The sequence below is a fragment of the Erigeron canadensis genome, chromosome 7 (assembly GCF_010389155.1).
Source record: "Erigeron canadensis isolate Cc75 chromosome 7, C_canadensis_v1, whole genome shotgun sequence".
In the NCBI taxonomy this organism is placed as follows: domain Eukaryota; kingdom Viridiplantae; phylum Streptophyta; class Magnoliopsida; order Asterales; family Asteraceae; genus Erigeron; species Erigeron canadensis.
In genome coordinates this window covers 30,147,783-30,211,911 of record NC_057767.1, presented here as the reverse complement: position 1 = coordinate 30,211,911, position 64,129 = coordinate 30,147,783, and the positions used below count along the sequence as shown (strand labels likewise).

The window sequence follows — 64,129 nt, the reverse complement described above, 5'->3', positions numbered from 1 at the left end:
ATTGCTAATATTTGGTTGCAGGTGAATACCAATGATTTCTCGGGCCGAAGAAGAAGCTCATATCGGATGCTAGGCATTATTTCTGGGATAATCCATATCTGTTTCGAATTGTGCAGATGGTATGGTCAGAAGATGTGTTGCAGGAGCTGAAACTAGAGAGATTTAGATGCTTGCCATTACGGGCCAACCGGAGGTCACTATGGTCCGTCAGTTACAGTAGAAAGGTTTTTTATGCAGGTTTCTATTGGCCGACAATCTTCAAGAGGCCCAAACGTTGGTTGAAACCTGTGACATTTGCCAACGCCAAGGAAGCATCACAAAACGGATGAAATGCCACAACAAGGGATTCATGTATGTGAGGTTTTCGACATTTGGGGCATAGACTTCATGGAACCATTCCCACCGTCTAACAAGTCTCAGTACATCCTAGTTGTTGTTGACTACGTGTCTAAGTGGGCCGAAGCCAAGGCTTTGCCTACAAACGACGCGAGGGTAGTCATTGAATTCTTGAAACAGTTATTTAGTAGGTTTGGTTGCCCTAGAGCCTTAATTAGTGATGATGGAACACATTTTGCTAATCATCAACTAGATAAGGTTCTTAAGAAGTATGGTGTTCATCATTACTTTTCAACTTCTTATCACCCACAGACCAGTGGTCAAGTGGAAAACACCAACAGGGCTTTGAAAAGAATTTTGGAAAAAACAGTCGGGGATAACCCCAATGTTTGGTCAAAAAGTTAGATGACGCCTTGTGGGCATTTAGGACCGCTTTTAAGACGCCTATTGGCACTACGCCATACAAATTGCTCTATGGTAAGACTTGTCACTTACCGATTGAATTAGAGCACAAGGCGTATTGGGCGTTGAGGAATTTGAACCTAGACATGATGGAGGCCGGTGAGCTTAGGCTGTTGCAACTTCATGAGCTCGATGAGCTTAGATTGGGAGCTTATGAGAATTCCTGGCTTTACAAAGAAAAGACCAAGATTTACCATGATAAAAGGATCCGTAGGAAGGAATTTAAGGTTGGTGCAAAAGTTTTGTTATTCTTGTCAAAGTTTAAAATCAAACAACCGAAATTAACTTCTAGGTGGATAGGTCCTTTTGTAATTAAACATGTGTATCCGTCCGGGTATGTCGAACTTTTTAAAAGGGATGGAAATGGGTCTTTCATTGTCAATGGTCATAGGCTCAAATTGTATTGGAAGAAGAGTAGGAGGAGGGGATGGTTGAAGAAATCCCATTTTTTATTCACAAGCTTGAAATGGTAATCGAGTCTAGCTCACGACTCGTAAATAATTAAGCGCTTCTCGGGAGGCAACCTGTGTTTGATTTTGTCAATTTGATTTTTATTCGTTAGATAGGTCTAATCTATTTGTTAAGAATGTGCAGATCCAGAAGTGGTGTGAAGCAATTGAGGTAAGTTTGTGTTTAAAACCGAAAGATTTTTTCTGGCAAAGTCCCCCATTGCGCCGCAGTGGGGGTGGTAAAACCGACTGTGCCGCAGTCAATTTCCATGGCTTAACTTGACCATTAGCCCACTGCGCCGCAGTGGGGTGTGAGGGGAGGACTGCGCCGCAGTCCAAATGCTCGGCATAAGTTGCTCAAAGCCTCACTGCGCCGCAGTGAGGAAGGCCTAAGCCCACTGCGCCGTAGTGGGTATGTTGACTGGTCAAGAGGGGGAGCGGGTGTTTAAGTAAAAAACGAAAGAAGAGGGTGTTTTAACGACATATTCAAATCTCAAACTCCTTCCTTTTTTCTCTCTAAGGCAAAAACGAAACTCACCCCCAAGAACACATTTGATTCCGAGAATCACTCCCTTCTCCACCAAATTCTTACATTCTTTTTCTTTCTCTTCTTAGATTATCAACTATCCATCACTACCATGGGAAAGAATGTAAGTTTTTCTTGTTTATTTTCCTTTTAACCTTTAATTTTAGTTTCTTGATTTTTAGGTTGTAATTGTTGAATTGATTGGTGGGTTTTGTTGATTAAGGGGTATGGATGATAATGTAGTGTTCAATTTCACGAATCTAACACTTGTTCATCCGGATTTGAGTCTAAATCGAACCTAGGGTTTTGAAAAAAAATTAGGGCTTTTTGATGAACAAGTGTGGGGGAGGTTAATGGAAGGATTTGTAGTGCTAAATTGTTGAAATATTGCTATTTAGTTGGACTATTGCACCCCTTAATCTGGAAATTTGTGATGAACACCAAAAACATGCCCAGAAACACCATCCCACTGCGCCGTAGTGGTGAAGGGTCTAGCTCACTGCGCCGCAGTGGGTGGTTTGTGACCCGCACATGTTTAGAACCCACTGGGCCGCAGTGAGGGTTACTTCATACCACTGCGCCGCAGTGGTAAACCTCGACCAATTTGTGGACTTAGCCTCACTGCGGCGCAGTGAGGGTATTGATGCCCACTGCGCCGCAGTGGGGCACATTCCTGCACGAATTTTCTTTGATTTTAATACGGTTCCTGGTTTGTATTCCAAGTTTAACATGTTTATTTGTCTTATGATTTGTGCTTGTAGGATGCTTCAGGAACCAACAAGAGGAAGCAAATCGAGGAGGGCCAAGGAAGCGGGTCGGCACAGAAACAAGCCAAAGCTTCTCGGGGGGCGATAGAAGCGCCAACACTCAAATTTTGGCCAGGGCAATTGAATGAGAAGCATACGTGGTTAGAATTTAGCAGGGTTAAACAACCCCACAAGTATAACTTTCTCAATGAGTTGTACTCCATCCACAAGGAGGTGGTCTGTCCACCTAGATATCTTGCTCCCACTGCTGCCCAGCATTTCGGCATTCAAGCCAACATTAATGGGTGGTTTAGGATAGAGGCTCAGGTTGGGGATAGGTTGGTTGTGAGTGATATGTGGCAGAATGTGTTCAACAACCGGGAGCCTATGTATAGGGAGTTGTGTTTGGAGTTCTATTCAACTCTGAAGGTGACGAAGGAGTTGAATAAGGTGAAGGATATATTTGAGGAGCGTTGTGTGACCTTCCACTGTGGGGGTGTTGCGAGGAAGATATCTATTGCCTAGTTTGACTATTATACTGGGATGTACACTCTGGACCAGTTGAAGAGCAGCGAGTTTCGGGGTTTGTTGAGACAGGCCTATATGTTAAGCAAGCCTTTGATGGTGAGTCCATTCCTCAGTACTGGACTCGGATTACTGGTGGTGAGGTTTGGCCGTCTGGGGGGTCAGGCAGTGTTTCTAAGATCAGAAGTGTGCGGTTGAGGATGCTGATGTGTATTTTCTAGTCTTAAATTTATGAACACGAAATACCTAGCTACTGACTACTACACACTTGCAGGCAGTGAACCCGTTCGTATGCAATATAGTTGACATGGTAAACCGAGGTCGAACACAAGGACTTAATAAGCAATTGTTACAATAAAATGATTCGGATTAAAAGGGGGGTTTTTGTGACCGAATTGTCACGTTGCAAAGTTAGTGAGAAAAGTCAGTAATCCCGTAGGATTAATCGCAAAGAGTATTTAATTGGTTTAATCTTAACACAGATTCAAAAATGAACACCTACTTGGATCAGCTCACATGCCAATCATCGGGTGAAATATTACTTGCATTTGTTGAACGACTCAAAAAGTAGACCAGATGAACTCCCGTTATACTTGAAACTTTAACTGCTCAAAACATAATTATTGCTCCCGCACTGAATTTCTCCTCTAAACAGTTAAGCATTAAATTCATGAGTTGGTTTTATGATTTAATCTTTTGAAAGCTTTCTCTCGAACTGCTTATTCGCCTAATCAGATCCCTCTATCATAGACGTTTACACATTCAAAATGAATTTAATAGTTTTTAATCTTTATCGTCGATTTCTCCCGAACTCCAACGATTTTAGGTTAATTATAGACCGATTAACCATTTCATAAATTAATTGACAATGACATAGATTTCTCCCGAACTTCTAATTACAATTATCAATCAATTAATATAAAAGTTGAAAACAATATTTAAATCCAAATAAATGTGGATATTCGATTAAACATAAAAACCTTGTTCAACATTCACAAGCAACATCAATTCGACCCTATGACATGCTTACTATCCAAGCGGATGCTAAAGATTTAGCTATTCATATTAAAAACACAAGAACAAACAAATAGAGAGGTAATCATATTATACCAAATGAATGACGATGATCCGGTAGCAACGATGATTACAATCCCAAGCTGAAAATAGGTGAAACCCTAATCACTTGTTTGCTCCAAAATATTCCTAAGTATATGAAAAACTATCAAATTGTGTTATCCCTCCGTCCAAAAGTGCAGAACCCTAATTAATCCTCTGTACAAAACACGCGTGTAACGGCCGTTAGTGGGCTAACGGCCGTTAGTATTATACTTGAGGTCTAACGGACGTTACTGGGGTAACGGCCGTTACTCTTCAGTTGATAACTAACGGCCGTTAGTTCCCTAACTGCCAGTTACAGGAGAAACCACAAACCACCTATGTAACGGCCGTTAGTGGGCTAACGGCAGTTACAACTTCCAGATTTCGTTTTCTTCATCTTTCGCGTGATTTCACCCGAATCTTTCTCCCGTTTCTTCCTTAACTCATCAAAATCGACCAATTCATTCGTCTAATCAATTTCCAACCTGAAAACACTCAACACACCTTCAAAGCATCGAAAGTTAGATATAAAACTATCAAAATGATGAATAATTGGTTCTAAAATCACGTGGGAAATGGTACAAAATATGACACATCAGATGCTTACTCGCATGATTGTCACGTTTCTGGTACAGCGGTCCACTCACTAGGACAAGGCGTACCAGACTGATCTCTGGTTGATGAAGTTGTTTGCTGAGGGGGCGCCTAGGAGGTTTGCTTTGGCCCCCATTGTTGTGTTAGATAGGATGTGGAACCACTCCGACTCGGAGCTGGTTTTGGGGCACTTTGTTACTATGATCTATTGGCACATGGGCATTTTTGACACGGATGAGTGCCAAACCGATCTTTCGCCCCCTATCTTTCAGGAGGCTTTGACTAAGGCCGAGTTGGTGAGGGCCAAAATTGTGAAGAAGATGACGCAGACGGAGAACTCTAGGCTGCTGGATGATACTGGGTTTGTTGCACCGCCTCCAGTCATGGAGGAAGCTGAGGATGTTGACATGAGGGATGCTCCGCAGGAGCAGCCGAGGAGGCGGGCTCCAGCAGGTATTGATTTTTCGTCTCTTCAGTCTGTGGTAGAGAGGATGTATGCTGATCAGCAGGCTTTCCACGGTCGTATGGATAGTTTTAGGGAGCAGGTTGGAGGGGATATGACTGTGATGGGTTCTGGACTTGGGAGAGTCGTGTATGATTTGCGCCGTTACCAGCCCATGTGGGAGGCGCAGTTGAGAGGGCAGGATTTTAGCCCATCCATGGATCTTCCAGATTATCGTCCTCCCGCCATGTTTATCCTACATCAGCGAGTTGGTGGAGGTTTCTACTTTCCTCCCGAGCATGTGGTTGAGGAACCTCCCAGTCACGATCCAGGTGCTTTGGGACCGGATATGCCGGTTTGTTTTGGTTCTTATACAGGTACTTATGCAGGTATGGACGTGAGTCAGACCGGAGCTTCTGAGCCGATGTTTGCTGAGCAGGTGGTTGGTTCTTTCTTCGATTACGGTAACCTCCCTGGTTACCAACATTACCCACCACATCCTCCACCACAATGATTCTTACAGTTATGGAAGAAGCCAGTTGGTTCGGTTGTATTATTTGTTTGAACAATTTCCTATTCCGTACTTTTTAATTATCGTTTGGTTGGTTTGTATCCGCCCTACGGAGTGATGAAACATTATGTGTGGTTGTTTTTCTTTTTCTATTCGTTGATTGCAATAACAGTATAATAATTGGATACTTGATATTATGATGAGTTTTCTAATGAAATGTGAGCAGGTAATTGATAGCTGTAGTGCAACTCAAGTGTGGGGGGGGGACCCTTTGGATTCCCTTCCCATCTATTTTCTATGGCGAAATTGTTGATTGTTATGGTGTGCATATGCTGGCAGTAAGTTCAGCGCCTTATTTGTATTGCTATGTTGATGCACACACTACTCTCGCACCTTCCGTTATGGCACAAGTTGTTTATTCCGCCAACCAAAGTGTCCTTCCTATTTCGGAAGTGCCATTTGTGACACGGGGTCGATAACTTGTTTCAAAACGAAATGTGTCCTCATTCCGGTATGTGCTTTTATTTTTCTATGTCGCTTACCCCTATTTACGCGAAAGTTCGAGATCGAAGGAAAACTAGTTGTCTAGTAGAAATTTCAATAAAATGAAAATGCCTTAAAATAAGACTGATAGGAAAATTATTTCATTCGTTCACTAAATAATTTATGACATCATTATAACATTAAAATAAGGGTTTTTTTATTTGGAAAGTATCTCAACTTGTCACTTTTTACTTTATTGAGGTCAAAACTAAATTTCGTCCTATTGTGAGGAAAAAAACTGGCTAAACCAACTATATTGGACTTTTACCGGTTAAATGATATTTCTACCCGGTAATACATTTTAATATTCATGTGGACCCCACTTTTTCAGAATAGCAATCTGTTTGATCTGGTGTGCTTTCATTATTCATCATCATCATCAAAATATCATTTTCACTCTTCATAATCATCATCATTATTCACGGATCTCTCAAACACAAAACCCAAATTAAAAGGCAAAATCAATGAAAACAATAACAAGATGAAAATGAATGAAAACAAACCCATGATTCAAACAAACCCATTATTCACGTTAATCAAACGAAAAAGCCATGATGTTGTTGTATGATTTTATTCCACTTGTATACTTCTATTCTTCTCCCCCACGCTGATCTCTTCCGCTCTTCAGTTCTAGCCAACCCCACCGCCAGACCGCTATCTTGTCGGACTTTGAATTTCCGGCGAGGTGTCTTGTTTTCTGACAAACTTTATTTCAGATTTTTTTCACCTAGGGTTTGTGCGAAATTATGTTTTGAACAGTTTGGTGGTGGTTTTATGCATTAATTCCAAGATACAAGTGAGTTAACAACATTTTAAGTTTTCCGGCGAGGGTTTCACATTTTCCAACGAGTGTTTTGGTACCATAGATCGGTTTAATTGTTGGTCAAGGTTAATTTGTTCGGAATTTGTTTGCGAGTGTTTTGGTATCATTTTCGTGACTTAGTTCGAAGAATATTAATATATATATATATATAGGGGGACAATCAAATAAGAACAGTTTTAAAATAAGAACGGTGAGAACACCTTAAAATCATCATTTTGATGCATTAAAAGTCCATAAAACTGACATAGTGCATAACTAATTATCATTATTTAAGTGTTTAACAACACATTGATTCATCAAAATCGAAAAAATCACGTCTTTTGTTGGATGCATCATTTTGATGAATATGCATCCAAGATGGATGCACAAAACAAAAAACATGATTATTTCGATTTTGACGGATGAATGTGTTGTTAATCACTTAAATAATGATAGTTAGTTATGCACTATGTTAGTTTCATGAACTTTTAATGCCTCAAAATGATGTTTTTAAGGTGTTCTCACCGTTCTTATTTTAAAAGTGTTCTCACCGGAGTGTTACCCTATATATATATAGGATTTTTAGAAGTGTTAAATGGTACGCCCCCACATTTCTCATCCTCGACTCACAACATGAAATCCCGGTGACATCTTGCTGCCAATGGTGTCAGACTGTCAGCAAGTGATACACCCGTGACAATCCGGTTCGGAGAGGCCTAACCAACCCTCCACCCGCTAGAAAGTTAGCTCCACGCCACAACAGCACCTGACTTCGAACTGTCTAATTGGTGAACTTGGTTCGATGAAGATTTCAGATCATGTCCGATATGTCCCTCCTCTTAGATGATGATGATGGTGATGGATCGTATGTAGAGATATTAAGAAGGTGATAAACTGATAATAGTTGTGGATCGTTTGTAACGATATAGGAAATGGGTTGGGAAATGAATGTCGAATATGGTGGATGGTGAGTTATATATATATATATATATATATATAGTTGTGTACCCGTAATATATGAAGAGGAGTTAGTTATCTCTCATGTTATTCAAATAAAGCTTTTGCTCATAAAAGGGGAGTTAGTTATATATTATCTATAATTTTATTTCAAGTCACGTTTATATACTGGTAACAATAGTACACGTTTTTTTTAAGAATCTAACTAACTTTTAGATAGAATCCTTATTAAATGGAAGAGTTTTAATGGCTTAAATGAAGCAATTGGTGTATCAAACGGATCATATTTAATTTCAAGCCCACTCATTGGTGGCAATATTTATATATAATATTATAGGTATTAATTAAATCTAGATCTAAAGTATACTTTGACTTTTTTTAATAATGGTTTTTATTTATGAGTATTGAGTTTTTTGGTTGGGTTTTGTCTACCGTCCAAACATAGCTAAAAACTAAACGATCAAGATAAATCAATGAAATTAGATAAAAATTGTATCGAGTTCATAATATCTTTTGAAGACTTACATGATATATACAAACATTTTTTAGTATATTAAACTATATTTTTTCTTGATTTGTCTTGTAATACGTTGGTTACTAAGCTAGTACAAAATAAATTGCCATTTACTCATATAGTCAATTCATATTTTCAGTTCGATTATATAGTTTCTTGTGTTAAAAATTCAATGAGAGTGTAAAATTATTTTTGTTAAAGAATTTTCAATAATTATTTTTAGAAAGGCCATGTTAATTATAGATTACTAGCACGGTACTCGCGCTATGCGGCGGTGTTCGTGACGGGGACAGTGTTGGTGGGGGACGACTGTTGATGGTAGAGGCGGTGTTGAGTGATATAGATAATTGATATAAAAGTAATTAATGTAAAGAGTTAATTGACAAATTTAAAAAATTAAAAACGAATAATGTAATATATCATTAAGGGTATTTTAGACATTTTTTCCCATGTAACTATCAACATGGGGACTATTCTTTTTTTATAATATAGTATAGATAATTCCTTTTGATAGGCCAATTGGGCCGATTAGACCTAAACCCAAACTTTCCTATTCAGACCTTTTTTTATCATCTTAACGTTACAGCTTGACTCAAATATATTTGTATGGCTTTTAACTGAGGTTTAAGCCATGTCGAAATATTGTTTGGGGTAGTTTTAGTGTCACCATCTCAAAGATACTAAGATCGAAAACTATCATTGTTTCTTAGGATTGTTTCCGATGTGTTGGCGTGTTGCTAATGTAACCACCTATTAACCTTTTCAAGATAGGGTTTTATGTCCAAAGCGTCATTGGAACTGTGTATAGAGTTTTTAGAGAAGTATTATGTATTGCAATTTGCAAGTCGCACGTATCATAAGTGTTGTTCTTACATACATTTTTAGATAGAAGATTAAAATGTATCAAGGAAACTAGGAAAGCTTTTATTTAACACAAATCCTCATATAGCATTTAGCGATCGAGTTGTTATACGAATCATTTGTCTAAACTGTTACTATAAATTAAAAGAAAAATAATTAATCTTCCTAAAATTATTCTTTCTTCAAAAGATATATATGGATTACCCCAAACATTCAAATGATATTGATATTTATACGTAAAAGTTTATAAAATGTTGATTTATAGTGTATATGGCCCATCCACCTATGTTTAATTAATTTGACTGACCGACTTTTATAGAGAGATTTCTATATAATTAAAACAAGATTATTTATAATAAAACAAGATTATTTTTTATAAGTATTTTTAGAATTAACAAGATTATTTTTTTAATTAATATGCCCGGGTGGACCCCGGTTGATTAACTAGTATGTTAGTAATTATTAATTAGTATGCTACGGAGTAACAAATTAGAGAGAGTATTTTTATTATTCTTGTCTAAAATTATACGTTCTATGTTGGGGTTTAGGAGTTCCATCCTTTCCTTTTAACTATAGTTTAAATAACTTAAAGACTATACCACATAATTGTGTAAACAAAGTTTTTTTTAATCTGTCTTCTTATTTTGTTAAATGTTTCTTTGAACAATGTGGGGATAATTCAAACTAATCTGCTGGCTTACATTGATTTGACGTTCTACCTTGAAGCGAGTACTCAAGGATTACTTAACTCGATTCGGAAAGTTTTGTAATACTAGTGGTTTTGGCCCATCCAAATTATAAATCTTGGCTTCGCCACTGATTTCTTAATTTTGCTATAGTCATGATCTTACAATTTATGAAGGATTATTAAAAAAATGATTTAGAAGGATTTATCATTACCCAAATTAAAATCATATAAAATAGAGGTTAGCTTTGTTTAAATTATCAATAGGAAACAAATATTTAACTTAGATTATGTAGCTAAGACTGACACAACATATTACACGAAACCTGTTAAGACATGAACATATTAAGGTCAAACACGAACATAACATGAAAATTTACAGGTACACCTATTAAGAAACTTGTTAGTATATATTTTATAGGATTATTAACTAATTTTTTTTTAAATATCTTAATAATATAAAAACTTTTACAAATGTCAAATAATCTATAATGATAATAATTCTTAACATCACAAAAGCTTATAAACATCTTAATTAAATACAAATCATATATAAAATCATAATTTCATTTCTTCATATTATACATATAAGAAAAGTGAATATGTGACTATCTTGTATCCAAACTTAGGTATAGATCTCTTCACATATCATTTTTTAATATTTGTTGCAAAATAAATAAATCAGATGACCTTATGAATTTTATGGTTTAAAAAATTAGCGTGTGAGAGATTTTATATCCAAACTCCACATATTCCTTTCCATATATATATATATATATCTAATAAAATAATAATAAAGTCATCCAACTCAACTTAAAACTATCTTTAGATTTTGCCACATAAGATAAATCCTATGTGTCATCTTTATGAATTTTTCCCATTTAATATATACTACATTCTTTTTTTGTTACAATATCAATAAAATAAAATCACATATTATGAATAAAATAATCAATTTTTAATTTGTTTCTAAATAAATAATTGCTAGCACCTTTTTTCTAATATATAAGTTTGTTAATTACTAACATATAGAAGCGTCTATATCAATATGTGTTTTATACTAAATCAATATAACAAGTTTATTTCACAAAATTATTGTTGCTAATTGTTTGTATGTATTCTAATATTTTGTTTGTCCACTCATTTATGCAGTGGATTTGACTATTAAGAAAATTTTGAATATTTGATTTTTAAATATTTTCAGTTATTTTATATAATATTAAATATTTTCAGTTATTTTATATGATTTTTTTATCGAAACGTTGCTTATTAGAGATTTTATTGATTCAATATTAAAAGTTTTGAAAATATAATCCAAGAGCCGCGCATCGTGCAGGGTAAAAATCCTTGTATATATATATAACGTTAACATGTTCTAATTAACAGGTTCCGATACGAATCTTAATAAGTTTTGACCTATAAAAGTCAAACATGAAGAAAAAGTCGTGCTATGAACACGGGCTATGTGTTAAAATTGTTAACGGAAAAAGATTGCCTAACATAACTAGTCAGCCAAATCTTATGTGTATGTTGTATTTAGATGGATAATTGTATTATAAGTATAATGTATGTATAAGTAAATATAAATAATTGGTTGTGTCCAAGAGTATGCATATATGTACATGTGTCGTGTATGTATCTATATGTGTATATATTTTTGGTGTTTAATTTGTTACATGGCTCATTGGTTGTATTTTTGTATTTATATTAGGCACATAAACATATACTTATTATTATTTAACCACTTTTATGTATTTTAGGAGTTATAATTATTTTTGGGATTGCTTATGGTATTTCCATGTCCAAATAATATTTAGTTGGCTTGATGATTAAATTGTTGGACATTTATAAAAAAATTTGTTTGTTATCTCAACTTGTGAGACTTTCGTTATTATTTATAATTTGATTAACCGTTAATAAAATTTTTGTTCAATGGTACTTTATAAATTTAATTTAGAACTAACCAATAGCTTTGGATTGCTAATTTAGGGCATTATCCACTAGTTTTAAGTATAACTATGCCTTGCGGGATCATAAACAACATAACTAGCACATATATTATATTTACAAAGTAAGGTTGTTACATATTATATATATATCATTACTGTTTATTATAATTTAGCTACCGTACATCATACGAGTATTAGAACTGGTAATATATAAAGGATACTTTTTATCTTGTAAAAGCTAATTATATTTTTTGCATTATTTTGTATTTTCCTAGTTCACATTACAAAATATGAAGCTAAGATTAAAGTAAGAGGAAATTTTATATTATACCTCGGGATTAAACTCTGAAACTTAAAAACATGTCTATAAACGACTCATTAAAACCCAATGATGTAGAATTAACCGTCATCGAAGGTTTGTTTTAGAGATCTTCACAAACCTCATCTTTCCTAATAGGAATGCTCCAATTTATTTTTCAACACGTTGTGTAATGCATCCGACTAGCCAGCCAAATCTTGACCCCTCTCGTTGGAGCTTTTATGTAGTAGTCGTGACTAACAGCCATCAGCCGCCGATTCGTTGGTATTAAACTTTGAATTTTAACCCTTTTCAATCCAAGGCTCTAGAACAACTTGATCCCTTCCCAATGTTGACACTATTGTGTATTTCCACTATGGCCTTCCCGCGAAAACATATTCTCCCTCCTCCTGAATATACTCGCCATTTCCATCCTCAAAATTAAATATTTCCCCGAATTTATTAATTAATTATTTATTATTTATTTTCCAATAATTAAAGATGCCGTCAATCGCCGGAAATAGATCGTCTCCGATATCCGTCACCGGCAGTGGTGACGTCACACCTCAGAAACGACGACTAAGATCCAGTTCAACTTCTTCTTCTTCAATCGATGATCTAGTTTCTATTAATTTATTTCCGTTGAAGCGTAAATCGCCCCGTCGATCGGTCAAAGATTCTCCAGATAAAATCCTATCGCATATTCGCATGTAAGTATACACACACACACACACATATCTATATATATCCGTATCTATAATTTTTGTTATCTAATAATAATAATAATAATAATAATAATATAATTTGTTTGAATGATTTTATTAAGTCTGGGTAAATGATCAAAAAGAAGTTGTTGGATAGTTTTATGGAATCCAACAGGTATATAGTATCTATAGTCCATTAATGTTTTTCGAGGCTAGGGTTTATTAACTTGTCTGTATTAGGACAGGAACTGAAACTATGTTGCTATATTAAGACTATAGTATATAGTGTATGTATGCCTTTTCTTTTTTTTTTTTAATAATTGAGTGATGTGTTTTTTTAATAAATAGTTTGTAGATATGGAGCAGTTGAGTGCGGTGAAGGAGGCGTTACACGTATCGACGACTCCACCGACGATAGTGTGTCGTGAGATGAGCAGAGAAGGATAGTGGAGTTTTGTAGGAAATGTGTTGAGGAAGATAAGTCTGGGAGTTTGTATATTTGTGGCTGTCCTGGCACCGGAAAGTCACTTTCTATGGATAATGTCAAAGGGTCTCTTACTCTTTGGGCTAAAGAGGTGTCATTTTGCTTTTCCCTCTTTTTTTCATTTTGATATATATAGATAATAAATAGATTATTATCATTGTAGCAGCTGTTTTTTTATTAAAAGAAATCATTTGCCCCTTGAAGTTTATTAGAAATGGGTGTGAGGCATGTAGTATTTATTGAATGATTATGTTAAGTTAGAAGTAATGGAATGTTGATTGATAAATTTGCAGACAGGGGGCGATCTGCCGGATATTTTGAACTTAAACTGTACTTCTCTCACAAGCACTTCAGAAATTTTCAACAAGGTGCTAATTTTTCATGACATTGATATTGATATGCATATCTCACCAACATAATGCTCAATATTCGACGTCTTTGGCAGATACATGAAAAGAGTCAACCAAATAAGAAACTCACTGCTCGTTCTACGCCCTTACGACAACTTCAGCAACTGTATTCTCAAAAGCAGCAGTCAGCCGACACTAAAATGATGTAAATTCCATCACTCAACTTATTTTAGCCTTTGTATGCAAACATGATTAGTGATCAGATAGAAAATCTATTTGCTTTTTATTCGCTTTGCGCTGAGATTAGTGATACTTGTTTTGAAATGGTTCATAAGTTGACTACATATAATCCTAGCTTGTAGATCATAGAGAAGGTAATTATATCTGAGTTATTGGCAAGTTGGTGATTGCTGATGTGCTTGATTACTTGATCACTAAGGACCGAGTGGTGCTTCATGATCTGTTTATGCTAACAACATTGCCCTTTTCAAAACTTATATTGATAGGTATAGCTTGACAGAGCATTCTTGAACTTATATTGTTCCGAATTTGGAAAGTTTCTCATACTGCATTGTTTTTTACAGGTATAGCTAATGCGATCGACTTAGCAGACCGTTTTCTACCAAAACTGCAGTCTTTAAATTGTGAGTTATTTCTCTCCATTTCATTTAACATGTAAACTCTTCTTTTGGTTTGTTTCAATTTGCTGAAGCAATATTTAGGGATATGTTTTTTTGGGGGGGCATTGTACTAACTTATGGTTAATGTCTTTTGTACGCTAGGTAAGCCTATGGTTGTGACTTTTCAAGCCTATTCCATGGATCAGATAATTATTATTCTTAAACAACAGCTAATGGTAAGTATTCTTTGCCCTTTTCTTTTAGCATCTAGGAGATGATATCTGCAAAATCAGTATCTTTTGTTTAGTGTTTCTCTTTTTCTTTTCTTTTTTGCATAAGTTTTATATGGTGCGTTTTTTCTTTTATCAGTCACTCTCTTGTACCGTCTTCCAGCCACAAGCATTGGAACTCTGCGCACGGGTGAGTACACCGGTTTAATATCTGCTTTCCTTTGCCAGTTGACATGTCTTCCCATTATTTAAAAGACCTGCTTTTTATGTCTGCAGAAAGTAGCTGCAGCATCCGGAGATATGAGGAAAGCTCTTGGTATCTGCAGGTTGGCCATGCTTTCAATTTTTTTTTTCAATTGCTTTACATTATACACTACCGTCTGCAATGCTTTGTGAAGTCAGACACAGCTTAAATATTGTCAATTTGCTATGGAAATGTTGGAAGGATGTAGAGATTCATCTCAATTTTTTATGATGTACAGGGGTGCAATCGAAATGCTTGAATCTGAACCTCGAGAATCTACCTGCACTTTAAATCTGACATCAATGGTATTTAGTCATTAAATTAGGGCTATATGTGAATTTGCTTTGTTTAAGTTAGTCATTATCTAATTGCCTGTATTTATATAATTGTGAAGGTCAGAGTTGATCATATGGCCATGGCTTTGTCAAGGGCTTACAAATCACCAATAGTTGACACTGTACAGTCTCTTCCCCAACATCATCAGGTACCGTTGTTCTACCTTAAAAAGTCTTGAGGTGGCAACATGGGTGGGTTAGCACCCGGTTATGAAAAAAATCATCATGTTTGCACTGTACAGTCTCTTCCCCAAATGGGTAATACATAACACTCCTAAATCATTTTATGAAAAAAACCATGAAGTTGTTGCCCAACCCATCTATATTGCCACCTCTAACCACCTGGCATGTCGTTTGATGCTCTTGTTTTTTCATTCGATCTCATATTGTCTATATGTTTAAGTATGCCATTTGAGTCTAATATAATAATCACTTGATTACTTTTGATAAAATAATAATAAAAAAAAAGGGATAAGATACATACCGGGCTTATTCACTTTATAATCCCCCTTTTTCAACCTGGGCCTAGTCACCTTGTAAGCCAAATTTTTGAACCTGTTTATGGGGTCAATGATGTTCATATCTGCCTTCACAAACCCATCTTTTTTGCACACTGGGGGCTTCCCAGAATTTGTCTCAGAGGCACAATACTCCAAACATGGAGTCAGAAGATCAAATTCTGGATGTCCTGTATAAGCGGCTAAAACACAAATCTTTCAATATTAATGCAAACTATATTGAATGTTCTATTATTATACATATAAAACATATACTCACTTTGTAAATCATTGACTTCATAGAGTTTTATAACGCCTCTCCTACCCATTGCAAGTTTGTCCCAATCAAAGCGTGAGTAGGTTTCTAAGAACCTTTTGAACACCTAAGATTTTAAAAATAAATCCAACTTTAATAAATTTAGATATTAGATATGTATACATAGATATAATAAAATAATTTAAAAAAATGATACTCATATTTTATATACCTCGAATGGTGTAACATTTTTTCCAGGCAAGTTTAATAACACGTGCATCACCATTACTTGAATAGAGTAGGACGTTAATAAACCCGGAGCCAAGATTTTTGCCTCAATCGAGGACCAAGCTTTCACCAGTAATATACTCTCCTTAAAAAGATTGTTTCGCATGAAGATTCTATTCACCTATATACATATAAAATGTTAATGTGAGTATAGTATTACATGATAATATTAAACACCAAAATTATTAAAATACAGTATGAAATGTCACCATTTCCATAAAAAGATTAGAGGCTAGCCCGTCATCATGATTAACACATAGGTCCACCTGCATTCTTCCCACAAAAAATCTTAAAATTTCCGCGTCCTGTAAAAATATTACGAATTATAAAAATTTGGTATAAAACAATTATAATATAAGTAATGTTCGATAAACCATTAACAATCCTATCATCATCATCAATAATAACTCAATACATAAAAGTTGTACTACAAAAATTTGATTAATTGCTATCATCAAAAACTACTTAAGCAGACATAACCATAATTAATATTTGATATTCAAAAGCTACTTCAAGCTCATTAACATGTCTTTTTTTTTTTTTTTTGAAAAAGAGTTTACAGTAGCAAGCAATCTCCTTTTATCTCTAAAGTACAATAATCAAGAAACAATAATAAACTTTTACACATTATTATTATATATACATAAACGTACATTAGCCAAAGACATATGTATATTTCTCACGGGTTAGCCCGTGGCCCGGATTTTCATGAAAATCAAGCCCGTAAACTTTTCACGGGTTTCGCGGGCCAGCCCGCATTTTGACCACCCCTACTTACAAGTTTTAAAAAAAAATTAAACTGACAAACTAACGAAAATTCGACAATTTAAAACCCTAACATTAATTATAAACATTAAAATTAAATAAAAAGATCATTACCGTGCCACTTCCATGGGTTATCACGTTTCTAAACTCAGAATCTTCTTCAAACACATGTTTGATGTCTTGTAAACCGATATTTCCGATTACGACTATGTCCACGTCAGATTTTGGCAGGAACGTACGTAGGGGCCAAGAGCCATATGCAGAAACAAGTAACTGAAAGGGAAAATAAGTGTTACTGCAATACATATATATATATATATAATATTGATTAAAGTCAAAGTTTACATAATTATTACCGATTTATCGATGGATTGAACCTTATGTCTCACATAACGAAGGACTGTGTCCCTCCGCCTCTTACCGTCTATAGTTGGCTTGATTTTTTTCATAATACCTTGAACAATAGCATTTGCCTTGTTCAAAGTTGTATCACATTCCCTACAAAAATTTTCAACATTAAAACCACAATTTCATTAAAACTTGTAACCAATATTCAAGATTTGGCTTGTTTTAACTTTTCAATGAAAACCCATGTCCATTACCTGTCTGAACTACCTTCCATTATAATCAAGATTGAATCTTTATGAAAGATTTTGTGATCATGGTGGGTTTTTTTTATTGAAATTATGGAACAGAGGATTTTAATGTTAAACAAGATTTGAATTTGGGATTCTTGAAATTGAAATGTGGGTTTTTGATTGTTAGTAAGAACAACGGGTTTTTCGATGAAGATATGAACTTCCTATGAGGATGGGTTGATATGTAACGATTCAATGTGAGTTTGGGTTTTTGATCTTTATGAGGATTATGGCAATTCAATCTGGGTTTTGGGATGTAATGATGGAATTTAGGGGTTTTCTTTAGGCCAGTTTTGCCAGAATTTACCTGTTAGAGATAAATCATGGTCATACCGACTCATTCACAAGCAAATAGGTGGAAACAACGACCTTAAATCAATTATTTTAAAGTTCACATACTTATGCTAAAATTTATTGTTGTAGTCACCTTTAAGAAATTCACCAAACGTTTATTCCAAAGAGACCACTCCAAATGGCTTCAGAAGACCCTCTCCAACTCCAAACGGTTCGAGAAGACCATCTCCCACTCCCAATGGCTCAAGAAGACAGTCTCCAGCTCCTAACGGATTGACCCGAAGACAGTCTCTTGATTCCTACACGTTCAGATCTCCCACATTTTCAAGTCCAGATAATATCGGCGATTTTCTAGTCCAATTCCCAGAATGAGCCCATCTGCAAATTCCCCTGCTGTTCGCACTGCAGGTACTTTTTCAGTTTCTTATCAGACAAAACAAAACAGAATAAAGTAGTAAAAGAAGTGGTATTGTTTGACTAAATGAAGTCAATTCCAAGTCAATTTGACCTCAAAAGTTGAACTGTCTCTTTAGATCCGATTAGTTAATTCTTTTTGTTGTATCACTCAAATCTTTCTCGTAAACAGATCATACACCAGTTTCTGCAAGTCCTTCAACAGAAGCAGAAAACCTTCCCTCCAAAGATTCGGGTCCTAAGCAGGAGTTGGTCAACTATCCATACGATCGGGTAAAAATCAACTCAAACAATCCGGTTCCAGATATAGACATTACAAAGAGAGAGGTACTTGCTTAAATCTCTATTTTACAGAAATTTAAGCTATATCTATTCTCTTGAACTTTAGAGTTCTTGAAGACGTGTGTCATGACTTTATATCTCACTACTGATTGTACATTATGTTTTCGGGTGTATTTGTGCAGGCCTATCTATCCGAAGAAGAGTTCCAAGAGAAATTTGCCATGCCGAAAAGAGCTTTTTACCAACTTCCGAGATGGAAACAAAACAAACTAAAGATGTCCCTCTTTCTCTTCTAAATTTTATAATAATGAATGCTTTGTAATAAGGTCTAATGTGTAGTTAAGCGTGATTGAACGAGAGTAGTATTAGAATGAATGAATATATTGTAACTCATTTGTTGTTCGTATGTTTTGATGCTTACAATGTATCCGAGACCCAAAGATGACAAAACTGATGTGGTTTGAGTAAACTTAAATTCAAATTCAGTGTAAGAACAGATTTATTATAGAACATTTGTTTGTATTTGTGATCATGGTATGATTGACTTCTAGATTTTCCGTCTACCATTGATACTCTTTCTTGTTATATAGATATAAAAATGAGAAAATAAGACCTTTTTACATATTTTAGGTACTGCCATGTTAAAAAAAGTTATAAATTGAACTTTTGAATTTGATAAACATACAATCTCCTTGAATTTTACATAATCCTCCTCTAAATTTTATATAATTTCCCCTTGTTTTACTTAAGATAAGTACTGAATGCTTTACCTCACATTTTCTCTATAAAAATATAGATTATTATTGTTGTTATTATTATTATCAACCACTTTTAAGATAGTCTAGTGATTATACGTTTTGATGGCTTTATAAGAAATTATAGTTTACATTTTCCTAAGTAAATATTTTGCGAGTAGTCAAGAAAAATATTCAAAGTGACCTCGAATCCACGATCATGGGATACATTTGTAATTGTCGATAGTTTTATTGACATGCCACTAAATTCGAATTTTATCGACACTTTTAATACTATATATACAATGCTTATATCTTTTAGTGACATATTTGTTTGAGAAAGTGTCACAAAATTAAAATTTTAGTGATATTTTAAAAAGATATTCTCATAATGTCCCATCTTTAATTTTTTTCATTGGCTGATATTTTTATGTCCCGTTTAAATCCCACCACTCTTCATATATGCACCGTGCAAGTTCCCCCGCATCTAAGAATGGACAAGCTCTCCCACGACGAGTTGGTGCCAACCACGTCCATCATTATAAGGTAGACGATGGGTTGAAGACTAGGTGGTTTGGATTATGATTCAAACTTACATGTTGATGATGGAAACTTACATGTTGCAGGTTATGCTGAGCAGAACAAGTTAATCTTTCGGGTGGATAAAATATGAGATCCAACAAGATTATTGATTCGATTTCCATGGTGCAGGATCAAAGCTGTATCCTCTTTATAACTTATGCTTGACCTCACTTTAGAGACTTTGGTTGTTATGTACTTTGAGTCACTTTTAAGTACTTTAGTTGTATATGTCGTGTGTTACCTTTTCAAGTCTTGACATGTCCTTAATGTCATAATATTTAGCGGCTTAGAAATATGGTGTGTAGAGAACCTTCGTTTGGTTTCAGTGCCACAATCTTCACATGGGAAGTTCTTTGCTGGGAGTGCATACGTTGTTCTTCATGTAAGTAATTACCCGTTTTGCAACTCTATGTCATTTAGACCAAGTGAATCGCAAAAATTTCTTTAAGATGTACTTCTTTTGATCCTAATTAAATGGTAGCCATGGATAATTTTAAGATTATATTATTGAGGCAGACAACTCTCAAAAAGTGGTGTTCTTCAGCATAACATACATTATTGGCTGGAAAAGGATGCCAATGAGGTATTTTCTACAACTTATATTCGTTTTATAGATTCCAATTGGTTGCAAATGCATTTAATCACATGAGCATCACAGACGCTACATTAAAAATCACAGTCACTTTCAAATCAGACATCCAAAGGCCCCTTTAACTAAGATATACATGACATGAAATGAAAAGAAAACTGTTGCGATCTGTATATTGTTATTCTGCAAACCTTCATGTAATTTGAACACCTTTTGGAAATGAATCATCTTTATCTAAAAAGTGATATAGGGCTATGTGCTGATGTGGCAGGTTGACTCAGCTTTGGCATCGGACAAAACACTCGAATTAGATGCAGCCTTGGGGTCTCAATCTGTGCAATATAAAGAAGTTCAAGGTCAAGAAACTGGGAAATTCTAGTCATACTTTCAACCGTGCATCATCCCAGTCGAGGGTGTATATTCTTCAGGGCAAGTACAGTTAAGTGGTCCTGCTTATAAAACCAGATTGTTAACAGATCGTGTGGTGCATGTGAAAGAAGTAAGTGTTCAATTTATTATAGATAACAAAGTTCACAGCTTTACCCTTGAATTTGCATATGAAGGATAACAAGTATTGTCCTAATGATGTGCATTATGATCAGGTGCCTTTTGCACGCTCATCCTTGAACCACCGTGATGTGTTCATACTTGACACCGCATCCAAAATTTTCCACTTCAGCGGATGTAATTCCAGCATACATTAAAGAATATAAACACAAGGGGGATTGCGAAGTCGCAGCCATAGGGTTTGTCTGTTTTCCTTAATGTGTGTCCCTTTTAATATTTGTTCTTGTTTTGAAGTGCCTGGATGTCTAACTAGGAGGTGAGTAAGCCCCCCTGATAGTTCAGTGTTTGGAAAGATGATATCTCTTTCAAACATGGGAGAAATAATTTCATCTTTCCAAACATATGTGTCGATAGAAAGAATGTGTTTGAAACAGACTTGAAATGATATATGAACTTGGTCGGAAGTCTTGATAAGATCTCATATTCTATTATATTAATATCAATATCAATCAATGGAATATGAGATCTTACCCAAGATTAATGACCAAACCTATATGTCGTTTCAATTCTATGTAATCAAATTACCAATGTCCCAAAAATCTAATTGTCTGACACTTTTTTTGATACAGAACATATACCTGAAAGCTTCCTAGACAGTCTGAATGACTGCGACAGTCTTCTTGACAATTTGGTCGCACAAATAAACATGGGTACACAAACAACCAAAGTGGAGGTTTTCTATAAAGACACACAACAAAGGCGTTGCAGTTACCGTTGTTGGAGAAAACTGGAAGTCGTTCTGTACCAAAAATGACATTGAGCACGACCATTACCTATTGTTCATATCCAAGGGAAAAAAAGGTGATGATGGCCTTTTCAATTACGAACTTCGCATTTTCAACTCCAATGGCCTATGAATGGACATCGGTTTCAACACCTTTATACCAATCCGGCTCATGACAGGAATAACAGTCCCTATTTCTTAAAACAGTTTGAATCACGATCCCTAAACACCCACGTGCTGGTATTATCTTACTCAAGTCAACATTCGTCTTATGCAATATAACATAACTAATATAAAATCTTCGTTTTTCACCAGACCATACCAAGGAGATTTGTGTATGAGCACAAGCTGAATGACTACACTTTAGCCATCATACGAAACCGTAATTTCATAGATGGAGCCCACTTCTTAAATTTATTGATGAAGAGGATCCCAGCAAGTACATGCGATTTATGACTGGCCAAAGTTCTTTCCATAAGACAGGTTCATGGAGTGTCCTACGCTTTGAGCTAGGTCAACATCCCTGCATCGACGGCGACACAGTCTATTTCACATCTGTTAAACAACATCTTACTTTCAACTAAGGAAGCAATAGTCTATCTTATTATATCTAAATGCGAACCCTTGAACCGAGTAATGTTTACAATTTAATAAGTATAAGTATTCAATATAACATACACCAAGCTTTTGAGTTCTACTCCAATGGTATCACCTTTTTGTACCTTGCATTCTACAATTCACCAACCACGGAAATGTCACATCGACCAAACTAAAAAAAACATAAGTCCGCATGAGAATTCAACATGTCACCAGCTTTTGCCACCTATTCGTCCCTTTAATAGGAATGCAGTAAAATGACGGCTTCTTAAAAATTTGATTAACTCCCATTTGTTCTCACTGTCCTTCAACGTGTAGATACATATCCAGTAGACAAATACCTCTTACGAAACACTACTTATTACTTCAACGTGTATGTTTCTTCAATACATTCTTAAGTACCTACCAGATTTGTATATACAGAACAACCATAATTCTGCTTCTGCAATTGCAATCAATCCGCAGCACGACCATTGACAACACATCCTAAAAAACGAATAAGATGAAAACAATAGACGATTGGCACTCCCTAGTAGCTTTGAAAAATGAAAAATTAGAATAATAAAAAGGAGTGAAATAGCTTACTGGTTGTGTGATGAGAAGATCTTAACTTTGCCATCCTCTAGAATAGGCTCGATCACCCTTCTTCTTTTACTTTAACATGTCGTCCTCAACGTTACCATGATCAGCATAAAACATATTTTCTTCAAAAGTTATATAATACAAATAAAAATATTGTAAAAAAGTCTAAAACTACAAATCGTGACCCTTCTAATGAGATGGAGGGAATGGTATCTTTTAATTCAGTTTATTTATCTTATCTTATAAAATAAGTCAACCCGATATTTATATATATATATAATAAATACAGCAATTTTTATATATTATATATTCTTTATTTTTATATATACTAAAATATAGTTGACCTAACCCTTAAATAGTCTGAAAATCATAATACACATCCAAAACAGAAAAAAGCCAGCATTAGTTGCACCAGGAAATAAAACTTTGGATATCACAAACTTGTTGAGCACAGTAACCATTCAACTCGTGCAAAATACTTCAACAGTTCTTTCTTTAACTTTTCTGGCTCAAATTTGAGATACCGTGAGTTTGAAGAATTCATTAACTTGCACTACTATTTATAACTGTCAATTGAAGCTTGAAACTGGAATAGTGTATTAGGATAAAGAAAGAATGATAAGAATTGTTCTATATCTGCCCGATCGATTTGTTAATGAGCATTTTTTTAAACGGCTAACCATAGCCTGAACGGCATATACACTAAATCTTAGTATTCAGATTGAGTTTTTTGTTCGGCGACAGATGAACCTCAATGCAGCAGAGCAAGTAGGTGGCATTTATTGCCGAATCATAAGCATTGATAAGCAAAATTAGAAAATGTAACTAAACATTTCACTCAATCAACAACTTCAATAATCTCCTAGTCGTCAACAACTTCACTTGCTGCTAACCCAGGGCGGCAGGGCCACCAATTGCAACCAGCACTCTGATCAAATATTTGAATAGATTTATGTTAGATTTAATTGCACCTTTTCACATTATTGATCAAAGATTACTACATCAACATGAAGCAATATCTCAATTATTATTAGGTATATTTCAACAAAAGTACAATTCTCTATACAATCCATTCATTGGAGTTCATAAATCCGATGCAGTTCATAAATCCGATGTAAAGTAGCTAATTACTCCAAAAATATAGATAGAAAAAAGATTTGGAAAACACTAGGTCAAACACAGAGATTAATAACAATATATAACAGCAAAGCCAAATAAGCTTAATTATAGCAGTTGGCACATTAAAACTAAATAAATGGACATTTACAGCTTGCAGGCCACAACAGTAGCCTCAACATCATTGCTATGCCCAACCATGTCACCATACCTAAATATCTTAGTTATCATATATATATATATATATATACACAATAACATGACATGCTAAGGTTGTATACATAAACTTATGAAACGAACTTACGGAGGGGGAGGATAGGGGACACAAGGGTCTCATCATATATGATTCGGCGATATGTCCACATCGGCAACACCTGTCGTGCTAATGTGAATTCCTCCATACTCATTATTTCAAAAGGGTCAGAGTTAGGACCAACTTCAAAAATGGATTTGGTACGACCACCATCCGAAATCGCAAGCCAAGTATCCGGGCATTCCTAGTCACGCATGTGGCGTGCTCAATTGGGTTGTAGGAAACATTCTTTTGAGTGCCTTGGAAAGATGCCACCTCCGCCCACGTCGCGCCATCACCATTCAACTTCCACACACTTCCCTGATTATAGGGTCCCTTGAAACTTACGTCATAAGCTGCACACAAGTGAATGCATCCATCGATACCCACGAAATTTGCATGATACGTACATCTTGCATCATTTGGAAGAGGTGGAAATTGTATTACCCTGAATTCTTCCGTGTTCACATCAAAACAAATAATGTATTGATGTTTAGATAGTCCTAATTTCTTTACAGAAAAGTAAAGACTGTGGTCACAGAAGGTTGCCCGCGACCACGAGTAGCGACGCAAGAACGAGTAGCGGTTGATCAGGAATTCAATCTTTCTCCATGAATTCAGTCTTTGGGAATAGATATAAGCCTCTTGATCCAAAGGAATCATATATAGTAGCTTATAGTCATTGGAAGAGTCGGAATAAAAACCAACGGCGTCTCGACCACGATAACGGAAATTTTTATAAGAATTAAAGGGACGAGTAAAGTCTGGGTTAGGGGGCAACTTGTAGTAGGCACCGGTGAACGGGTTCCATAAAGCTAGACTATTGACGGTTTCGGTGGAGGCTACACATACCAACCCATCCAAACTTCCTAAAAGCGAATCAAATCTAGGATCGGCTTCTTCGAGCCGGTTAAAACCGACGGTGACGGAACCGTTGTTGAGGGGTTGGCTGCATAAATCTACAAGGGGCTTGTCAAGTATCAAAAGCTTATATGTTTTGTTGTTAATGTGACGGAGGTGGTGCATCTTTCCAAACATATGTGTGGATAAAAACGAATTCCATTGTTTGGAAACGGACTTGAAACGACCTACGGACTTGGCTGGAAGTCTTGGTAAGATCTCATATTCGATTATACTATTATCGATATCAATTGACGGATGATCAGCCTTCTTCTTCTCAAATTCTATTAAATTATTATCAATATCAACTGGAGGAGGAGGACGAAGCACCTTCTGCCTCCTTTGGGCGGCGTGCAGTGATGCTGCGGACCTCTTCCTCTTCCTTTGGGCGGCGGGTAGTAATGCTACGGTTATCGTCATGTATATTGAAAAAGCAGATGTAAAAAATATAGAGAGGAAGGAGGGTTCTTACTTGACGGACGGCAGGTAAAATTCGAAAACCCTAAATAAATCAATCTTCGTTCTTCAATCGATCGATCTGATTGTGCATATATATATATAGAAAAAAACTTTTATTTATAGGGTTATTCCTTATATGGGCCGGTCAATCCAAATTAACGAATGTATAACCGACTCTTTTCTTTCTATATATACTTAGACTTTAAGCTTAAAATATATTACACAATTAATTTTACCGTTAATATTTTTAAACAAACAATTTATTTTTATAAATCTAACAATATATATATAACAAGGTGCTAAATTCATTCCCAAACAAACAAGAACCTTTGAATGAATTCCATCTTTGATTTAGAGCCATTAGATCAAATTAATTATTTTATCTTTCTTAAATGACAATATTGGTAGATATAAAAATAGAATAATAGTTAATATTATTTTTTTTAATATATTACTATATTAATAGCTAATATATATCCTAACTAGATTAATACTCGCGTAATACGCATGAAACATATATAATTAATAATATGTTAAATTTTTATAATATCATAAGTTGACAAATATTTAACCAGGTAATAATTAAACCACTAGAAAACATGAAGTTACATTTGTCGTCAATTAGATTCCGCTTAACAAATATTTAACGAATGTATAACCGACTCTTTTCTTACTATACATACTTAGACTTTAAGCTTAAAATATATTACACAATTAATTTTACCGTTAATATTTTTACACAAACAATTAATTTTTAAAAATATAGCACGGTACCCGCGCTATGCGGCGGTATTCGTGGCGACGACGGGGTTAGTGGATGACGACTGTTCGTAGTAGAGGCGGCGTCGAGTGATATAGATAATTGATGTAAAAGTTATTAATGTAAAGATTTAATTGAGATATTTTAAAAGATTAAGGACTAATAGTGTAATATATAATTAAGGGTATTTTAGACATTTTCTCCCATGTAATGGGACTATTTTTTTTATAATATAGTATAGATATAATACAACAACTATACTCAATCACTGCGCGGGTATAAGGAAGGTAAGCTGTAAACAGTCTTATCTCTACCTGAAGGTAGAGAGACTACTTTCATAAAAGCATACGGTATGGAGCTAAAATGCCGACCCTGGATGACTACATGGCAATCGGCACAGAACACAGTTCCATCCCTCCCATGTCCGGCGCCGAACACTACATCAAGATCCGTTGTTTCTTTGCCGATGCTCGGCATCTATATGTAGCCTTTTTTTCTTTTCTTTTCTATTGTCTTTTTGTGTTGGTAATACTTGTTATATATATATATAGAGAGAGAGAGAAACGAAGAAGAAGAGGAGACGGTGATCCAGTTGTTATTTGATCAGCGACAACAGATCTCAGAAACCCATTTTTGAGTTTTCAAGCTCTTCAATCCAAAAAGGTTAATTTCTTTGACGAGCTTTTAATCTCCAATGAAGTCTTTGACCTTTAAATCTACATTCCAACTCTGAAATAAGAATGGATTTTTGATCGCTCGTTTCATTTTGTAACCAAAAAACAGAGAGACGGAGAAAGACAATGAAAAGGTTAGTACATTATTTTTGAGAAGGAAGTAAAAGCAAAATGAAATTGTTGATAAAGTCATTTATTGTATGTTGTGAACAAATAATAAAAAGTGTAGATATGTATGAATAAAAATCCAGGTTTTTGTATTTTTTTTTGTTTTTTTTTAACATTTTAGTTAATGTGTCCTTTTATTTATTAATGGTATCTATATAATAATTGAATTAAAAGGTTTTTCTTTTAATTTATCAAAGTAAATAGAACATTAAAAAAATAGTGTTCTGGGTCCTGCGTTGTTCTGCATCCATAACGCCCCAAAACTGATGAAATGGTGAAAGCTGATGTGGTGTTGAGGTGGCGTTCTGGATGGTCATGCGTTCTTCATCCATACCTGATGCTCTAAGGACCTCCGGCCAAGAAGATGTAAAAGCCGTAAAAGGGTAAAGTGTTTATACCTGTCTATCAAGAACATGATAAAATGATATACCTGTCAGCTTGGTCCGCTGGGTATGGCTAGCTTAAGAGTAGGGAAGAGTGGCAAACGTACGGCCTAATAATACCTTAGCACAGTACATAAACTCTAGCAACCATAGTACACAAATACAACATAAAATGTAGAAACATAATAAATAAAGTCTTCAGCAGGGAGCTCAAACAAGAGGAACTTAAACCGCCAGGACAGTCATACCTATACATATGAATTGACTAAAAACTAAGAGGATTAAACTATTTCTAAACAACCTACGTATCAAAACACCTTAGACCGCTAAGTCAAACTAATCCTAGTCTACTCGCAAAAACGCTCACAAAACGACATATGTAACTTATACACCTAGTCTTCTAGAAACTGTCTGGTAGTTTAACCTGTAAATACTCTTATGAAAAAAATGTTTTTACACAATTAATTTTACATGTAAAAATTATAAAGATCATTCACTAAATAAGTTTTATTAAATAGATTTATTTTAAAAAATAAACATATTACACAATTTTACGTGTGAAACACTGCTTTATTAAATAGATTAATTTCCGGTATCTCAAGCCAACTTAGCGGTTTTATTAAATAGATTTATTCCGATTTTGAAAGCAGTGCTTAAGCTTAGCGTGGACATCATCAAGCCAAATGCAAACTACAACGAGGAAGTACCTCCACAACTTCTGAACAACCCTCGTTATTACCCCATGTTCAAGGTGCATTATATATTTTTACTTTAAATTTCAGAATAAATACTTTTCTATAGTATTGTGAATTAGTAATTATTGTTTTAGCATCTATAGGATTGTATTGGAGGCTTGGAGCTATTGATGGCACACATGTCAAGGCATCAGTTCGAGAGCATGAACAAGCAAAATATATCGGTCGAAAAGGATATACAACCCAAAATATCATGGCAGCATGTGATTTCAATATGTGTTTTACATTCACATGGGCGGGGTGGGAAGGCACTACACATGACACAAGAATTTTTTTAGAAGCTTTACGTAAGCCAGAGGTGAAGTTTCCTCGTCCAACGGGTGGTTAGTGTAACACCCCGAGCTAGGGCTCGAAATATTACGGAAATCACATAGCACAAGGAGGGATTATCGTAGGCAACTAAATGAAAATAGTGAATTTGGTGAATCCATAACTAGTCAAATATTCATACAATGCACAAGGAGCAAATGACCATCAAAGTTTACAAAAGAGAATTCTAGAGATGGCTATCGATCCTAAGCATTAATCAAAAGTGGGCGAATGAATCCTTGATCCATGAAGTCCATGCCCGAGTCCACAAGCTACACAAGATCATGCATCACGTCCTTGATTCACCTGATTACCTGAAAAGTGTACTAACAAGTCAACACGAGGTTGGTGAGTCCGTAGTGGTGGTCCAAGAGGAACCACCGACAATAACCACATATCATAAAGCAAGAACAATCATCGCATACAAGTAATCTTACACGTCATCCAACCAATGCATCACAATATAATATGCGTATAAGAATGACAAATGCAATGCCAATGCCATGATGCGAATGAAAAGCATGCCAACCCAAAATACGTATGTTATGCATGGCCATCATGCCATCTATGCAACGATACTCACATGTCATCACCATGACCAATGTGGCATCTCAAAAACGTCGGCGAATATACGTCTATAAACCCGGATGACCAACACCAGTGTATACGTCTATACCTGGATAAACACATTTGTCTCGACAGACAACCAAATCATCTCAAAGCAACCAACACAATGCAATCCCAACAATCCATCAATCCGACATCCAACAACCAACAATATGATTAAACAAATATTATTACAATCAAAGTTTAAAGGAGAAGACTTGACAAGTCAAAATTGAACATTTAATATGGGATGGATGAAGTATCTTTTTGGATCTTTAGTCTTCACTTTAGAACTCTTACACATAATCAAGGTTAGTTTTTTTTTACTCTTTCATATTGTGATATATAAATATAATTTCTTATGTTTTGTTGTTATTTGTAGAAAATTAAATCATAAATTTATCAATGGCTATTATTGACATTGACAAAAGCACACCCAAATGCAAATAATAATAATAATAAATTTTAATAATTTTGGATGTTAAATTTAAACATGAAGGGTTAAAAAAAGGATTCATATCTCAACCAAGCTTTTTTGGTATCTGGACTACACATACTATTTGCAGCGATAGTCGCTGCAAATAGTGCAGTCCCTCCTGTCTGTAACGGTACTGTCTGTAACGGTAAATCTGACAAAAATTAGCGGACCCCCTGTCAGTAATCGCTGCAAATAGTTGGATATGGACAAAAACACCACTATTTGCAGCGATAATCGCTGCAAATAGTCTAGTTTAATTACCAAAAAAATGGTCGGGATACCAGCCGCCAATATAGTATGGTTTATAACTTATAATTAATGTTGCTTACATTTCCAAAATTGTTGTTGTAGATTGAAAGTTTTGACTACTTGTGTAATCTCTTCCATATCATAATTCCAAATTTAATTAATTTATGAATAAACTCTAGTTGATGTTATTCTGGGTGTGTTTGGATTATCTGATTTTTTGGGCCTATCAAAAGTTCAAAATCCAAGAAGTTCAATTTTTCAGGCTTATGAGCTTATCAACCTGAGCCTGTTATAAGCCAATAAGCCAGAAAGTAAGCTTATTTGTATTGATGATGAAAAATTATATGTTGCAGATCATGTTGAGCAGAATGAGTTAATGTTTCGTGTGGATAGAATATGGGATCGAAGTTGTATCCTCTTTATAACTTATGCTTGACAGCACTTTACAGACTTTGGTTCTTACGTAATTGGAGTCAACTTTTAAGTACTTTAGAATATATGTCTTGTCTTACCTTTTCAAGTCTTGCCATCTCCTTAATGTCATAATGTATAGCCGCTTAGAAATATGGTGTGTAGAGAACCCTCGTTTAGTTTCAGTGCCACAATCTTCACATGGGAAGTTCTAGTCTGGGAGTGCATATGTAGCTCTTCATGTAAGTAATTACGCGTTTTGAAAAAAAGTCTTTCATCAAATAGGTTGAGGATTCTCAACCTTTTGAAGAAAAAAATTATCTTTCCTAATTGTAATAAGCTTTTCAATGACTTATTAATATAAAAAAAAGCTTTTGATCAACCCACCATTATGGATGCTCTTACAAGATAGTCTATTGATTAGATGTTTTGATGGCGTTATAAGGAATTATAGTTTAAATATTTTTAAGTAAAACTGATGTGATTTGAGTAAGGTTAAATTTAAATTCAGTGTAAGAACAGATTTATTATATAACATTGGTTTGTATTTGTAATCATGCTATGATTGATGTAGTCATGTAGATTTAGATTATTATTACTGTTATAAGCACGGTATCCGCACAATACAGCGGTGGTCATGGTGGCGAAAGTGCGGTGGTAGGGGCCACTGTTGGTGACGGAGACGACGCCGAGTTGTGCAAAATAATCGATGTAAAAGTAATAGATGTAAAAAGTTAATGAATATACTTAAAAGATAAAGAATTGATAGTGTAATTTAATCATTAAGGGTATTTTAAACTATTTATTTCATGTACTTTTCAACATAATGACTATCTTTTATTATAATATAGTTATATACTATAGATTATTATTTACCACTTATAAGATAGTTTAGTGATTAGATGTTTTGATGGCGTTATAAGGAATTATAGTTTAAGTGTTTTTAAGTAAATATTTTGTGAGTGGTTGTGAAAAATATTCAAAGTGACCATAGACACACTTGTTATTTTAAGTAAATTTTTTTGACATATCACTAAATTCGAGTTTTATCGACACTTTTAGAAGTATATATACAATGCTTATATCTTTTAGTCACATGTTTTGTTTGAGAAAGTGTTAAAGTTTTAGTGATGCTTTTGAAAAACGTTTTCATAATATGATATCTCATTTTCATTTTTTTATTGGTTGATAAATCGTACGTCCCGTTCAAATCTCACCACGCTTCATATATGCACCGTGCAAGTCTTCCCGCATCTAAAAATGGACAAGCTCTCCCACGACGAGGTGGTGCCAACCACATACATCCATCATGATAAGGTTGATGATAGGTTGAAGACTAGGTAGTTACGATTATAATTGACGTTACTATAAATACATTAATGACTTACTATAATTAAATCTAATTAAATTTTTAAAATTCTTAAACATACTCTAAACGTTTTGAACTTTTACTCTAATTAAATGTTATTAAACTCTTTAAGCATTAAAATTAAAATATACTCTAATAACGCTTGATAGATATAGACTTTTTATAAAAAAAAAAAGTAAAATTATAAAGGTTGTAATTATTTGAAAACTAAAATATTTTTATTTGTTTTTAAAACAGTTTCAAATTACAGTATATTTGACTAATTTTTTTATTTTCACTCTCTATCAAAGACACACAGTGGTTGAAACTTAACATAATTTATTTTTTAAAAACACTTAAATTCAGGTTTTTGAATTTTTTTTTAATTTTCACAATAAGTAAACATTTACTAAAATTATAAATATCTTTTTAAGTATTAAATTCCCATTTCCTCCCAAAATCCAAACGGATAAACCTTTTTTGTTTTGTTGTGATCCTTCACTCACACTCTCCCACCAATTAATCTCTTGTAACCACCTTTCTCCGATCACCGCCGTAAAACTCACCGGAAATTCAAAAATGATCCTCCGACGACCATTAATAACCATCTTAATCCTAACCCACGTCTTAATCCTCACAAAACCACTAAATTCAACACCTTTTCATAAAAAAATCCACGAAATAAACGGACCCATCAAAACTCTTGTCGTTTTGGTCATGGAAAACCGTTCGTTTGATCACATGTTGGGTTGGATCAAGAAAACCCGACCCGATATTGACGGGTTAACGGGTCAAGAATATAACCATGCAAATGCTTCCGACCCGGGTTCCGAAAAAATCTATGTATCAGAAGATGCAGTTTTTGTTGATTCGGATCCGGGTCATTCTATTCAAGCTATCCGGGAACAGATATTCGGGTCGAATAGTACTGTATCCAACCCGGCTCCAATGAATGGGTTTGTCCAACAAGCAAATTCTATGTTAGTAAATGGGCTAAACAGTACTGTAATGTCCGGGTTTGACCCGGAGTTGTTACCGAGTTACACCGAGTTGGTTAACGAGTTTGCTGTGTTGGACAGGTGGTTCGCCTCGGTTCCGGCTTCGACTCAGCCGAACCGGTTTTATGTTCACTCAGCTACTTCTCACGGGGCATCAAGTAATGTAAGAAAAGACTTGATAAATGGTTTTCCTCAAAAAACTATATTTGATTCATTAGATGAAAATGGCCTTAGTTTTGGAATATATTACCAAAATATCCCTGCTACATTGTTTTTTAAGAGTTTAAGAAAACTTAAGTATGTTACTAAGTTTCATGAGTATGATTTGAAGTTTAAGTACCATGCTAAAAATGGAAAGTTGCCTAATTATGTGGTAGTGGAACAAAGGTATTTTGATGTGAATGTGTTTCCGGCTAACGATGATCATCCGTCGCATGATGTGGCGATTGGACAAGCGTTTGTTAAGGAAGTTTATGAGACATTAAGGGCTAGTCCTCAATGGAATGAAATGGCTTTGTTGATTACTTATGATGAACATGGTGGTTTTTATGATCATGTGCCTACGCCGCTTGATAATGTGCCTAATCCGGATGGGATTATTGGTCCCGAACCGTATTACTTTGGGTTTGATCGGTTGGGTGTTCGGGTTCCTACTTTGTTGATATCTCCTTGGATTGATAAAGGCACAGGTGAGTGTTTTTTGAGCTGGGCTTATGATATTTTATGCTACATTTTCGGGTTCTTGTTCATTGCAGTTGTATGAGTATAGTTTCATGCAAAATCCTGGATTTTATAATTGAAACTTTGCTATTTAATGTCTATATAAGATATGATAATTGCTTAATAAATGAATGAAAAATGGATGCTTAAAAGTTGTCGCCATTGGGCTTCTTGTTATCCGGAACTTAGGAGAGAGTTCATGATGGTTAGTGATTTGAGTTACATAAGTACATTTTGATGCAAAATCTTAGCTTTTATTCGGCATATCTTCCATTTAATTGAATCTTTGCTAACACCCATTACAAAATTCTTAGTATTTCAATCGTCTAATGAGAATTGCTACAAAATTTTATAAGTTGTTGCCCTTTTGAGTTCTTGTCACTTGTTTGAATTGTCGTCACAAGTTTTGCTAGCGGGAGTTTAGCTTATAAGGTTTAATATAGTGTTAAGTTACCACAATAGTATTAAGTTACCACCTGTATGCATTTTTATTTTCAGCTTTTCTTGACTCAATTTCATTACTAAGACTTAAAGATTGCTAATTTACTGATTCTCTATGCTTAATTTGTATTTCTAGTTAAGAAAACCCGTGTTTTATCAATTTTTCCTTTCGTTGAAATTTATTTGTGTTAGCTCATTGAAATAGCATATTCTACACTATTCTCTGATTTTTATTTTATTTATTGATATTTATGGTTTAGTTTTATCACTTTTATGTGTCCCAGCTTGGAAATAAGCCAAGTGATCTGCTTCTTCGTTACAATCCCTTTTTTGATGTGAAACAAGTTTTCTTTTCTTTTCTAATTTCAAAACGACAAGAATTTGCTAGTAGAGAACTTTCAGAGATTAAAATTGATCATTCAATGCAAAGTTGGATTTGAGAAGTACTAGGTATGAGTGTATGACTTTAATTGGTTAATGCAGTAATACATGAACCGAATGGACCAAATCCATATTCGCAATTTGAACATTCTTCTATCCCGGCAACTGTAAAGAAGCTCTTCAATTTAGAGTCTGACTTCTTGACCAAACGGGATGAGTGGGCCGGGACCTTTGAGAATTACTTTAACCTTCGTGATACTCCTCGTGATGATTGCCCAGGTTCGTGAATTATAACACCATCTACCTGTTCCTAAATTAAGATTCAAACTTCTTGGATTGTTATTCTCTTTATTATTTTGTGCAGAAAAACTTCCTGAAGTCAAGGTGTCACTGAGGCCAAGAGGACCAAAAGAGGACATGAGACTCACCGAGTTCCAAATCGAACTAATTCAGCTTGCATCACAGCTTAATGGCGATCATGTGCTAAACACATACCCCAATATTGGAAACTATATGACAGTTGGTGAAGCCCACCAATACGCACATGATGCGGTCACGAGGTTTTTGGAAGCTGGAAAGGCAGCCCTGAGAGCCGGAGCCAATGAATCTGCCATTGTCACAATGGGACCCGCTCTCAGTAGCCGATCAACACAAAGACGAATTCAAACCTACTAAAAGTATGAAAATCATATGTATATTAGTTTTTAACTTTTATGTATGTATAGATAAAAAAATTCATCATAACTTATGCCTTAGATTTACATAGGTTTAATGCTCATAATTGTTGGTTATCCTAACCACCAAGTTAAACCGAGTCAAACAGATTGAGTTTGCCTATCTATAAGTTGGTCAAACCACTGGCTTAGAATGCTCAAGTTGTCTCATGAAACATGTGGTCATGGATGTTTTCATTTCTGTTGGTATATTAATAATTTAGGCCCATCTAATAATATCATCCCTCACATTTCTTAGCTTACAGCCTTGCACACAATAGTGTGTGTGAGTAAAAACATGGAGGTTTCTTGGGAAACCAGTGTGACAGATTCAATCAACACCATTTACCTTCTCTTCTCAGGCTATTTGGTCTTTATGATGCAGCTGGGCTTTGCCATGCTATGTGCGGGCTCAGTTCGGGCCAAGAATGCCATGAACATTATGCTGACTAATGTTGTAGATGCAGTCGTTGGTAGCCTCTCGTACTTCTTATTTGGGTTTGCGTTTGCCTTTGGTGGTGGGTCGGACTCGAACCCATTCATTGGTACTCAGTACTTTGCTTTAAAAGATATCCCCTCAAGTTCGTATGACTATAGTTTCTTTCTTTATCAATGGGCGTTTGCTATAGCGGTTGCGGGGATCACTGCAGGGTCGATAGCGGAGCGAACCCAATTTAGTGCCTATCTTGTTTTTTCTTTTTTCCTTACTGGGTTTGTTTATCCAGTTGTGGCCCATTGGGTTTGGTCTTCTAACGGTTGGCTCAACCCTGGGGCTACAACCTGCTTGTTTGGATCAGGCGCTATTGATTTTGCGGGTAGTGGTGTGGTGCACTTGGTTGGTGGAATTGGTGGATTATGGGGTGCACTTATAGAAGGACCAAGGGTTGGTAGGTTTGATGCTTTTGGGAAGCCTGTTCAAATGCGTGGTCACAATGCCACTCTAGTAGTACTCGGGACTTTCTTGTTGTGGTTTGGTTGGTTCGGGTTTAATCCAGGATCATTTAACAAGATTCTGGTCTCATATCCCGATAATTTCGATGAAGGTAACTGGACTGCAGTGGGTCGAACAGCGGTTACAACAACACTAGCTGGTTCAACTGCTGGTATTGTAACCTTGTTTGGCCGACGCCTACTTGTCGGTCATTGGGATGCTTTAGATGTCTGCAACGGTGTCCTTGGTGGGTTTGTGGCCATCACATCTGGTTGCTCAGTGGTGGAGCCATGGGCTGCCATTGTGTGTGGATTTGTTGCAGCCTGTGTTCTAATCGGGCTTAATATCGTAGCTCTAAAGCTGCATTATGACGACCCTTTGGAGGCAGCTCAATTGCATGGTGGATGTGGGGCATGGGGGTTAATTTTCACGGGCTTATTCGCAAAAGAGCAGTTTGTTATCGAAACCTACAACTCAGGTACTCTAGGGATAACAAGGCCTTACGGGCTGTTCTTGGGGGGAGGTTGGGGGTTGATTGGAGCCCAAGTCATGGAAGTCGTCGTTATTGTGTCTTGGGTTAGTGTGACCATGGGTCCGTTGTTTTACCTTCTACATAAGCTGAGTATACTAAGGATATCAATCGACGAAGAAGTTGCTGGGCTCGATATTTCGAGCCATGGTGGTTATGCCTACAATGCACACCCAGAAGAGAGCGGTCCACAGTTGTATGGTGATTACCTTAGGCTTCACGATCAATCCTGATCCTATTGATTGGTTGTGTGATTTGTGTATATTATGGTAATATTTTTCTACATATGATGTTGTAATTTGTTGTATTCTTTCGTAAATGTGGTCACTTTTATTGAATAAAAAGCTACAAGAATGTGCATACGTTGAAGAATGGATCATGGTCAAGCCCCAACAGCATATATCTTCGCTATATGGTTAAAAACAGCCATGTAATCTATCAAAAACTGGTCTCAAGTATCACGAAATGTACATTGTGTGGAACTTGATACCTAAACATGTGTGAAGGGTCAGCATAACTCATCATGTACCCACTCACGTTAAAGACGGGTCAACGTGACCCATTATACGAATTACCCTTTTGACTTGTTACCTCAAACCATTTGCCATCTTTACCTATGATGTCACTTGAAAGACACCACCTTGAGTTGCCAAACCAGTCGGTTTTGCCCTGTACAACACGTCGAAAACAGCCTTCAAACACCAATAAACCATATCCATAACAATGTTCCACTATCATTTCATAAAATATACACCACTGCAGCTAAATCGCTCTGAATTCACAAACAATCAAGAAATAACTGTTGGAATCCCATATAGCTAAGGAAACAGGGAATCAAACAAAGATTTACACCTCTAAAACATCCAAATTTGTAAAATCATGTACACCTTATACACTAATCTTTATGTCTCCTATATCTGATGATAATCCTTGTGATCAGATAAGCCACCGGGAATTATAAGGGGCAACTTCTCTATGTACACAAACAACCTCTTCTTGTTTTCCTTTACGATTACACTCATATCAACTATTTCACCAGCTTCAATGCACATCCAGAGGTCGTCTACATTCATTTCTTTCAGACTATCCCTACAGAACGGGCATGACCGTGATCTCCCATGCCTAGAAAAACAAAAACATTGAACAAGAGTTCACTTCCAATGGACATGAGAAATAGAATTTCTTCTCATATGAAACCGAGTTTACCTATTTGCTATTTCCTTTTAAGTACCTCACCCGGCCCAAAATAAGTGTCCTGCCTTTTTATTATACTTTGTCCTATAATAAGTGTCTTCTGCTACCAAAAGTAATACATCAACTTTATGGTTTTACCCTTAATTCACTTCTTCAAAAATTGATATGTAAAAGTCTGTACCAAAAACAATGATAACATTGCCATCTTGTAATTACACATAAACAAAGTAATGATTATGCATTTTCCTGAAACTGTGTTTTTTGGTCATGGTCTTGTGGACACTTATTTTGGAACATAAATCATTTAATCACTTTTAAAATGCACATCCAAACACCCCCTACGTTTGACAATCAGATTTTGCTATTTTGTGTTTCTGAGGCTTTTATTTTAAGGGGGCTACCAAAAGAACCGAAGAGACTGATTATGAAACTTATTTACTTGATTCGCAACAGTATTGAAAGAAAACGAAGAAAGAAAACTTACCAATCCCGAAAACATTTCAAGCATAAAGAATGGCTGCAATTCGGTAATACCACTTTGCTACACGTTTCCAAGCAAATCCCACATTCGGTTTCTCTTTCAACATCAACATCCGAGAACTTTCCCTTGTCGGAACTGTCATTACTTAGGTATCTTTTAGAGCATATTTCTCTCTGTTTTCTCTCTTCTAAATCTGTTAGCCCACTTTGGAGTTGCAATATAGAAGGAAATAGAATATCTGTTCATATAAAACTCACTATTTTAGTACAATGTGAGTCAAATTCATGGCTGTATAAGACACGACAATTGTTAAGTATCGAATTTAGAGTGCTTCTATTGTGTGTATACAACATATCAGATGGTATTTTGCTGACATTGGCATGCCAGCAAATATGCCACAAGATACTAGGGGCGGTACCATGAAAAAAAAAAAAACCCAAAGAGGGGGCAAAGTTAAAAAATGTATGAAAAAAAAATTAATCTAAATTGGGGTAAATTTTAAAAATCTTTAAAATTCATGGCAAAATATATATTTCAGGAGGGCATTGGCCCCTCTTGCCCCTCTTTGGTACCGCCTCTGAAGATACATACGCCAGCAACATTTGAGAGCTGAATACACAATATCGACGTTCAAAATTGGATACATACTATAACTGTCAGACTATATCTTACCCTCGGAAAACCAGTTTGTTATAGTTATTATAAAACTGATTTCACCCTTAAATAAAAACATCCCTTAGTTTCATTAACCATGAAACATAAAAACAAAAAAGTAACCATTTTTTGGACTATTGGGAATTCACTAACCGTAAAACTGTTTGATGCTTGCTTTCCTTTCTTGAAGACACATAGTAGTTTTGCCATCAGCAAATGTCTGTTTTGGCCAACATTTTGTACCAAATTAGTAATGCCACAACATAAAACATTAACACAAACCTTAAGTAAAACGTATCATATTTCACACATATATTTCTTACCATATAAATGAAAATTCGAAGTAACCCGAGAGCTCCTGCAATTTTACAATCCGTCCACGGAAAAAGAAACGAGAACAAGTCTACAGCAGGACTAAAAGATAGTCTCATTTGTAGGCAGGCTCCATCATGATCCCGAGATGAACTCAAAGCTCTGTAATCACAAAAACTTGAATTAGAAAGATGAAAATCGACACGTTTTGAAATCGATACGTTAGAATCAGTTTCAGTATCCCGATACTGAGAACACTAAAACTGAATCTTTCCGCAAAGGGAAATGATATATTCTACTAAAATCACATCAGCATAAGATGTGTCTATTCATTAATTCTTCCAATTTTATCTCTTGATATTCAAAATTATATGATTACTTTTTACAAAATAAGATATTTCCAAAGATGGAAATCCCAAATAACATAACACTAAACCAGAAAATTATGAAACTTTAAATCTAAGTCAAAAAGACTCATGATCGAACTCCAAATAACCTTAACAGAAAAACCAAAATATATATGGTCATCTAAATTTCCACACTAGAGTCAAACAAGAACAAAATATAACAAAACATGATAATTATTACTGTAAAAAAAAAAGTAATACTTACAAAGTATTAGCATGTTGAATATCAGCTTCAAGAGCTTTAAGTGAATCCTTAAATATTTTTCCCATAACCATCATACCATATATTATCAAACACCCAGAAAACTTTTCCAAATTTTTATATGTATAAAAGAACACCTTAATGGAAAAATCTTTAAAATACGCACACAAAAATGCACAAAGTGACACTAATTTTAAGGCTTACTAAAAGTGATATATTATATGAAATTTATAACACAAGAAGAACAGTTGTTTTGTCTGTTTTTAAGTTGAAAATGGGATAGTGGGCTATTAAAGTTTTGAGTTATCTTGGTGCAACCGATGTTTTAAATATTATTATTTAAATAGTTTTATATTATCATGAAGATAAAGATTTGTGTTTATCCACTTAACATTATTTATTTATTTATATAATATATGGAGTAATATTATATTGTAAAGTATTGAGACCAACAAATATCTATAATAGATTGAATAGTGTACCATTCACCAGGTTGTCGGGTTCATGGTTTTCGGAATGATAAGGTTATTGTCATTATTTGGATAGTTACATTTGTAACCCTTTGAACTCTAGATGTTGGGTTTTAATAGAATCAAAGAATAACAATTTCGAAATATTTATTCGTAGCTTCGTTATGAATGTAAGTTGTGACTATTACATACATATCGTTCTTGTAACAAGACTTGTAAAGCTGTATATTTAAAATCGATTGTAATTCTTGATGTTAATTTAGGTTATTTCGAACTAACATTACATGATCAATAAATAAGGGATTGCAACTTGTCTAGATTAATGGAATGTAATTTTTTACGCATAAATTATCAAGAGAAAAGTATCGGATTTTCAATAGCAGTTTTAACGAAAACTTAATGAGGGCTAGTAAGAAGTCCATAGGTTTTTCCCAATAGTGACCGCATTTTTTACCTTTATTTTTGCCGCCACATACTAATCAGCTTCATGCCACTTCTTTTTAGTTACACAAACATTACATAGTTATGTTAATGTCAAATCTTCCTCGTCTTTTTCTTATTATTATTTTATTATTAAATAAGATAAAAATACAAAAAAATAAATTTACTTCTTTTTAATTGGTTAACAACTCATGCAGGTCTACCAACTCCAGCACATATGTCTCGTCCTCTTCCGCTCTAAAAAAGAGGGTGTGCTAATAGAATCCTTTTTGGTGACTAGCTCAAGATGAAGTGGTGACATACTGTTGGTAGCGGTCTTATTGAACATTATAGGAGCTCACAATAGCGGTGAGAAAATGTGTTTGGTTGTATATGAGTGTGGTTCAAATAAAAAAGCAATCAAAAAAAATTTGGTACTGAATACTTAGGCCCATGCTTATAATGCTTCCACCGTACGTATGTAGTTCATCCGCTGCACACCCGACCCCAGACGCTGGTAGAACCGGCTGCGTCTGGGAGGTTTCCTCCAAATTTAGACGCAACTGAAGGAAGGTAGTGGGGCCCGAAAATTAAAAAAAAAAACTTTTTTTAATCCTAATTCAAACTAAACGGCTAGTTTTAATTTTTTCTGTTTTTTTTTTCAAACCTCTATTTATTTCCAACTTCACAGTATCATTGCAAATCACAACTTATTTCTTTTCATCTTCCATAAACTATTTCATAAACCATTTTTCATAAACTATTCTATTAACAATGTCTAGAAGTCGGTGGACTCAATCAGAAGATCTTTGTTTGTCGAGGTGTTGGGTGTTGAGGAACCCGGGCCTGTTACAGGCAGGTGTGAAATGAATAATCCTGACGAATCCTTTTAGGACGACGTTACTGAAATGTTCAACACGGATACCACTGGAGGACTACAAAGCAAAGATCAACTAAAAGATCACTGGAGCATGATTCGGAAGGAAGGCAAACAGTTTGAGGCAATTTGGACGCACTTGATTGCACAGGAGAGGACCAACGATGATGAGCAATATTTATGCAACGACGCATCAGCTATATCGGGAGAAGCATGGGAGGGGCTTTAGATACGAGCACTGCTTCAGGTAGTTTATCATGGTTCTTTTTTAATTGTTCTGAATTATGAAGTGAAGTTTCTAGTTTGATTAAGTGTGCTTTAGTATTTTTTTTTTCTAAGTGTGTTTCAGCAGTTTGAATTGTGTGTTGTCTTTTAGTATTGTAATGTTCTTAGGTATTTTAATAAAATAAGTCTACTCTATGATTTAATAAGAAAATAAGTTTATTCAAAATATTTACACTTTCAGTCCCTCCAAAGTTCGAATTCAAAATATTTACACTTTCGGTCCCTCAAACAGCCAAAAACTCAAAACCATTTACACTTTCAGTCCCTGAACGGCTAGATGGATTATCCCTCTATAAATACCAATCCAGAGCACAAACCAGTTTCATCACCATTTCGATTTTCATTCTTTTACAAACACACTCACTCTTTCAAAGCAAATGGTGTTCTCATCATAAAAAAAAAATGTTCACCGACCTCGTCTAACCGAAGATGAGATGAAAACACAAATAGGTATCAAAGAGGACACCCTCCTTCAAACTGACCTCTCTGGGGTCATGGGTTACCTTCGGGAAAAAAGGCGACAATGCGAGCAAAAGTTTGAGGCAATACAAATAGACATATTCTTTGTTTTTGCAGGATGAGGCCAAAAGGTCCAGGAGGGTGATTGATTATGTTTTTAACGCCGGTTACACGTTGGGTGACCAATGCACTTGGACCGAATCGTACCACGACAATTGCGGGGAAGACAAAAGAACGGATGAAGTCAAATGCCCACAACACGACAAGTGGTGGCTCGACGAACGCGCTTACCGTGGCATAGGAAAAATGTCAATAAAAGATGATGAAGATGAAGAGTAGTTGTATTATTATTATGTATTTCGTTTTTTTTTTTATCAAGTACTGTGTTTTTTAATTTTGTGTTGTTTTTAATTTTTAAGTAGTGTAATGTGTTTTAATTATAATAAAATGTGTTTGTTTAATGTTGTGAAAAATAAAAATGATATAATAAAATAATGGATGAATAGTGTTAGAAGTAGGGGTTATAAGGAGAGGGGTATTCTTGGTGTGTCTAGAAGAAAAAAAAACTGATGAATAATGTTAGAAGTGAGTTAGAGGTGGGAGATTGTATATTTGTATGGAAGAGCCTTATAAAGTAAGTATGATTTGAAAGTACAAACATGTTTAACTTGAATGAGACTAAAGATAGTAACTTATCAAAAAGTAATAGTGGTAACAGTATATGACTATATGCCAATATATAGTCTTATTTGTAATTGTTGATTTAAGTCGCCTTAACTTGGTAGCATAAGAGTTGAATGCCTAGCCGCCATTAGCTTATGGGACCAACATTCACGTCAACTACACCAAAAGGTTTCTAAAGTTCTAAATGGACCAGTTAAGTGGATGTTTGTTGTAGGTATTAATTTTAAGATTGTCAAATGAAGTTCATATGACTTAGTACACGTTTTATAATCTAAGGTTTCTTGATTGAGTATGATACAATATGCTGGATTTTGATTTGTAACATATCTAAAAGGCATATTTAGAATAAATTATCATTTAGTTCGCGTATTTAACTTTAATACTAACACAATAATATATATTACATAGTAATCGTATATTATTAATATATAACGGATGTAACAAGTTGAGTTGGATAAAGTGAGTAATAAAAAAAAAAAATTTGTTTGGTAAGCATAAGACTATTAACTTTTCACCTCTTCTATATATCATGGAAGACAGTAAAGGTTTGTTACTAAATGTAAGTAACCTATGATCAAAAAATGTATGAACTTTAAAATCTAATCACTCCGTATTAACTGAAGTTAATTTCGAACAAGTCCAAAACTAATAAGTATAAGGTGGGAAATGGGATTATATCGAGTTTATGAGGAGAAGAATTAGAAATATGTTTGGTTTTTATATTTCGGTGGGACCAGACCAGTGCTCAAACTTAAGCGCCCATGGATTTGAGTACCAGTGAATAATAAGATATTTACCCTTAAATGTTATCCAATGTTATTCGTGTCAAACGCCTGTCGCCATCGACCTATCGTGTCAATACACCTTGAAGAAATAATGGAGATATGAGTGCAAATTGCACACAAAAATAATCATTTAATTATACCCTAAATATGTTTTGGGTCGACACATTTGAGGTACTTTTTTATGAGCCAAATTTTATTTTTTTGTACTAAAAGCGTATTAACAGAATTATGAAATGATAATTTGCTAAATAACATTGTCATGTAAGTTGAAGTAGGTTAGGACCGTTTAGAAAATGTTGACATTAAAAAAGGATAGGTGCAATCCAAAACGGAGTTTGTCTTTGGCACAATACTGAATCGGACCTCGTTGCCCTTAAAGTATAACTAGAACTGTACTCGCGTGATGCAACGATAGTGATGACGTGCGGCGGTGGAGGCGGGTGGTGGTGGCGCACAGGGTAGCAGCGGCGGAGATTGGTGGCCACAACAGGAGAATAGTGTAAGTTACTGATATAATTTGGTAATGATTATATGTTGAAACTTAAAAAAAAAATTAAAAATAACTATTTACTCTATAATATATTATAGATTAAAATTATATTAAAATCATTCATTTATTTATCTGTTTACTTTTAAACGGAGAATATCAACTATTATCAATCTCATCTTCCACAAATGATGAAATAAATGATATGTAACAACTAAAGGCAGAGAAGTTGTCACCAAAGAATTTCTAATTTTTTTTTTTGTGATAACAAACTTTCATTTTTGTCCCTAAAGAGATGGAGATTTTCAATTTTATTCAACCTTACTGGTTGATTAGAAATTAATTCAATTATAAGAGTTTGTCATTCACATTTGGATAAGATGTGGTGAAGTGTTATAACGTTTTCATCTGAACTTCGGTTTTTTGACGATATATCCTGATTGTATTTGGCCTTTCTCTGACTTTTTAACGAGAGCAATGCAAACTTGAATTATATCACGACGTCCAACGTGGTTGATTTATTTGATAATATGTACTGAAGATCTTCTTAGTTTCTTTTGTTCGTGTTATGACTTCAAATGGTGACTTGGGATCGCGTTTTGATTGGTTTCTAGGTTTGAGTAGAGACATAATACTTTTAATGAACTAAAAAAAAACAATAATCACTTTATAATTAATTACCAACTTCAACGAAAAATAGTAGTACCTTCGCTTTGTAATGAACCCCTAATGTATCATTACCTCTAAAGCTTTTCTTTACATGTATATACACCATTCATATAACAAACAACTTTGTTCAAACGATCAACTCTTATGTAATATTTAATGGCTCGATCAAATTGCAAGCATAGTAATCACTTAAAAAAAAAAAAGTCAATTAAATCAGATCATATAACACTAAGAATCCTAATAAATTTTTGATAAAACGTTTCTAGAGTAACAACAAAAGAACTTCGTAGCATAGCACTTTACTTACACAGTTACTCGATATCGCGACGTGCAATGTGCAATGTGTTATTGTGTTAAGCGTTATTTGATCTAAGTCCATGGGCTTCTTTTTTATGGTTATTTCTTTCTTTATGACCATAGCCCAACCCAAATATGTTGACAAATGAATGATGAGAAGTACTTTAAAGTTTAAAGTCTAAACGCATATGAACTTTTATGACCGTTTTAATTTATCTGGACAAAAAGGATTTAAATTTACTAATCGTTTGTGTTATGTGAATAATACCTGAGACTTGGTTAACTTTATAAATGTCGTTCGATTTAGTTCTTCTTATTGATATTAGAGAAATTATTTGAAGATCCATATGTTAGAATTCTACACTAAAAAATGTGAGATAATAATACGTAAAGTTTGAAAATCTTAATTTTTTGGTGCTTCAACTAAAAAGTTTGAATTTTTTTTTTTTTTTTAACGACCTTATTATATTGCATAATACAGAGAAAGACGGGACATGCCAGGTAGTGCCTAGAAGTCCCAAAACAAAATCAAAGAAAAAAGACGAAGAAAATAAAGTTACATGTTAATATTATTAACATTAAAATCCACCCAACTAATCCAGTCTAAATCTTTTAAATTTACTAACCAATTATAGCATACTTTTTTTTATTATTATTTTTATTTATTTGTAATTTGAAATAAGATGATTTGTAGCTTTACGGCTTTATGGGATGTCATTATTAATTTATGACAAAGTGTCCACTAGAACATGTTGGATCCAAATTGGACCAACGAAGAGTCGAATACGAGGTATAAACATATTAAACCCCATACAATTTGAATAAAGGCAGCTACTTGGTGTTGGTGTCAATTCCCATCAAAAGTACGCCTTTCGACTCCAAAATATTCTCCGTCTAAATTTTAAGTTTCAACATTTAATTTCTCAAAATACTCTTATATCTATTTTATATTTACCTAAAATAACTATAATTTTTTTTTTCTCTCCTTAAATCTCAACCAATCGTTTTTTCTTTCTCCTCCATAAATCATTTATTGTTTTAATTTATTTAAGGATTTTTCTAAATATTGCCCCTTAGACAATTGTTTAGAATTCTATATATGGATGTTACTTATTTTTCATTTAATACAAAATCCCATAACTATTAGTACAACTTTATTTGTACAATATTTTAACATTAAATTTAGCATTAATTTACCTGTTGAGATGCCAAATCATTGTTGTAATGTCAAACATGGCACAAGTTTTTTCCCAGGATTTTTATGTAGTATACGGGTTCATTTTTGCCGAAAACACACATATATTTTTCTTATTGCACTTGAATGAACATGCATCAAAAGAAGAACGCCATATTCACATTTCAGAATAGACCATTCATCGAATGAACAGGCATTGAAAGAAAACGCCATATTCACTTTTCAAAGTAGAACCATCATTTTTACTTTATTGAAATGAAATTTAATTTTTCGCAAGAATTAATTGATGTAATGTTTATTTAGTATCACAAAATAATTCTAATTGGAATTGGTGTTTTGACTTTTGAGCCTTTCTATTGTATATATGGTAGTTACTTATTATTATTTTTTTCTTACATTGTGTTTACGATATTTGTATTTTTACAATTTCAATTAGCATATTCTGCCTTTAGAATTAAGCTCACTGTGTCTGCTTTTTAACTCAAGAATGTCGCCAAGTAAATTAATGCTTGAAATTAGTTTCATTTCCATTGATAAATTAATGATAGAATTAATGTTTAAATATTTTGCATTTAACTGATGAATCAATTAACGTTCAAAATACAAATATAAATAATAAATCAATTGCAAATTAATACTAGAGTTAATGTTGAAATTGGTTCTAATAAATATTATCCATATATAGAATTCTAAACTATTGCTTAGGGGGCAATGTTTAGAAAAATCCTTTATTTAAAATCTTTTATCTCAAAAAGATAAATTATAAAAATTATATGGACGTTCTTAAAATTTTATGCTCTTTCATTAGAGATGTCATTCGATATACTTTCGACGAATTTATAAATCCGGGGTCAGAACCTGTACGGTTAAGGCATTTGGCTATAACACTCTATGACTTATCACACTTTATGATCTATCACCCCACCATCTTACTGCCGCAACACACGGATATTTACTATCGTTGATAGAAAAACGTAATATCAGGTAGCTAAATACAACTTAACCAGTGGCGGTACTAAAGGGGGAGCAAGGGGGTCCAATACCCCACTCTAAATTTAAATTTTGTCATGTATTTTTAAATTTTTCATAAATTTTTAAAAAATTTCTATACGTTTTTAATATTTTGCCCCATTTTAAATTATTTTTCATAATTTTTCTAAGTTTGATCCTTTGGAATTTTTTCCTGATACCGCCTCTGAACTTAACGTATGCAATACTATTAAATTTTCACGTGATGGCCAACCAAATTACCAAATAAGAAGCACCAGGCAATATGAATATGATCGAATCACAGGGTTTGACGTGTCATTTGGTCGTCGCAGGCTTTAAGCTTTCATATAGTCAAACCCTTCGATTTGTTAATTTATTCCTTTCTTATGCTTTTCTCGAATTTTGTTTATTTAAACTTGAAATTTTTTTGTCAAAATGAATATGATTTCGCATTTCATTTTTATCAACTTTGCAATGATATTGCCATCACTTGTAGGAACAAAAAAGGTAATCATATTATCATAAATCTGACACGATCCATTAGTTCATATTGTACATGGGCCAAAGACTCACCAGTACTGCGCTTTTGAAACTTTTGACATTCCGGTATAGTTGGCTTAAAACAACTTATTTTTTGGTTTGTTTTTTAATACTCGTATTATATTTTGTTTAAATTAGTCAGTAACACACTCGATCGGTAGTGTTGGCAGTTTGGCATGGACTGTTTTTGGCGCAAATATCACCTATGCCTTCGGTGAGAAGGGTTATGGCCCGTCGGTTTGTAGCTTGGGCCTTGGTGCCGATAGTATCTATATGTGTGTATTATGTTATATGTGTGATTACAATTAAAAACTTTTTTATTTGTTTTATTTGTTTCTTTTCTTTTATATATATTTATTATTAAATGTGTTTTAATTTTATTTAATAAATCTAGTTAGTCAGTCATCATCGATTGCTTTTTGCTAATAAGTTCTCTTAGAATTAGTATCCTAAAATGTAAGAAACTATGCTTAAATATGCATTGTGTGTAAAGAACTTTGGACAAATATTTATTGTTTGTACCAACAATTGGATTCAACCAGTTTATTATAATAATTGGTCAAGATAACAAATTATTTACATAAAATGCACAAAATAGAAATACTCTTTACATTATAACGATTCGTATAGTTTATTACGTTAAGACAATAGAAATGTTTTTTTTATTGCTATCAACATAATTCTAAATTTCAAAACACATGTCTTTAATGTCACATTAGAAATCAAACTTGCCAAAACAAATAAAGTGTCTAAATTTTTTTCAGTTTTTCTAAACGCAGCCTTAAAGGCTACATTTAAGATGCTATTATTATTTTTTTTACCATAAAGTTTAGGGGATGAGAAGGTACAAAATTTTATGTACGTTAAATGCAACTTGCGTTTAGCATTTTCCAAACTTTTATTCCATTATTATCATAATCCCGTACTTATTGTTCTATTGCCTAATATATCAAGGAGGCGATATTATACGTTTCTATTTTGATAAAATTACCATGTATACGATACATTTTTTACCATATGTAGTTGTACAAGCATATAATACATCGATATGACAATAAACTTTCATCAACCATTACCAATTCCTATTTAAGCTCCATGAACTCAAAACTCATCTCGATCAAACCCAATTAAATACACTATACATCACACTAGTTTTATTTTTTACTTCCCATACCGTCTATGTCTTTTCTGATACATGTTTAACCCCTCAACAAAATCAATCTTGTTAAATTGGGCAACATCTTTTTCTACAAAATAGATTTCGGAATAAGCAGATTGCCACAACATGAAGTTATCAATACTATATTTTCCACCAATTCGGATTAGTAGGTCGGGATTGGGGAACTCCAAACACTTCGTCTCGAGTTCTTTTTGGAAAAACTGGTCGTTGATTTCTTCGGGTTGTATTAGACCATCATTTACCTTTTGAGCAAGAGCAATGCAAGCTTGAACTATATCTAATCGTCCACTGTAGTCCACTGCTTCGATGATATGAAGTGATTTATTATTCCTTGTTGTTTCTTCCATAGTTGTTATAACTTCTTGTAGTGAGTCTGAAATGGCTTTTCGATTGCCAATCACAGAAATTCTGATATTGTTTCTGTATGCAATAGTGCAATACCATGAATGTACATATGATTATATATAAGTTTTTTTGTTTTTTTGTTTTGTGATTATAAGGTAGTACGAATAAGATGCATATAATACAAAACAAGATAAATAAAGAGTTCATGCGAGAATTCTTTTTTTTTTCCAATAAGCATGGAACTTAAAATTATGTAGTGGAATATGATGTGAATAACTTTATTTACATGTAAGCACAATAAAAATTCATACAAGAACAAGAAAAATAATTTATAACATATAAAATTACGTATAATTTGATCTGTTTATATGAATTTGTTCATATATAATGTACCATTTATGTATGTAAATATACACGTAAATATAAAAATTTGATTTTAATTTTCTTTTTGTTCTTATATAACTTTTCAAATGAACATAAAAAAAACATATGATATAAGTCATAAATTTTAAAATTCTCTCGGTTAACTTTTTCCACACAAGAGTATACAACAATATGAACTATACATACCTTGATAGCTCATCTAAATCCAGTTTGGTTATGTTCATTGCAAAATCAACCTCCTCCTGCGTTAGAATATTCAACCCTTAATTAGTTAAAAAAGGCTTTCTATATTACTCTTATACTATACGTATGTATAAAATGAAACTAATGACTTTTAAAAAACTCCATATTAATCCATCCCACAACTGTGGGAAGTAAAACTCAAACTCAAACCCACATATATCCTTCCAAGGAGATCAAAAACCTTACCAATTTATGATAAACAAAACTAGAAATATAAAGACTTGTACATTGGGATACAAATGACTTGGAGAAAATTAATTAGCTTAATTAATTACTTTATTTGCGTGGAGGGTGTCAGAGAGTGTATAGACGGAGAGAACTTTGACACCGAGTTCACGACAATTCCGAGCAATATCCATCAACGACGGGCAACCGATACTCTTATCATTTTCAAGACCAATATTTTTCTTTTGACAGTCCATAAGCAGTGCGACATGATTCGGTATCAAGTCAGCTTGAAGGCCGTCGTTACACAAGGCTTGATATTCGACTTCTGTTGCACTGCCTGCTTCTTTGTCTTCGATGGAAGCCAATGGCACAACATGGCACAATTTGGTTATGGAGAAATCATAGGAAGAGTTGTGTTTTTTGGAGATATTTTTTGTTGAATACAAGTGTTTATGGCTGTTCGGGTAAAGGGGGAAAATGTTGGTTTTACAAGTTAACATTGAAGTTGAACAAAAAGAAATGTTGAGAAGAAAGGTTGCCATTTTTGCAAAATTATTCAAAGTTATATGAATCAGCCAATCTATGTAACTATATAATTAGTAAATATTATAAAGTAGAATAATATTTATATGAGTCGTATCGTGTGTGCTCTTGTAATATAGCCATGGTTGTGCAACAATCATTTCAATTAAATTTACTTCGGCCAATTTAGATATATCGATCGATCAGTTCATTTTCTGAGAAAAAAGAGAGTCATTTGCTTTTATATATATAATCATCCCCAAAAGAAATCAGTTTTAATTCGTGAAAATAACTTTAACTTTTTGTATATATTGAAAATTTATTAGAAATAAAAGTTTATGAAATATACTTTGAAAGTTTATAACAACTATCTTACACCTCCAAATACTTTGAAAGTTTATTTTTATAGAATATGCGATATTAGCATTCAGTCTTTAATGAACTAAATTACATTATCATTGTCTTATTTTCTAAAATATATTTATTACTTTTTTTTCATATCAATTACTAAAATTACTTGATGAGGTCACCAATCACCATCATCAATTGTCATTGCCGATACCACTACTGGTACCAGCCACCGCCATAACACCAATGTATAACGCAGGTACCTCTAGTTGATATAAGTGATAATTTTGGGACATTCAAGATTGACTTTATCGGAACGTCACATTAAATAACTACAAATAGACGTATTAAAACCAACCATATATACAGTAGTAGTCACACGTACAATCTTAAGTTGTTTACTCCTAAAAATTAAAGTAATACGTATTTCTTTCCTTTTTCCTTTCAATTTATATAAAAAAAAAAAGTCACGTGGTTAATTAGTTCTCTAATTTTCCAGGCAAATAATAGATAAAAATGTATGTTGATAAGGTATATCCGAACCACATTGGAAAATAGCAACACAAAAACGAGGTAAAAAAGCATTATTATAAACTATTATTATTTTATCATTATCATTATCTTATCACTTTAATATATCAATCCCAAATAAAACTCGTGACAGTTAAGAATCTATAATAATATAACTAAAATAGGAGATTGGATATATTTGACACCTCTAATCCCCTCATTTGAGCCTAAATCCTTTATTTTTTAAATATTTTATTTAATAAATGACCGACCTTATTATTAATTAAAAACTCTTTTTATCGTTAAAAAGACTCTCAAAATTATTATCTATATATACAACCTAGAAAAAAGCCTCACATATTATCAAAAAAAAAAACTACGTCAAAAAAAACAAAACCTACAATCGACTACGAAAAGGTTTTTTATTTATATACTTTGTTCATATTTAATCATTATTATGATTATTTAACATTTAATTCTTATCTTATTGTTATTATTGTCTCTTTTAATTTCGTTTGTTGTCTATTATAGGTTCGTTATGGCTTAATCTTCAAAAAAAAAAAAACAATAAGACCGCATTAGTTCATCTTGAAGATTTTAAGCCAACACATGTTAACCATCATCTACGACTCCGTGTTGTGCATGTATGGACTGTTTCAGAGTTGAACAACCCAAAGAAAATCAAAACGTTTGAGATGGTCTTTGTTGATGAATTGATATGTATTTTTCAAATTATATACTATGTTGCAAATTTTTTATTTAACTAAAGTTGAAAAAAAAAGGTAAACTGAAATCAATATTTATATGGAATTATATTTCATATGTTTCTTCTTTAGCTTTCATATTGATTAAGTTGTGATATTGGTCATATTAATGGTTGCTCGAATCATATAGTTATTGTTTAAACGTATTTCGTCGTGTAATTACTAGGGGTGAGCTTGCTTGAGGAAGGGTCAGAAGAAGTCTGATTATGTGTAAATTTTTAAATCGTCTAAGTTGTGCATTACTTCTTCAAATTTTTGTCTTATTTGAATCGTTTTGTGATTAATTTTTAGGTATTTTAATTTTATTCGGTATCAATTTAATATATTTGAATTCCAATTTTTTAGATATATTTTGAAACTATTCATTCATTGGACGGACCTGAACATTAGTAACAGTACATATTAGGGGAGGGGCTGGCGGTAGGCATAAAACAATATCATAACATCACTTTTTTTTCTTTTACAATTTTCTTTAGGTCGCTTCTATATCAATCAAAAGAGAGGAGATTTCCTCAATTTGTTTTTAATTTGAGGGATCAAGTAAAGTTAATGATCAAGATTTAAATATGACATCTGAATCTTGATCATTGATTTTAATCCAGTAATTAAAATTCTTTTAATATGAATAGTCCATGTTAATTGAATCCCTTTCCACTAAGAACATATTAAAGGTATATAATGAAAAAAACTTTAATGTTAACGTTCATTGACAATAATGTGATACTATCATGGAATCATGGTTCATATTATTGTGGACTGTGGGTGTAGTAAAAGAAAAAATGATGATAAAGCTAATTTGCTAGCAGGTACAGTGACATGACATATATACAGTGATGCTTTATTTAACAACTATCAAAAGTGAACGATATGTCATGAACAGGAGTATGTGCTTATTGTGCAGCGAATTAGAGAATATGGTGCCGGTTTCTTTCATAATTATTTGACCATTACATGCATTTAAGAGCGTGGGGACCGGGGAGGAATAGACAAGCTAGCTATTGTCTCTAGCTTGCAAGTAGCTAGTGAGAAATAAACACCTGATGACCGTGGAAGAAGAATCAAGCATATCATCATCCTAATGCTTTATTTTAATTTTTTGGTACGCACGCATAGTTAGTTCAAGTGAAATTTGATTAATTGACGCTTGTTGCAGACTATACTTATATACGAACTATATTAAACTACCTAGCCCGCGACAGTATAATACTCTCTCTAAATCCATTAAGGTGATCACATCTTGTTTTACACATTTTCATCAAACTTTCTCTATTCCACGAAATCTTAATTCGGTGTATATATACATTCCTACATGTACGGAAAAACGGGCGGCACAAAATTAGGCATGTCTATTCTGTCTATCTAAATGTGTCAACCAAGCAAAACCTTTGGGATTATTACGTAAATGATCACTACTCTTGTTTTCACTATATAGACAAGCTTATTCTCACAACTAGTTTAATTAATTACTTGATAGAAAAACAAAAGCACAATGGCTTTCGCTTATTCATCTCTTGTCAAACAAGACAATATTGCTTTTCCTAAATCGACATTTACACCTTCTTTAGCATCAAAAGTACACTCTTTTTCCAACCCTAAATTGTTCAACAACATGTCGTATCCAATAAATTCTGTAACAATTGGTGCCGCGATTACAAGTGTGCCTAGGGATTTCATCAGCCACAGGGATTTGAAACCAAAAAACCCAAAACAAGAACTGCCCGCGGGTCTCAAAGAAGAACTAATGCCAAAACATATTGCATTCATAATGGATGGCAACCGTCGATGGGCTAAAGAAAGAGGCTGGTCTCCTATGACCGGTCATGGTGCTATGAGAAAGACCTTGCAATCTCTTCTCATTCGTTGTAGCAAACTGAATATAAAAGCCGTATCGGTTTATGCATTTTCTACTGAAAATTGGAGGCGTCCAACTGTGAGTATACTACTTATTCCTTTGTTTCTCATATAGTAAAAATTTAAATAAATAACAACCTATCTAGTTTATTATTACTTACAATTGCAGGAAGAAGTTGATTTTTTAATGAAGATGTATGAAGATTTATTGAGGATAGACGCAGAGGTGCTCTTGAGGTATTAAAGATATATACATATCACCTTAAATTGTACAGTATTGAAAAGGGGAAAGTAAATATGGTGTTGTCTCACACCCAACTTTTATATTCTGTTTGATAATTTGTGTTATTTAAGTTTTGACATTATGTATGCTTAAGATTTTAACTATAAGAATTTGAAGGGTAGTAGAACTTATAATATATGAATAATAATTGTGCAATATTATTATTATACAGTCTTGGCTGTCGAATAAGTGTAATGGGGGAAAAAACAAAGCTTCCAGACTCACTACAAAAGGCATGTACCGATATAGAAGAGAAATCAAGTCTCAATTCAGGCACACATGTCAATTATGCAATCAACTATAGCGGTAAACACGACATAATTCAAGCTTGCAAAAACATTGCTGCCAAGGTGAAGGACGGCATTCTTGTTCCGACCCAAATCAGTGAAGATTTATTCAAACATGAACTTGGTACAAAAATGATCGAGTTTCCTTACCCTGATCTAGTTGTACGGACGAGTGGGGAAATTAGGCTTAGTAATTTTATGTTATGGCAAATGGCATATAGTGAGCTCTATTTCACGGCCAAAATGTTTCCAGATTTTGAAGAAGATGATCTTATGAAGGCGCTTCTTGCATTTCAAGATAAATGTGAATGTAATATGTAATTTGTCACAGAGAAGAGAATATGAGGCTGTTAGGCACCTAAGTTGGATGAAAAATCACTTACATACATTTTTTTTAACCATAAAAATCATGGGGGCAAACATTTATTCAAAATATTAAAATATTGATATGTGAGAGATTTTTCACCCAAATTAAATAAATAACAACCCTATAGTCACTTTTAATAATACGAGTACTCCCTATTGTTTTCACAAGCTAGTATAATACGAGTAATAATTATAGTGAATGTATGTTGTATATTGTTTCGATGTAATTCATCATGCGTAAATTTTTTTTATTTAATATGTAGAAAACCAAGATATGACTAAAAGTAAAATTCAAACACAAACCGAAAAACACATGATATGAATCATATGATTGTCAGCGAAGATTATGATTTATAATAAACATATGCAAATATGTTTCCATAGGGGGAAGAATTTTTCAGCCCTCCCACATTTTACCAATAAAATCCTTACAATTCAATTTAACCTTCTAACTCTCTAACCATTTTTATTGACGCTTATAAATTTTCAACCCTCCTAAATTATTTTTTTTCATTTTTCTTTTCCTTATTACACTAAACAATTTTTAAAACTAAAATATACTACCACATTAAAATTAAAAACATAGTAAAGTCCATTTAAAACATATATATTTTAAAAAAACAAACTTACTAATAATTAGTATCTAACTTAAAAAAAGAACTAAATTAAACTGTAAATATATAAATACTATAGGGTTTATTTTTTAAATATGTTAAAAAAAAAATCAAATAATGTTGCATTTGTTCACACTTTTAGTTAACATGAACAAATTAAGATTTTTGTCTTTTATTTGTGTAAAAATATATAAACTAAAAGCGTGTAGAAATTTCTCCACACTAAAAAGTGTAAGTGTGAACTTTTAATTCTACACACTTTTTTAGTGTGAAGAAAATTTTAGACACCTTTATATCTATATATTTTTACACACATAATAGCAAATAATATTATTATTTAGAAAGATGCTATTAATCAATTTTATTTATTTAATTTTGGACGACAAAATAAGATCACTGATGCGTTATTAATCTACCCAATTTTCTCTCCTCATAAGAGAAAACCACCATAAATGAAAAAGAACATATTTTTTTATATCACATGTGAAACTAAAAGTTACAACTTAGAACTCTTTTGTTATTAAAGTCACTTGCTTATATCACCCAACTACTTAGACTAAAGGTTATTGGTAGCAAAAAACTAGACTTACAAATAATATACACAAATATAGTTGAAAAATATATATTTTATCGATCAAATCAAGTTATTATTTATTTATTTTTTTCAATTCTATTTTTTCAATGTCACACGAAATTGTGAACTTTTGATTAACTTTGTGGTCAAATTTCTTGAATCACATATTTGTATCACGTCTATTTTTTTTCCCCAGACGTGTTAAAGATAATTTTAACCAGATATTTTTGGACCTACAATTCCATGCTCATGGAAAATATCTTTAAGATGAGAAACTCAAGGTTTAAACCCGAGACTTTAGGTAAACTCATCTGTGGGACCTACATAGTGAATTTAAAAAATACTGACCACTTGGGTTCAAGCAATGTGCCGTTAACAAAAGGAAAATGACCTCTAGTATTTAATCGCCTAGTGTTTACTATGTTAAACATAAATTCTAAAGGTTACTAGAATTAATAGAAAAACTTAAAAAAAAAAGAAAAAGAAAAGAAAAGCCCCCTATGTTATTTGTGTGCAATTATCTTGACGTTCAAAGGAAAGTGTGCAGTTAGCTTATTATTTAATACGAGAGCAAGTACTCGTGCGTTGCGGCAGTGAGATGATGAGAGTGATAAGTTATAGGAGGTGATATGTCATAAAGTGTCATAGCCAAATGTCTTAACCGTACGGGCTCTGCCATCAGATTTAAAAAGTTCGTCGAAAGTATATCGAATAACATCTCTAATGAAAGAGCATGAAATTTTAAAAACACACATATAACTTTTATAATTTATCGATGTACGGTTTTTGATATAAAAAATTTTGAAAAAATTAGAGGAATAAAATGATTTATGGAGCAGAGAAAAAGTTGTAGGCATTGATGTATAGTACATCATGTATTATAATATATACATTGTTGAAATTGAATGTTGAAAGTTGAAAAATGAATTTGCTTTATATTATTTACTAGATTATTATCTCGCGTAATACGCGAGATATTATAATTAATTAATGACATGTTATCATTTTATAATATCCTAAATTAAAATCATTAATAAAGGATGTTGAAAATGAATTAAATAGTATCATGATGCCAAAGATGTAAATTAATATCTTGCTAAAATGAGTTAATTAACATAGTTTTATTGAAAACTATTGCATTTACAATGAAAGTTAATATATGTCTCTATATAGAGAAAAAAAATATAAAATTTCATGATTTCATGTTTTCATAAACAATTACTCAAACTTAAAATCATTGTATCAAATGATAGTTTTAAGATTCAAGATAACCAGATTTGTTTTACAGAATATAATTAAGAAATAAATATAGATTTGCTTTCTCTTGTGTAAATATATTAATCCTTTTTTATGATCTTTCACGTAGTTTAATGCTTTACATAAGTACATACATAAAGAAAACTAATAAAACAAAAGTAACCTTATATAAATTATCCGAACATCATAGCAATATCTAAGGACTACATTTACGTCTAAAAATCATTTGATTACTCTCAAGCGAACTTATAGATACTATTTTTTAACAAATTAAAACCATCTTTCTTTTTAACTTTGGATTTTCTTTTTTACATGTTTAATCTCAAAAAGTCTATGTTTTGTATTTATAGTTATCTTTTTTAAAATTTTTAAAAGTAAATTTACAAATATACTGAGATTTCTAGCTTATTTATTTATAGTTAATTTTTTTAGAAGTTTTAAAATTTTAAATGGTACAAACAATTGTGTTGTAGTATTCTTTGACCATATCAAATTATTATCAAAGATTTCATTTTCAATTATCTGATATTACATAGAGACAAATGTAGTTTTGGAAAAGCAGGTTGGACATGTTTTTTCAAAACGCAGTTTTTTTTCGCAAAATGTATTTTACAACGCAACCTCATACACCTGCTAAATAACTACTAATTATGTTATAGTGAAAACTTATATTTATACCGCGTATTAGGAGAAAACAATTATTTTATGGTTTAATAATAAAGCATTATTATCATCCATATTTATTAAGATGCTTCTGTAAAATAAAGTATAAGATTGTTATCAAATTGCAATGTGTTCAAACGAAATAAGACAATTGTGTATAATTTAATTACATAAGGTTATATTTTGTCTAAATATATAGAGTAGAAGGACTAATGTTGTGTTTACTTAATAGTAAATTCGGTAATAATAACACTATTTTGATCTAAGGGTTGTGACTAAAAGTTTGAAGTCATCTAATGGTCCTTGCTTTTACATAAAAGAATTTAAGACTTTGTTATATATAACTAATGTTATAGTTTGCCTAAGAGATAAGTATCTCATAATGTAACCAACTATAATGAAAAGTTTATAGTATAAATTGACCAAGGTTTTTGGACATTGTTATCCCAATAAAAACACTTATAAAAAATAATTAATTCATATAACTTTCATCAAGTATTAATTAACACAAACAAAATTATTTTAAAGCCAAGTGGAAAAAGTTTGATTTTTAAAATTCAAAACATAACACTTATAATGAGACGAAAGAAGTACATTATTTTAAATAATAAATAGATAATGCTAATGTAATTGTTATGAACTACGGAGTATTTTTATCAAAAGTTGGTTTATAGTTACAACGCCTTATTTTAAGTAGGGACTATTATACGTTGCGATATCTCGATTTAAATTGAAAAGTATCATATGATGATGATAAACAATAAATGCCAGATTAAAAAATATAAACAAATATTGTCTATAAAAACAATACAAAATCTAAAATACAATATATACGTTCAATGTTTTAGAATTATATTCTTTTAATTTTATTATACCTATATTTTTTGCATCTAAATTTTTATCTATTTAATAGTTTTTCTTACTTTGAAAATGTGATAAACAACCCGTGTAATTGACACACCCATAAATTTCGTATACACTTGAGACAATTGACCTAACTTCAGTTAACCAATCAAATCTCTTGGTTTCTTTAAATTAACTTATTAAACTTATGACTAAATTATGTTTTATAAAAATATAAATACAATTAAAGAACTTTGATTATTAATAATTATAGAAATATTAATTTGTATTTTTTTGTTTTTTATTACGAGTAATAACTTATATTTTTTTTGTTTTTCATCATTAATTTAAACTTTTCTATCACTAATAATTTGTAAGGGATATAACTATAGAAACATTAATTTTACATTTCTCTTATCACTAATTTAAAAATTTCATCACTAATATTTAATTTAGAAGGGATTATTTTGATTTATTATTTAAAGGGTGAGGATTCATATTGTTGTTAACCAATAAAGAAATTTAAAAATGCGACTAATGGCCATAAAATCAAAGTTGGAAATAATCCAACGGTCCTTATTTATTTAATAAAATAAATAAATTAAAGGGATACGTGTCGATCAAAGATTACGTCACATATCGTTATGTATATCTAAATTATATATTAATACATTCATTTAATTAGTCATACTTTTAGGTTTTATAAGATAAATAAATAAAATGGAAAAAGTGAGTATGAGGCTGTTATGAACCCAACTTGGGTGAAAAACCCCTCACATACTAATATTTTAATATTTTAAATAAAAACATGGCGCCCCATGATTTTTACCTTTTAAAAAAAGGTATGTGAGGGGTTTTTCACCCAACTTGGGTGCCTAACAGTCTCATATTCTCTTCCCCCTAAATAAAATATATTATAATATAACCTAAATGTGTATTTGGAATCTTCAAAATTTTTGGTTCTTACGTGGTGATACATATTTTGAATTAAAGAACTTATTATATATATATTGGTAGATTTATAATATAGTATAGATTAATTAATATTTAATATTAGTTACGAACGCAACGTCATTAAATACTTTTACTCTTCAAAAACGTACAATATCATTTGGCCAAATATACACGCATACTCAACCTTGTTTTTTTTTTTTAACCGCAAAAATGTATTTTATATTAACAAAAAAAAACCATTAATAGGATACTAATACTAATTTCAAAAAGATGCCACAAATGTCTAGGAATAAAACACTATACATAATTTAGACTCTCAACCAATCCATGAAACTAGATATAGAGCAGGCTACAGGGTTGGTTCTAAGTTTTTTGTTGTTCAAGGTAAAAAGATTAAAAAAAAGTTCCCATTTACCTTTTTAAAGATCTAAAACCATAAGAAACCTTATTTTTAACTATAACCTTGAGTATTTTAGTATTTATAGATTCATAGGTATTGTAAACAAATTAATGATTATAATTATTCATAGAAATGATTGTAGTTATTCACAGTCATTTATAAATATAGTTTATTGATTAATTAATCAATATAAGTTGGCTTTCATGATACTTGATTACATTAGATTAGATTTAATACACAAAAATCACAATAAAGTGTTAAAACGATCAACTCAAAAATGGAAGGGGTTTTAATTAAAATTTTGTTTATTTAAAGGTGTATGAGGTGAAAATAACTATATTTTTCTATTATTTTATGTTTTCTCTTTTTTCAAAATTCATGCATCAATTGGAAATTTTGACTATATTACAAATTCTCATATTCTCATATTTAGGAGTGCAAATTCTCTGCCCTTCGTGAATATGATGCTATGGGCTATTGCCCTAACTGCCCTTATGCAGGACCGGCTCTGGTAGGCTGATTCATTCATTCCACCGAATCTTGAAATGCATTTATTGTTATACCATATATGAAAATAACTAATAATATTATCCTTATACTCAACCTTGTGATTAGTGACCCATTATAAAAACACTTAACACTTTTTAATACAATAAACATTAATTATGTCATCTTAAACTTTATGTATTTGGGTCAAGTCAAGATTAGTAGACGTCACTTTAATATTCTTATACTATATTTGCAAATAAAAACTATAGAAAATGTAAACTTTCCTTGATTGTCTAAAAAAAGTTAAATTATCTGGCTTACATCATCCATTATTGTAAAGTTTGTTTTCTTTAAGAGAGGCTATCAAATTAATCTCACAAACTCCATTGAGTTTTTACATAAATTAATCTCAAACTAATAAAACGTGAAATGTTGCTAAACTTACTTAAGGATTGAACATACAAAATTACTTTGATTTTTTTTTTTTTTGAACAACATCATTTTACTAATGTGAAACCAACTTGGAAAGATGGTGGTGGTAAAATTTACAAGTTGTGCTATTAAATATTTGCTATATATTTTTAGAGATTTCTGAACTCCAAGCAAACTATAAGCTGTGCTTTAATTTTTGGGTTAAATGCTTAATCCAACATCCATGGGCCAAAGAAAATTCTTTGTTGAAGTCAGTTATGCATCAAAAGCGGCTTACGTTCCACAGAATCGTTGAATGTGTTAACTCTGTTGTCAGCAGGCAATACACCGAAATAAAGGGGTCACTGGAACATTGCAGGCAGTACAATCAAAATAAACACAACTATCCCTGTTTAAAGGATTTGCTCGGTAAAGCCTCCCATGTAGCCTTGCAAATTATGGTTGACGAAATTGATCGATTGAAAAATACAGTAAAAGGGGACGTGTCAAAGTGCGGGTGTACGGTATGGGCTAGTTGTGGCTTGCCATGTAGTTGTCGACTTCTAACATACATGCAGGAACGTAAGTACATTTCATTCAGATACAAATGGTCCATTTTACTTAAAAATACTTAATGTAATATTTTTATTCCTGCAGGAAGGCGTGTACAAGAATATGAGATAGATGCATTTTGGTGCAGGCTCGATATAACCCCGTCCACCTGCCTGCCTGAAAATGTGAAGAAAGACTCGGATGATGACGAGCCTGTTGAGGCCTTTTGTGGCGAGGTTACTGCTGCCTTGGAACGACAACCCATAAAACAAAGGAAAAGCTTGATGTCCAAAATAAAGGACCTCATCTATCCGGGTCGGTCCAAAATCAAGGATCCAGAGGTCCAAAAGAAAACACGTGGTAGACCTGTTGGGTCAAAGAAAAAGGTATATTATTATAGTCTAGCAAATTATTACTTGTTAAATACTATCATCTAACTTAATTATTCATTCATTCATTGCAGATGCCAGACTTGAACGTATCACCTCCGATGCCACCACCACCAAAGTTGAAAAAGTCAAGGTCCGTGCACGTGACCACACCTAAATATCCGGATACCGCACCAGACTCAGGCTCATGCTACAGAGACTTTCATCCGGCGAGACACAGTGAGCATGTGCCCACGCAGTCACGTTTCGCGGAGCCTGACACCGAATTACGGGAGGACACCCGTGGATATATTGATGACTTGATCCGATCGTCACAATATTCAACAGCAGGGCCGAGTAATGAGCCTACAACCCAAACCCCATTCTTAGATCAGTTGTTCGGCGCAGCCGAACCCGCGTACTATCCTGTGCCACCAACAGCACCAACAGGCTTAATGGATCAGTTCTTCAGTGCCGATACTTATTTTCCTGCAGGTCCTAGCACTACGATGCCAGCTGCACCATCATCGTACTTTGATTTTTTCAATACGGCCACACAACCTTCGATGCCACCAGCACCATCACCTCCGATGCCAGCAGCACCAGCACCATCACCAATATCTCCCATATCAGCTGAGCAGCAATTGGCTGCTCTACCAGTACCACCACCTAACACTAGCCCACTGCAGACGACGGGTATAAAGGGTTACCTTGACGACATACCGAATGTATTTAGACCATACGTCAAGGGATTATTAATGTCAGGGGTGATGGCAACTGTGGATTCAGGGCACTTGTTGTTGCATTGGATACGATGAAAACGAAGGTTACGAGTGGATCCGACTACATATGTTGGCCGAGTATGAAAATAACAAACAATTCTACGATGAACTAACAAGATGGGGACAGGTTGAAGCGAGCTTTTTTGAGGGGTTATCGCGGTCTTATGTAGGGGTGTTTAGACCAACTGCCTACTGGATGCACATGACTATGGGGACTATGTTGTTGTCCAACAGGATGGGTATAGTAATTAACTGTTTATCTACTGCCGCCAGTTGGACTTCGTTCCCATTTACCTATGGTCCTGATGAGATGCCTAGAACAGAGCCCATATCAATAGCATTAGTACAGGGTCACGGTCACTATATCATGGTGCAGTTGGAAGGTGACTACCCAATGGCCCCGGAGATCGCATATTGGGTACAGGATCGTGTAAGGCCTCCCGTGAGCAAATGGAAAGATTTGTACGGACACCGCCAGTTAGCCTACAATAGATATATAGATGCAACTAAACCTCCTCCCATCTATATGGGAACAGTGGACTCATCTGATTAGGATTGTAATAAAGTTATTTGTTTTTTGTTTTACCCGTTTTTTTTTCCTTTTTTTTTTTAAAGGAAACTTGGGGGTTACTTCATAACTTTATCATGTTTTTACTTGGTATATTACTTATAATAATATATTAATACTACGAAATTTGGGGTGTTAAATTTTTGCAAACCGGATAGTCCAGCATCATTATAAACAAAAAGTACACAAATAATAAAAAAGTCCATATCAACACAAATAATAAAAATGTACATAACAAACTGTATTTATAAAAATGTCCCTATTTCGTACAAACAAAAAAGTCTAATCATCGGAATCGTC

General features: G+C 33.5%; 9 protein-coding genes and 1 long non-coding RNA gene across 11 annotated transcripts; 5 read left to right on the top strand and 5 right to left on the bottom strand.

Moving 5' to 3' along the window:
- Positions 1-13,298: 13,298 nt before the first annotated feature.
- LOC122607060 (cell division control protein 6 homolog B-like) lies at positions 13,299-15,457 on the top strand. Its single transcript, XM_043779980.1, is given in 11 exon segments — positions 13,299-13,426; positions 13,429-13,577; positions 13,780-13,854; positions 13,932-14,041; positions 14,236-14,342; positions 14,421-14,480; positions 14,619-14,692; positions 14,826-14,876; positions 14,963-15,012; positions 15,169-15,235; positions 15,325-15,457. Coding segments are annotated over 11 exon segments (930 nt in total). The 5' UTR covers positions 13,299-13,359; the 3' UTR covers positions 15,445-15,457.
- A 142-nt stretch (positions 15,458-15,599) lies between these two features.
- On the bottom strand, positions 15,600-17,693 carry LOC122609261. The gene is made up of 8 exons (XM_043782319.1): positions 17,674-17,693; positions 17,428-17,569; positions 17,186-17,344; positions 16,516-16,611; positions 16,251-16,427; positions 16,043-16,145; positions 15,750-15,965; positions 15,600-15,655 (listed from the first exon to the last, which is right to left on the bottom strand). The coding sequence occupies exons 1-8, from the start codon at positions 17,691-17,693 to the stop codon at positions 15,600-15,602; spliced, it is 969 nt and encodes a 322-aa protein (XP_043638254.1).
- A 655-nt stretch (positions 17,694-18,348) lies between these two features.
- On the top strand, positions 18,349-19,231 carry LOC122607059 (villin-5-like). Its single transcript, XM_043779979.1, has 3 exons — positions 18,349-18,411; positions 18,590-18,744; positions 18,882-19,231. The coding sequence occupies exons 1-3, from the start codon at positions 18,372-18,374 to the stop codon at positions 18,993-18,995; spliced, it is 309 nt and encodes a 102-aa protein (XP_043635914.1). The 5' UTR covers positions 18,349-18,371; the 3' UTR covers positions 18,996-19,231.
- Positions 19,232-22,863: 3,632 nt separating this feature from the next.
- On the bottom strand, positions 22,864-23,281 carry LOC122606561. The gene is made up of 2 exons (XR_006324944.1): positions 23,078-23,281; positions 22,864-22,978 (listed from the first exon to the last, which is right to left on the bottom strand). It is a non-coding gene; the product is annotated as an uncharacterized LOC122606561 (long non-coding RNA).
- Positions 23,282-24,596: 1,315 nt separating this feature from the next.
- Positions 24,597-25,802, bottom strand: LOC122609259 (putative F-box protein At2g02030). Its single transcript, XM_043782318.1, has one exon. It carries the CDS (start codon positions 25,800-25,802, stop codon positions 24,597-24,599), a length of 1,206 nt encoding a protein of 401 aa, XP_043638253.1.
- Positions 25,803-32,447: 6,645 nt separating this feature from the next.
- Positions 32,448-35,342, top strand: LOC122606695 (non-specific phospholipase C1). Of its 2 annotated transcripts, XM_043779546.1 has the most exons (4): positions 32,448-32,962; positions 33,062-33,669; positions 34,625-34,801; positions 34,887-35,342. In XM_043779546.1, the coding sequence occupies exons 1-4, from the start codon at positions 32,562-32,564 to the stop codon at positions 35,195-35,197; spliced, it is 1,497 nt and encodes a 498-aa protein (XP_043635481.1). In that variant the 5' UTR covers positions 32,448-32,561; the 3' UTR covers positions 35,198-35,342. The 2 variants fall into 2 exon arrangements, with proteins under 2 accessions (XP_043635481.1, XP_043635480.1); XM_043779545.1 differs by having other exon boundaries at positions 32,448-33,669.
- Positions 35,343-35,484: 142 nt separating this feature from the next.
- Positions 35,485-37,067, top strand: LOC122606696 (ammonium transporter 1 member 3). Its single transcript, XM_043779547.1, has one exon. The coding sequence runs from the start codon at positions 35,534-35,536 to the stop codon at positions 36,926-36,928; it is 1,395 nt and encodes a 464-aa protein (XP_043635482.1). The 5' UTR covers positions 35,485-35,533; the 3' UTR covers positions 36,929-37,067.
- Positions 37,068-37,409: 342 nt separating this feature from the next.
- LOC122606698 (E3 ubiquitin-protein ligase AIRP2-like) lies at positions 37,410-40,197 on the bottom strand. Its single transcript, XM_043779548.1, has 5 exons — positions 39,949-40,197; positions 39,348-39,498; positions 39,178-39,244; positions 38,374-38,608; positions 37,410-37,817 (listed from the first exon to the last, which is right to left on the bottom strand). Exons 1-5 carry the CDS (start codon positions 40,020-40,022, stop codon positions 37,607-37,609), a joined length of 738 nt encoding a protein of 245 aa, XP_043635483.1. The 5' UTR covers positions 40,023-40,197; the 3' UTR covers positions 37,410-37,606.
- Positions 40,198-49,219: 9,022 nt separating this feature from the next.
- On the bottom strand, positions 49,220-50,965 carry LOC122609258 ((2Z,6Z)-farnesyl diphosphate synthase CPT6, chloroplastic-like). The gene is made up of 3 exons (XM_043782317.1): positions 50,531-50,965; positions 50,199-50,254; positions 49,220-49,703 (listed from the first exon to the last, which is right to left on the bottom strand). Exons 1-3 carry the CDS (start codon positions 50,963-50,965, stop codon positions 49,265-49,267), a joined length of 930 nt encoding a protein of 309 aa, XP_043638252.1. The 3' UTR covers positions 49,220-49,264.
- A 3,223-nt stretch (positions 50,966-54,188) lies between these two features.
- Positions 54,189-55,350, top strand: LOC122606699 ((2Z,6Z)-farnesyl diphosphate synthase CPT6, chloroplastic-like). Its single transcript, XM_043779549.1, has 3 exons — positions 54,189-54,497; positions 54,588-54,655; positions 54,874-55,350. The coding sequence occupies exons 1-3, from the start codon at positions 54,309-54,311 to the stop codon at positions 55,307-55,309; spliced, it is 693 nt and encodes a 230-aa protein (XP_043635484.1). The 5' UTR covers positions 54,189-54,308; the 3' UTR covers positions 55,310-55,350.
- Positions 55,351-64,129: the final 8,779 nt, after the last annotated feature.

Excerpts from the sequence above, each read along its gene's own strand:
- LOC122609261 (XM_043782319.1), bottom strand. The coding sequence starts at position 17,693 with ATGGAAGGTAGTTCAGACAG. Across the intron at positions 15,966-16,042 it reads TGAAGTCAATGATTTACAAA|CCGCTTATACAGGACATCCA; the intron begins GTGAGTATATGT and ends TTTGTGTTTTAG. Across the intron at positions 15,656-15,749 it reads TTATAAAGTGAATAAGCCCG|ACAATATGAGATCGAATGAA; the intron begins GTATGTATCTTA and ends TTAAACATATAG.
- LOC122607059 (XM_043779979.1), top strand. The coding sequence starts at position 18,372 with ATGAGCCCATCTGCAAATTCCCCTGCTGTTCGCACTGCAG. Across the intron at positions 18,412-18,589 it reads CCCTGCTGTTCGCACTGCAG|ATCATACACCAGTTTCTGCA; the intron begins GTACTTTTTCAG and ends TCTCGTAAACAG. Across the intron at positions 18,745-18,881 it reads TAGACATTACAAAGAGAGAG|GCCTATCTATCCGAAGAAGA; the intron begins GTACTTGCTTAA and ends GTATTTGTGCAG.
- LOC122609259 (XM_043782318.1), bottom strand. The coding sequence starts at position 25,802 with ATGACGATAACCGTAGCATTACTACCCGCCGCCCAAAGGAAGAGGAAG.
- LOC122606695 (XM_043779545.1), top strand. The coding sequence starts at position 32,562 with ATGATCCTCCGACGACCATTAATAACCATCTTAATCCTAACCCACGTC. Across the intron at positions 33,670-34,624 it reads TTGGATTGATAAAGGCACAG|TAATACATGAACCGAATGGA; the intron begins GTGAGTGTTTTT and ends TGGTTAATGCAG. Across the intron at positions 34,802-34,886 it reads TCCTCGTGATGATTGCCCAG|AAAAACTTCCTGAAGTCAAG; the intron begins GTTCGTGAATTA and ends TATTTTGTGCAG.
- LOC122606696 (XM_043779547.1), top strand. The coding sequence starts at position 35,534 with ATGGAGGTTTCTTGGGAAACCAGTGTGACAGATTCAATCAACACCATT.
- LOC122606698 (XM_043779548.1), bottom strand. The coding sequence starts at position 40,022 with ATGATGGTTATGGGAAAAATATTTAAGGATTCACTTAAAGCTCTTGAA. Across the intron at positions 39,499-39,948 it reads ATTCAACATGCTAATACTTT|AGCTTTGAGTTCATCTCGGG; the intron begins GTAAGTATTACT and ends TTGTGATTACAG. Across the intron at positions 37,818-38,373 it reads TTGAAATGTTTTCGGGATTG|GCATGGGAGATCACGGTCAT; the intron begins GTAAGTTTTCTT and ends TTGTTTTTCTAG.
- LOC122609258 (XM_043782317.1), bottom strand. The coding sequence starts at position 50,965 with ATGGCAACCTTTCTTCTCAACATTTCTTTTTGTTCAACTTCAATGTTA. Across the intron at positions 50,255-50,530 it reads ACACCCTCCACGCAAATAAA|GAGGAGGTTGATTTTGCAAT; the intron begins GTAATTAATTAA and ends ATTCTAACGCAG. Across the intron at positions 49,704-50,198 it reads GATTTAGATGAGCTATCAAG|AAACAATATCAGAATTTCTG; the intron begins GTATGTATAGTT and ends TATTGCATACAG.
- LOC122606699 (XM_043779549.1), top strand. The coding sequence starts at position 54,309 with ATGCCAAAACATATTGCATTCATAATGGATGGCAACCGTCGATGGGCT. Across the intron at positions 54,498-54,587 it reads AAAATTGGAGGCGTCCAACT|GAAGAAGTTGATTTTTTAAT; the intron begins GTGAGTATACTA and ends TTACAATTGCAG. Across the intron at positions 54,656-54,873 it reads GACGCAGAGGTGCTCTTGAG|TCTTGGCTGTCGAATAAGTG; the intron begins GTATTAAAGATA and ends ATTATTATACAG.